At 41.0% G+C, this 61,938-nt stretch overlaps 1 protein-coding gene across 1 annotated transcript; it reads left to right on the forward strand.

The window, feature by feature from the left end:
* The first annotated feature begins 11,485 nt into the window (after positions 1 to 11,485).
* On the forward strand, positions 11,486 to 46,638 carry TTPA (alpha tocopherol transfer protein). The gene is made up of 5 exons (XM_075550843.1): positions 11,486 to 11,689; positions 19,832 to 19,985; positions 40,537 to 40,730; positions 43,623 to 43,733; positions 46,465 to 46,638. Exons 1-5 carry the CDS (start codon positions 11,486 to 11,488, stop codon positions 46,636 to 46,638), a joined length of 837 nt encoding a protein of 278 aa, XP_075406958.1.
* The last annotated feature ends 15,300 nt before the right edge of the window (positions 46,639 to 61,938 follow it).

A 61,938-nucleotide genomic window follows, 5' to 3' on the forward strand; every position in this document is an offset into this window, starting at 1 on the left:
CTTTGAAAACCCCATAGAATGCAGCTCTGTTCTGCCACACCAAGGTGGTCATGAGCCAGAAGCTGCCCTGTAGCAACTGTTTGTTGTTGCTTTTAACTGACTTGGAAGAAGCTGTTCAATTCCCATCAGTAAACAGGCTCAGAGGCATTTTGCCTTCATGTGGGCAAGGAGTGTGTTTTTTATCTCAAGAGTGCAATCTCTTGTGGGTTTTTTGTTTGTTTGGTTTTTGTCTTTACATAATGTCGTTCAGGGAAGACTAGTTAGTCAAGCAGTATTGAGACTGGAGAGAGATGATGTACTCAAATTATGGGGAGGCCAGGATATTGGCACACAGGTGATCCAAATGGCTAAGGTGCTTGGCTCCGTACTGTAAGGTTGGAAGTTGGAGCCCAACAAGAGGCCTCTAAGAAGAAAGGGCTCACATTACTTCTGAAAAATCAGATGCTGAAAAAACGATGGGACACAGTTCAGCTCTGACATAAGAGGGGCCACGCCTGAGTTAATGAAGTTACAGCGACACAGGGATGTGAGGCACCATCCCATGGCCACACTTGGATTTGTAGGGGCAAACCTGGGGTTGTGCTACCGATAGTTGCGGGTGCTGTGAAAAGGGGGTGCTTGAAGGGCGTTATTAGCGTTTCATCGATGGGAGTGCTTCACCTGCTGCAACCTTACACACAGGCTCAAAGTTCTCATGTCTCTTACCAGTGCAACCGGCTGGCCAAACAAAACTGGAAACTAGGAGGTACAAGAATGCGTGGAGGAGTCTGATTAAATCAGCTTCCTGGAACACAGACTGGTGGAGAAATGCAGAGGACATTCCTAGAGGGGAAAATGAAAAATAATCAGCAGACAGTCCTGTCACATAATTTTATGTTATTGGATCTGTTGAACAGAGTATAGCCAATAAAGTGGTACTTACATACAACACTGTAGAGGACCAAAGAGAAACCCCACATCAGTTCAGGGCTGCCATCTTGATAAGGCTTTCTAGTCAAGAGTTACGTCTTAGTTTCCAAGGGCTGCCATAATAAAGTACCACAAATGGGGTGCCTTTTCAGAACAGAAATCTATTGTGTTATCAACTGAGGTAAAAAGCAATGAATTGGCCAGGCCATGCTCCCTGGGCATACTCTAGGGGATGATCTTTTCTTGTTCCTCCCAGTTTCTGAGAGCCCCAAGGATTCCTTTGCTTATAGACACATCTGCACATGACCTTCTCTCTCTCTTTCTCCCTCTTTTTAAAATAAAGACACCATTCAGTGGGATTACTTAAATATGTCCCCATCCTAAACTAACTGACATCTTCAAAGATGACATTTTCTTAGGCTGGGTTTTATGTATCTATATTTATAGATCTCTATCTAATTATTGGCTTTAAACGTTTGTGGAAAAACAATGAATGAAGAGATAATAGGGTTTTCCCAGACATTTTTTGAAACACACACACACACACACATTTATCTCAAAGAAATTATTCACATGGTTGTAGAGACTGGATCAGGTGTTAGGCTTCACCTACCTAACTCTCACAAGCCCAAGATTGGCAGGTCAGATCTCATGCTGCTGGTTGGCGAGACAAATGATTCTACTGTTGGCAGATAAGATGCTTTAGAGCAGTGGTTCTCAACCTTCATGTTGGGGTGAAGCCACCCCCCCCAACCATATAATTATTTTCGTTGCTACTTCATTACTGTAAGTTTGCTACTGTTATGAATCGGGTGTCCCCCTGTGAAAGGCTTGTTTGACCCCCAAAAGGGTTTCGACCCACAGGTTGAGAATGGCTGCCTTACAGACTAATGAATCCAAAGACAATATGGCAGGCTGCTGGCTGGAGTCTAAAGAACTGGAAGTCAGATGATGATTGTGAATCTGATCAAGATCCAGCCCAAAACAAGAGGGTGTGGCCGGAACAGCCATGAATGGATGGGGAACAGGCCACATCCTCTAGGAACTCTGTTGCATTGATCGCCCGCTCAGAGTGTACCGCACCACAGAGGTGATTGTGTTATCACCCGTTCCCATTGTAGAAGGCGATCACCTTGTAACTGCCAAGCCACTGAGGTCATGACCCAGTCAAATGGTCAAACAACCCTCCTCACAGGTTGGGCCTCCTCACAGGTCTCATGGGTTAGAACTACAAGATTTTATTTTTGGGGGGGGGGTGGGGGAGAGTCGGCATAGAGTTTAAATCTGTATGTTTAGCAAATAATTATGGAAGCTGGAGTATATGAAGAAGAATGAGGCATCAAGGTGGGAAGAAGGCTTATTAACAACTTGCAATGTGCAGATGACACAGCTTTGCTGGCTGAAAGTGAGGAGGACTTGAAGCCCTTGCTGAAGAAGATCAAGGATTGCAGGCTTCAGTATGGATTGCAACTCAAAGTAGAAAAGACCAAAATTCTCACAACTGTATCAATTGTTTCTCAAACTCTCACCACCATTGAGTCAATGCTGACTCATAACAACCCTATAGGACAGGGTAGAACTGCCCCATGAGTTTCTGAAACTATAACTCATAATGGGAGTAGAAAGCCTCATCTTTCTCTAGCAGAGCACCTGGTGGTTTTGAACTGCTGATCTTGGGGATTGCAGCTCAGGGTGCAACACTGTGCCAGCCATATATGTAGCATCATGATAAATGGGGGAAAGATTGAAGAGGAAATCAAATATGTCCTCTTTCTTGGGTCCACAACCAATGCTCATGGAAGAAGAAGTCAAGAGATTCAATGATGCTTTATATCCAATGATACATTACATTGGATAAATCTGCTTCACAAGACCTTTATAAAATATTAAGAAAATGATGATGGTGACATATGTACAAATGTGTTTAATACAATTGATGTATGGAATGTTATAAGAGCTGTAAGAGCCACAATAAAATTATACACACACGTATACACACACACACACACACACATACATAATACATACAAGAAGATTCGTTTGAGGATAAAGATGCCCCTCATACAATGCATAATATTTCAATGACCTCATATGCAAGTGAATAATAGACATTGACTAAGGAAAACTAAAGAAGAATTGAGGTTCTGAGAGGGTGGGCTAGAAAGCGGGAACCGATTACAAGGATCTACATGTGACCTCCTCTCTGAAGAGTGGGTAAGGGGAGACATTGGACAGGGCAAGATATGACAAAATAATAATTTATAAATTATCAAGGGTTCATAAGGGAGGAGGAAGTGGGGAAGGAGGGGAAAAATGAGGAGCTGATGCTAGGGGCTTAGGTGGAGAGCAAATATTTTGAGAGTGATGAGGGCAATGAATATACAATGTGCTTTACACCATTGATGTATGTGTGGATTGTGAGAAGAGTTGTATGAGCCCCTAATAAAACGATGTTAAAAATAACTACTGAAGCCCTTATGCAGCAGCCATGATGGTACATACATAAGCAAGCAGGGTGGTCTTTTTCCTAATAAAACTGTGTTCATTTTAAAAAAGAAGAAGAAGAATTGAGGCTTTCTGATCATGGTGCTGGTGAAGAACGTGGAAGGTACCTGGGACGGCCAAAAGAACAAGTCGTGTATTGGAAGAAGTATACCCAGAGTGCTCCTTAGAGGCAAGCATGGTGAGATTTGACTCATTTAGTTTGGACATGTTGTCAGGAGAGACCAGTCCCTGGAGAAGGACATCATGCTTGGTAAAGTCGAGGGGCAGCGATAAATGGGAAGGCCCTTGACAAGATGGATCGTCACACTGACTGCAACAACAGGCTCCAACATCACAGCAGTGGTCAGGATAGCTCGGGAGTGTGCGGCGCTCTGTTCTCTTGTCCGCAGGGCTGCTTTGAGTTGGATGGCACCTAACGGCAACACGTTAGGAGAGCCCCTCTAAAGCAAGAGATGAACTGCTTCCCCTGGTATTTTCCATTACAAAGAAAGAAGCATAACATCAGATTGGTGTCTTCAGCTTTTGGAGGCAACATTTCCATAGGTAAATATGCTGCTTGATCTCTTTAGTGCCACTATAGGAGCCCGGGGGTGGGGGGTGGTAGGCTATACGTTGTCACATGCATCATTTCTTTTTACGGCTGAGTAGTAATCCACGGGTATAGGTACCATACTTGATGCTGAGCACAATATGTCTTTATTCATTCTTGTGCTTACTGTAGGGAAATTTACAATCATGAGAAGGCATCACCAAACATTATCAGCTATCCCTAAGTTGCCCTAAAGCTGTCATTATCAAATAGGGTCCCATAAGAGTTTCAGGATGTCTAGGGTAAGTACAGTTTCTCTAGGACCCTCTTTCACACTTACTAGAGCAAACTCTGGGATTGGGCTTGTGGTTTAAGAAGCCCTATCCCCAATACAGTAGTGCTTATGCATTAGGCCGCTAGCTGCAAGATCAGCAGTTTGAATTCACCAGTTTTTCTGCCAGAGAAAGATAAGGTTTTCCATGACAACAACCAGTTACAATCTCAGAAACCCACAGGGGCAGTTCTACCCTGTCCTTTCATGTCACTCTGAGTCTGAATTGCCCAGAGGGCAGTGAGAGAGACGGGCTGTCAGTGTGGAGTGGGGCTAGAAACAGAAAAGGCTCTTTGATTGGCTCGGGCTGCCTCACCACCACTCTGTGACTCATCCAAAGGTGTTTAAAAGGTCTACAGCAGACACAAATCCATATTTCCAAGATTGTATGGTTAGGTAATACTCTATCCTGCTCCGCACTTTTCTTCACTTGAAGCCAGCTCCTTGTTTGCTATTGGGCCCTAGTAGAAAGTAGATTCATGACCAGGGGCCACCAAGGAACTATACAATCTGAAATGTGCATCAACTTTGGGGTGTTAAATGGGAACCCTTTACATGAGTCAGGCCCAGGAAGATTAGGAATGTATGATGATTAGTATTATATATCAACCTGACGTGGTCATCATTCTCAGTGTATTATGTACTCCTCCTCCATGTTGTGATGTGAAGTAAGCAGTTGGGAGGGGAGTTTCTTAGGGATGTGACCTGCATCTCCCTCTATAAGGATATTGTGGCAAAATGCTCCATCCCGTGCTCACTTCCCTCTCTCTCTCTCCATCCAACTCATCATCGTGAAATATCTGGTGCTTGGGACATGAGACAGAAAAATCCACCTGCACTGCAGACTTTGGATTCAGTAACTACTCAAGTCCATGAGGCCCAGTTTAGGAACAGATCCGCACTGCGCTGGCACCTGGTGCTGTGGGAAATCACACCATAACAGCATCAGTCAGGACGTTGCTGAGAAAAGAGTGGTGATGGGAAATCAGCCCAGTGATGCCTCTTGCTGCTTTCTTCATGTTGCAGGAGGAGAATCCTATAGCACACATCTACTCTGATTTGTGGACAGTGGCTGATGAATTATGTAGATAATGTACTTTCAAATACTAGTACAAGAGAACAGATAGAGGCCTGGTTGGTGGGGAAACATGTGGATACACTTTGCTTTTAAAAATACTGTTTTGTGAATTGGGTGAAGGGTTACAGAGTGATCAGTTGTAGATCACAGCGATACATCCACATTTTCTATCACGTCATTACTAAAGAGCCTGCAAAGCATCATCTATTCCACTTCCTCCCTATCTTTTCCATTTCCTCTTTCTTTCCTAACCTTTTTGAATTTTGTCTTTGGTTAAATGTTGGCCTTTTGGTCTTAAGTGGTCAATTATTCTAAGTTGTTCACAGCTCCCTAGTGCTATTGTTCCCCTGATAGATGTATCTATTGTTTGGCTGAAAATTGAACCAGGGAGGCGAGTTCATTTTCTGACTTGAAGGATGACTAAGAGCCATACTCTTTCAGAGGTTTCATCAGCCTCTATTTGACCAGTAAGCCAGATCTTTTTATGATTTTTAGTTTTATTCCACATATTTTCTCCCACTCTCTCTCCATCAACCAATGTGATCCCTTTCCGAGAGGCTGGTCGTGGTAGCCAGGGACCATGTAGTTCTTCTGTTCTCAGCGATGAGAAAGCTGATTGGACAACTTGTGACCACGCGCTTTGATTCATTTCCTTCTTGCTTCCTCCAGGCAGGGAGAGGCCCATAGCTGCACGTTAGGTGGCGGCTCACCAACTTAAGGTCTTGGTTGCTACTCACCAAAGTAGGATGTAGAACAGTGTCCTTGTGGACCTTGGACCAATTGATTCTGGTGTCCCCGGAGAGGGACTATCCCTCTTGAGCTGACCGTACATGGTGACTATGAATGCCAAGAGCATCGAGGATTTGGGCTGGAAAGGTGGACAAATGTCCACCAAAACAGTCTCCATTGCGGAAGGTCTTGGTTTTCAAGAGAATGAAATAATCTCTTTCCCCAGGTGTTGCATTCCCTGCTGAATGGGCCCAATGACACAGTGGCCATTTTTATTGGGCAACTCAATGGCAAGGGGTTTTCTTTAAGGGTTGACAAAGCAAAGGCGTTATGTGGATGACTAAGCCATGGACTTTTCAATCACCTCCTATGTGTATGAAAGCCAAGCCGGACAATATAAAAGGGAGACAGAAGAATTGATGAGTTCCAGCTGTGACTTGCAACAATTGAGCTTACCGTGGACTGCCCAAAGAACAAATCCGTTTTAGAACGAAGACCGCCAGCATGTTCTTTCAAAGCTGGGATTGCTGGACTTCAACCATCTTCTTCGGGCCATGTCCTCAGGAGAGAGCAGTTAGAAAGGACATCATTTTGCTGACAAAGTAGAGGGTTCGTTAAAATCTGCCATAAACCTAGTTGACACAATAGCTGCAACAATGGGCTCAATTTTGAGAATGAGGCAGGAGCAGACAGTGTTTCATTCTGTTACACATAACTCAACAGCAACTAACAATTTGAACACACTAATTTAAAAGAGATAGTTTTGAAGCAATTAAAAGAATTTGAATATAGACAGGGTATTATATATTAGTGCATTGTTAATATTGCTAGGCATAAGCATGGTCTTGTGGTAATGTAAAAAAGAAAATTGCTTAAATTATAGATGCATATTGAAGTATCTACCAGATAAATAATAGGATAATTGAGAATTACTTTAAAATAATTCAACTAATTTAAAAAGTGGAAGATAAAATAAGACTGGGTAACTATTGTAGATGTTTGGAAAGACACTGAAGCTTCAGAGTAATGAAATAATTAAGATTATATTTAGTGTAACAAAGTGCATGCATTCATGATACCCCTTTGGATTACCTGATTCTGAATCTTCCAAAACCATTTTAAACTCTGTAAGTTGTAGGCAACCTATAACAATGCCTTCATGGCATTGACAGCTAAATTTTGGGCTGTTAACTGCAAGGTTGGTGGTTCAAACCCACCAGCTGCTCTAAGGAAGACAGACGAGGCTATCTGCTCCTGTAAAGATTTACAACCTTGGACACTCAATATTGGACATCTATGAGTCAAAATCAATTCAATAGCAGTCTCTTTTTTGTATGAACATTCTAATTACATTCTGCAGTTCAGTAGACCTCCTCTCCCACTATAAGAGACTATTTTGTCTCAATTTGCAGAATTGTTTCAATAGTCCTTTACAAAATATAAGCTTTAACTATGTCCTTACTCATCCTTCAAGGCTCTTATAGAACTTCCTGGCTCCCTCATTATGGTCTACATAAAATCTTTCACACACCTTCATTTATATAAAGATACAAGAGAAATATTTTTTTTCCTTTTTCAAAGTTATTTTATACCATGATAAACAGTCTTTGTGTCATTGCTGTGGAACTGAAAGCAAAATTAATGGTGTATTTGTGATTTATCAGGTGCTAATAATTCACAAATATAAAGGAGCCCTGGGGGCACAGTGGTTAAGCACCTGGCTGCCAAAAGGTCAGCAGATCAAGATGTGCTTGTCGCTTCTACAAACAACTCGGAAATCCTATGGTGCATTTCTACTCTGAGTTACATCAGGAGTCAGAATCAGTTTGGTGGCAATGGGTTTTTTGTTTGTTTTATTCTTAGTTGCTTTTTTTTGGTAGTTGTTTGGTTAATAAGTAATAAACTTTCAAAAGAACACTTTGTTGGATAATTCCTACCATTAGCTCCTGACAGCATTTGGAATCTCAGTCCTAGACTTGATGACAGTAAAATTTGAAGTAAATTTGAGAACACATGTGAACACGTCACAACAATCATCCTCTGAAATTGCATCTAGAATTTAAATAATCAGAAGTAGATTAAAAAAATATTATTGAAAAATACATGCATTGTTTGCATTAAACAAAAAAGAACAAAACAAAGTAATCAAGTTTCACCTTATCTTCTGTCTACTCCCACCACTTTTTCAACTTTTCTTCTCTCTTTCCCCTAGTGTTGTCTTCTCTTCAGTTGGCCAAAGAGCAAATATTGGGAATTGCTTCGGATTCCCATTTTAGCTCTCCTCTGCTATCCCACAGCCTTCAATTGGCTATTTAGGGTCTCTCGCTCATGGTTATCTGAGCTTTGAGTTGACTCTGTTTTCATCAAGTTTACTTGAAATTGATCAATATTCTTTTGTGTTGATCTTATAAGAGTTTCAAAAAATGCAGAAGCGACTTGAACTCTACAAGCACACATAACTCACCTCTGAAAACAGATACTAAAGCTAGATAATGTCCATAAACTCTCCTTGAACTTTTTGCCTAATTATAAAAAAGTAGACACCAGTTACTAAAGATGCGTAGAAGAATGTTCTGGGGGGGCGGGGGAAGGGGAGAGTGAGAGTGAGTGTGTGTGTGTGTGTGTGTGTGTGAGAGAGAGAGAGAGAGAGAAAACAGTAACAGGAAACAAGTTACATACAACTTGTCTTACTAATTCACTTTAAAACCCTAAAAATCGCTAGGAAGATTGACTTCTCGAAGGCCTTCAATTATTCAGAACTCTCAGTGAGGTTTGACATAAGCTGTCCCCTCTGACTAGGACACTTTATCCTTATCTCTTCCTCTCTTCCCAGGTATCTTCTAAGGTCAAGCAAATATTGACCCTCTGAGAAGCCTTCCCACATCTCTCGGACAGAGTTAGGAAGCCTTCCTCTGGGATATGTCAGTCCTCTTTCCATGCTCTTTCCCTGGTATATTCAACATCGATTTGTAAGTCTTTAATAGCTTCCCATCTCACTCAGAATAAAAGCCAAAGCAGTAGCTTTCTCAGAGAAGTCTAGTGGCTCCTCATTACCCAAAAATACAAGTCAAGCTGACTGCCCCCAGCCTCAGACATCCCCTTGGTCAGCCAACCTCCTTACCTCATTTATTTTGCCCCGTAACAAGGAAAGTTCTTGAAGGCACGCGTTTGTTTGCTCATAGGAGTTTCTCCAGTTTCTAATAAGCGGTTTGGACCCAGTAGCCACTCAATAAACCCCTTGGATGAATGTAATGGCAGTCTCCCTCACTAGACTAAGGCCAGCATTTATCTGGAGCATAGTGTCCATTAAACAAGAATCACTTTTACTAGTTCCACTCTGGGGAAACAAGTCAATTCTAGGAGAGTTACAATGGATTGCTAGATCAATAGCTACTATCATTTTATTTCCAATTCATGGTGTACAATAGAACAAGAGGTCGTCTGATCTTCTTTCACGCCCACTGTGACAGAAAAGCCAATCTTTGTAGTCATTGTGCCAATTCATCTCACCAAGGGTCTCCCTTCCTCTCTCTGGCCCTTACCTCACCGAGTATGGTGTCCTCTTCTACCAATTGATCCCTCTTGATGGCATATCCAAAGCAAGTGCGTCAGGACAATATTCTGTTGTGACTCCTAAGGTTTTCATAGGTCAATATTCCGAAGTAGATCATCCGACTTTTGTTCCTGGTCTATCTTGGTCTGAAAGCTCCGCTGAAACCTGTTCACCACAGAGGACCCTGCTGGGATTGGAAATACTAGTGCCCTAGCTCACAACATCATAGCAACACACAAACCATAACAGGACAAAACGCTGGCAGCCCAGTGGTGTTTTCAATGGCTAGAGAACAACAAAAGGTCGATGTAATAAGCTTTCTGGGTTCCACATCATTTCCCTCCTTCATCTTCATTACTCCAAATCACTTAGATGTGATCTGCACATATCAGGGTTTGGACGGTCCATGAAGAGACTCAAAACCCAATTTACTGCCGTAGAGTCAATTCTGACTCCTCAAACACAGGAACTCCCGGCCCTTGAGTTGACTGCAGACTCACAGGGACCCCACCGGCAGGGTAGACCTGCTCCTGTGGGTTTCTGAGACTAACTCTTTCCAGGTGTGGAAAGTCTTGTTTTCCCCCTGAAGAGCAGTGAGTGGCCTTGAGGTTAGCAAACATCCAGTCTCCCCTTTTCCTCCGGGACTCCCTTTCTGACTCCCAGCAATCCAACAAGACACAGTAGAGCTGCCCCTCGGGGTGTTGGCTACTGTAAATCATGAGGCAAGCAGAATGCCTCGTCTTGAGGTTGTAGAATCAAACAGCTGCCTTTTTATTAGTAATCCAAGGCCCAATCCACCACCACCTTAAAATTCAGCCGTGTTGATGTATCCCAGAGGAAGTTTGTGGTGTTGTTTTGTTTGTTTTAATTGACATTTACTAGCTGTTTATTTTGTAGAGGCCAGGTATCTAGAACTGAAATGAATTTGCCTAAACAGGGAGGAGTGGAAACAGTGTTATATAGTATCATGATGGAATGTGTGTTACCATTATGGAATGTGTGTGTGCGTGCACACACGTGTATAGTCATTGTATAACAGCTTAGAGCATTAGAAAAAGAGGAGGGAGTTCAGTTGATCATCTGTTACGCTCGATGCTATGGAATCAATGCCCCCCCCCCCCGTGGGTTTCCCAAACAATAACTATATACGGGAGTAAAAAGCCCAGTCCGGTGGTTTTGAACTGTTGACCATGCAGATGGTGGCCCAAAGCTTAACTACTAGCCCACCAGGACTGCACACATCTGTCACAGTGCTACCAAACGCTTCCTGTTTGAAGTGCCTTCTAGTTCCCAGATTATGAAAGGAAAGGAGGAAGGAAATAAACGGAAAGGAGGAAGGAAGGGAAGGAGGAGAGGGAAGAAGGAAAGAATGCGGAAGATTTTTCAGCCAACTAATACTGAAAAAAATTATTTTAAGCCTACTTGACTATATTCAGGATTGACAAACTAATGTCTTTTTACACCTTCCCGTTGGCATCAAACACCACTTAATTCACTGGGTAAAGGCTGGGATTACGGAAAAGTTCCGACTAGAGCCATTAGGAGCACCTGTAAGAAGAAAGCTCGGACACCAAATCACTTGTGGATTAGAGCGCTCTAGCGGTGCAGGATTCTTCCTAAGGCAGAGTGAGGGGCACTGAGCAAGCGAAGGGTCTAGGGTGGTTGGGTCCGTGCACTCCTCCGAGCCGCTCCGGCCAGCGAAACGGCGGCCACCCCTCGGGGCGCGCGGGCCAGCTGGCCGCCAGGGCTGGACGTGAGCTGGGCCGCCGCCACCGAAGGAGGAGCCAGCGCGGTGGCGCGGGGCGCGCTCTTTTAACCAGCGCGCAGCGGCGCCGGGGCCGAGCAGCAGGCATGGCCCGGGAGCGGCCGGGGCTCTCCGCCGGCCAGCAGCTCAACGCGCTGCCGGACCATTCGCCGCGGCTGCAGCCGGCCCTGGCCGACCTGCGGCACCGAGCCCTGGAAGCCGGCATCCCGATCGCCCCGCGCTCGCTCTCCGACTCCTTCCTACTGCGGTTTCTCCGCGCCCGCGATTTCGACCTGGACCTGGCTTGGCGGGTAAGACTGTCTTCCCCTGGGCGCGCAGCCCCGCAGCCCTGCAGGTGTGTGCGCCCAGCCACCTGTGCCCGACTTTCAGTTGTTGGGTTTCTTTTCTTACCTTTCTTTCTTCTTTTTTTTTGGGGGGGGGGCGGCGTGGGGAGGCGGGAGGCGGTGTCTTGGAAATTGGAAACCTAGAAAAGTGCTGGAACTTTGGGGGACAGGGGTGACCCACTTAGTGTGAGAGGGGAATTTTCACCTTGTGTGAAGGGGCCTAGGGGTCGCTTTTGAAAGAAAGGACTGGTCTCTCATTGGAGGAAGACCTGTGCTGTAAACAGTTAAAGATCAGGAAGCGCAGGCTTCTCCCATCTGAGCAGGTGGCTGTGGAATTGAGAGGATAATAAAACTACCAGCAAAACTGAAGAGTAATTCTTAAGTGTGGCGATAATAAAGCCGCTCGGTTTAATTCGAGACCAGAGGAAGGCGTTTGGGTCAATTCTTTGGCATTGTGTTCCAACTGCTTGAGAAAAGTAGAAAGAAGTTTGGAAACGGGTTGCGGTGGCCTTTGTTGGCTGGGTCACTTGGGGCGCAGTGCCCTCATCGGTGGGAAAGAGCGGAAAGATGCCTGCATCACTGGCTGTCTGAGGATTGAACATTAACCAGTTTAAAGGCTGGGACAAGATGTACCTCACAGCCCGCAATGTGACCCCATCCAGCCCGTTTATCAAGTGGCGTGCTCAAATTCTGCCCAGTAAGACCTAGTAGGAGCCTTGTTGCTGCTACCTGATTTTTACTAGGAAAAATTATGTACAGGTGATACAAAGAACCCAGATAAAGCAGCATAGGAAACTGAAAGGTGAATTTCTCCCCCTCCAAATGTAAGGTGGTCAGTTGTCTACTTACTCAAAGGCAGTTGCTGTTGTCAATTTCTTATTTTTCTCAAGATAGCATCTACTCACATAAGCATGTGCATGCGTTTTGCTCATTGCCTTTCTTACCTGACTTTTCATGGGGATTATTTTATATCAGCATGCATGATAGTGTATGGGAAAAAAGCTAGATTCTGATCTCCATTTCATTCCTTCTTTTAGCTGTGTATTATTCTACTGTGTGACCTATGTACATCAACAGTTATCTAACCAGTCCTAGACATGTAAGGGTTGTTACCATCCAATGGCAGCTCTGCCTTGAATGTTGTTCATTCCTTCATTTAGCGATGTGCTTTGAACTCCCGAGACTTGCCTAGTACGACAGGAGACCAGAAGCAGCAAAAATACTGTGTGATTTCTATCATCACCAAATGGGAGTTTTATTGAGGTTGTATAGAAGAATATATTGCATATTCCTCTTTGTGCCTTATAGGAATGTGTCCTCATAGAAAAAGTTCAATATGCAAGACCACTGGATGAAGTGGGATATGGATTTTTTAATGTTGATGAGTGTACCAAAGTATTCTCCAAATTGTTTGCACCAATTTTACTTTGATATTACATGCTAGTGCCTGTTTTAGCCATCTTGCCACCTACATATCAAACATTAGGACTTCCCAAGGTGCTCGGTGAGAAATGGTTGCTCACTCACTGCCATCCAGTGAACCCTGATTTGTAGTGATCCCCTGTGGGGTTCGGAGACTATAGTGCTTACCAGAGTAGAGATACCAGTGTTTCACAGAGTTGCTGGTGGCTTTGAACTGCTGACCATGCTGATTGGAGCCCATCACTTAACCGCTAGACCACCAGGACTCCATCCTGTCTCACTATTCATAGATTATGTCTTTATTTAATTGCAAGTGAGGTAAATTGTTTACGCATTAAAATTTAATTATTTTCTAGTAAGTGTATGTGTTTGCTATTTGTTCATTTTTATTTGTGTGTTTGGTCCTCTACAAATCTTCTTATTGATTCATAGACTAGCTTTAAAAATTAAGGAAAGTCCTTTGGGCTTGTTTATCTTTGGATATTATCTTTTTGTCCAGAATTAATTTTTGTTCTGTAATCAAATGTAATTGATTTGGTTTCTTTTGGGGTTTATGAGCGTCTCCACTGTCCAGTATTTTTCACCATCAAGTGTGATTTCTTTTTCAAATGTTAGTCTTTAACAAACCTGGAATTATTTGACACAAGGAGGAAAATAGGAATGCAGTTTTACTTTTGTTTTGTCAGATATCTGCCCAGGAACCCCAGAAATAAACTAATATTTACTCTGCAGCCACTGAATTAAAGATGGTCTAAAGTCCAATGGAGAGAGTAATTTACGTGAGACATGAAGTATATATATTTAGGGGAGGGACTAACAATTAAAATGCATGAATTGCTGATTTAATTTTTGTTGCTTTTTCAAAGTAATGTTTGAATAAAAGAAATTCAATTTACCCACAGCCTCTCATGTATACTTGAATATATTTCTTCTACATTCTTTATTTTACTGAAGGGCTTTCATTGCCCCATGCCCTTGAAGAATTGGCTGGGAGAACTGTGTCTAAATTCCACTGGCTGGAAATCAAGTTTCTGACTATGATCTCTTTGCCTTACTTTTCTGCCAAATAGAAAGGAAAGGGAAAGGGTAAGAATGTGAAACTATTTTAAAAAAATTTCTCCACAGTGACAGTTAATTAATCTCAAATTCTTTTATTTATAATAAAAAACAAAACAAAAAAACCCCTCTAAAGTCCTAGTGTATGAAGAAAGCTGATTGATGAAGAAAGCACCTCAGCTACAATATTTTTTGTTATCTTACTTTTTATATTTGTTGCCATAAGGAATTAATGAGGTTTTATAATCCTAATGACTAATGTGCTTCTGAAGGAGCCCTAGTGGCACTTTTGGGTGAGCCCTGGACTGCTGGCCACAAGGTTGGTGGTTTAATCCCACCAGCTGCTCCTGGAGAGAAAGATAATCATATCTTCTCCTAGAAATATTCGCAGCCCTGGAACCCTTAAACAGAGTTACTATGAGCTGGAATCAACTTGATGACAGTAGGTTGAGTTTACTATACTCACAGTTATGAAGTTCCAAGTACTTCAGTAAATATTGTTTCAGGGTATTATGCCATGATTTTCTCTTTCCAGAAACAGAAGTAAAGAGTAAGTGACTTGTTTAAAACCATAGAACTATGAAGTGGTAGACTCTCCACCACATTCCAGTGACCCCCGCAATTTACCAAGTTATAAGACAACCAGTTGTTAACCTCCCTATCTCACGTGTTCGTATGAGTTCCTGGGTTCCACAAATAAAAAAGTTCAATATCATTTTGCTCCATGTGATCAGTTTTTAATCCTTTGCCCAGTGTGATGACCATTGCCAACCAGGAAAGCTCTCCCCAGCTTCAGTGTCTTGAGTTTTTATTGGGGCTTCATTACAGAGACATGACTGCTTAATTTTCTATGTGGTTGAACTCAATCTCTAGCACCCCCTTCTCAGAAGACAGGGTGGCAACACAGCGCTCAAGGGACCCACTTTGAATCACCTTTTTAGCATAAATGATTACATGTAGTTTAAGGGACTCACCATGAATAACAAAGACACTTCAATCATTCAAAAACATTAAGACCTCTTCAGAGCCAGGGACCAAGGCCAGACATGTTTTTTGGGAGGATCCAAATTCTTCACTATAATCTTTTAATTACTGTAATAGTTCTCCTAAGAACTTCTAAGCTTTCAAAACTGCATGGATTTCTCTTCCTATTCTCCCTCTGCTTTTGTCTGTGCAAAATTTTGCATCTCATATGTCGGTTTTCAACTTCAGACTGCGTCTGGTAGTTACTGCCCTTTAACAAACGTGGAACTTCTCTGACCTTTTGCTTTCTTCCCCACTTTTCAGAGTGGTTACTACGAGGAGGATCTCGAAGGATGCCATTCGCTCCCAGGCACACTGCACAATCCAGGCACAATCCCACCAGCAGTGTGCAAGGGTTCTAATCTCTCCATAGTCTTTCTCAAACACCAAAACCAAGCTCACTGCCAATGAGTTGATGCCAATAAGTTGACGCTATAGGATAGCGGTTCTCAACCTGTGGGTCGCGATCCCTTTGGGGTTGAACAACTCTTTCACAGTGTCACCCAATTCATAACAGTAGCAAATTGCAGTTATGAAGTAGCAAAGACAAAACTTGTGTGATTGGGGGGTCACCGCCACAGGGGGAACAGTATTAAAGGGTTGCGGCTTTGGGAAGGTTGAGAACCACGGCTATAGGACATGCTAGAACCACCCTTTGTAGGCTTGTTTCTAAGACTGGACCTCCTTACCGGACTAGAAAGCTGAGGAGCAGCTGTTGATTTCAGACTGCTGACCTTCAGATTAGCAGCCCAATGCCTAACCACCAGAGCACCATAGCTTTTCTGGCATTTATTTTTGGTTTGTTGTTTGATTTTCAAAGCCCAGTAGGAGAAGAATGGACAAAGAAACTTTGGTCCATTCACAAATGGAATACTACGGGCTGCTGCAAAACAATGCTGAAACCAGGAAGCACCTCAAGGCCTGGATGCACCTGGAGAGCATGATGCTGAGTGATGTTAGCCCGTGCCCAAAGGACAAATAGTGTGTGCGCCTACAATTACACACACATAGGGAGAAAAAAGCACACAATAAACAGAATCGATTTCGGAGTTTCTAGTTTGAGGAAGCAAGGAAAGGAGGTAATGCAATAGAACAGATGGTCGAAGTCAGGGTGCAGTAGCACTGATGAAACATACCGTTTCCTCTGCTTCTTTAATGCTCCCCTCCCCACCATCATGACCCTACTTGTACCTTACAAATTTGGCTAGAACAGAGCATGTACATGGGTACAGATAAGAGCTGGAAACAGGGAATAAAGGACAGGTAAACTCCTTGGGACCAATATTGGGAGTAGCCGTACCAGGAGGGCAAGGGGAAGGTGGGGGAGAAAGGAGGAACTGATCACAATGACCTATCTATAACCCCCTCCATGGGGATGGACAACAGACAAGAGGGTAAAGGGAGACATCAGACAGTGTAAGATATGACAAAATCATAATCTATAAATTATCAAGGGTTCATGAAGGAGTGAGGGGGAGGGAAGAAAATGAGGAGCTGATATCAAGGGCTCAAGGTGAAAGAAAATGCTTTGAAAATGATGGCAACATATATACAAATGTGCCTCACACAATGGATGCTTGTATGGATTTTGATAGGAGTTGTACGAGCCCCCAATAAAATGATTTATATAAAAAGAAGAAGATATATATGAAGGTTTAAAAAAGGACTAGATGGTAGATAGACGTTCATGTCAGTGAAGTGGAAGATGGTGGTCCACAAGAGGAAGAAGAGAAGTCAAAAAGAAGGAGGTTCCACTGGATTGGTGGTTTAACCGTTTAACAAAGCTGATGATCTGAAATGTAAACCCCCACCTAATTGAATATTTTAAAAAAATTATCCCTCACTTATCAAATTGTGAGCCATACATGCCTGATGCATATTCTCCCACCCTCCCTTAACTTCCCTGAGCTGTGTTGCTGGCTTTGGGGGTGGGCTCCTATAAATGGCTACACCGATAGGCACCAAGTCAATGGAACTATGCATATGGACTGGACTCCCAGCAGCCTGGCTTCTGTGTTGCCTACTGTGGTCCCAGCCACAAGTTCGCACCCCCCCCCCCAATTTTGCATTGGCAGAGGTCATCTGGAAAAGCCTTCCTATGGGTAATCATGAGAGGCATTGATGCCCATCTCTATCCCTGCAGGTAGGCATTCTCTAGAACAATAAGGCTTTCACCATCAAAAGGGAAGCATTTGCCAAAGGACAAAGTTCAGCAGGAGAAGGAATGGAAAGAGGAAGCACAGTATAGAAATGGCCTGAGTGATGTAACCTTGTGGGGATTGCAATCAATAACCAAAATATGAATATGAATTATTGACTGCAACACTTTGACCCAATTTACAATGCTTTTTTTAAAAAAAGCTTAAACACTAAGGGGGAAAAATTTTCCAAAAGATCCAAAGTATGACTTTGAGGCAGACATTTGATGCACTGAATACCATCAATGACCAAAGACCAGATGAATTGCGGAATGACATCAAGGAGGAAGGCTGAAGGTCACTAGAAAGAAAAGAAATAAAGAAAAAATTAAAATGTAATGTCAGAGGAGACAGAACTTTTTTCTTGGTTGATTTGAAGATATTTAAATAGGAATTTATTTACATCACGCACGTAATTTATTTACACCAAGTAGACTTTTGAATTTCTTTATCAGTAGGAAAAATGATCAAATATTCATGTTCAGCACCAGCAGTTTACAAAATAAAATCTCAAAGTCCACTGCTATCCAATCAGTTGTGACTTGGTGTAGGTGTTAAAGGCATGGCAGTGATTTGGGATTTTAAAAAGTCAGTTTTCTAAGGGAGAAAATTTAGGTGTTTTATTAATGGTTTGTTTTTCATCGATGTATTTTTTTCATTAAACATATGGACCTGTCTCCTGGGTTCCCAGCTCTCTACAAAAGTTAAGCTGATGACCCTGATATTATTTAAAGGATTCCTTCTCATCAAGATAATTTTAACATTCCATAGGAAAATAAGGCAGATATTTCTATATAGGTGCTACTGTACTGTCTTCAGTGTTTTCTTGAATCAAGTGGAATGGAGTGTGTTTATGTCTAAGGCAGGGGTTGGCAAACTGTTCATAGCAATGTGCGGCTCTTGTGGTACAGATATGTGGCTCTGAAGTCAAATTGAAAATGAAAATAAAACTATCATAGTTTCATTCATAAAATTGTTAAAGGTTAAAAAACAAACAAAAAATAAAATAGTTAAAGGTTATTATGCAGATAATGGTGATTTCTATTATAAAATAGATATATGGCTTTCAAATAATTTTTAAAATTTTGTGTGGGGCAGGATTGGTTCTCCTGTCTCAAAATTTGCCAACCCCTGGTCTATGAGAATGATCAGAAAAGTAGTGAGTTTTTTAGTATCGTTTTCGTACTTAGTCTGACACTCTCTGAGGCAGGGAGAGGAAGAAATTCCATCTTATAGAATAGAATGAATATGTCAGAGCTTACAATGTGCCTTTTGTTCTTACTGCTCTTGGAAACTTGTTATTTAGGTCACCAATTATTCCTTTGTTGGCAGACTTATTGCTTTTTTTTTACCTCACTGTTGCATTTAACTCTTTGCAAGACTCTTTTTTTTCCCCAGCCAGTTAAGAAAAATTTATTAAAGGCAGAATTGAAAGGGAGAGAGGCTTGCAGAGGGAGGACATGATGAACACAAACACACACACACACACACACAGAGAGAGAGAGAGAGAGAGAGAGAGAGAGAGAGAGAGAGAGAGAGAGAGAGAGAGAGAGACATGAGCAGATCAGCATAGCTCCTTTTCTCTCGTGTCAGTCACAGTGCCACTTTCTTCTCTATTGCCCTCAGCTCAGCAGCTCACAGCGACCCTATAGGACAGGGTAGAACGGCCCCCAGTGGGTTTCAAGGATGCTGCTGTTGTTTTACAGAACTAGAAAGCTCGGTCTCTCTCCTGCAGAGTTGGCTGCTGGTGTCTGGGACCTTTCAGATTGCAGCGAAGGAGTAAGCACTAGCCACCTGGCTCCTCCGCTCAGGGCTTTACCCACATCTCTTTCTTTTCTCATTGGATTTTCTTGTCTAGATCATTTTTTGGTCATCTTTCCAAGTTGGTGTTAATGATGCTTAATTATTATAAAATCTACCCTTCTTGCATTTGAACTCAAGTTCTACATGACTGACTGACAGACATTTTCAAGTATATGAAAAATTGTCAGTTTAGAAAAATTGGGAATGTTGAAAATCATAAATAAAATATTTCAAGCACAATCACTTTTCAATATGAGTGTATAATTTTCTTTTGGTGATCTGTATAATCTGCTGGCAGTGCTTATATTTCTGGCATATGTTGATTAAAATTTTGGGGGGTACTGGGGGCATAAAAGGAAATGGGATGTCTTCAAATCATACTTTACCAAAATCCAATCACCAAACTGATATAATATCACTTGGGATTAATTCCCAACACCTCAGATCCTCGGTGAAGAGAACCTTTGATTTCCATGGTGAGAGTATCCCAAAGGAGGCCCTTACGTGCAAGTTTCATATGCAGTGCCCAGGCTTTCCTACCATTTTTACACAATGTTTAACATCTGCACTAATGTGCCTCTCTCTTCGTTCTCACTTTACTTTTCAGTTATTAAAAAACTATTATAAATGGAGGGAAGAATGTCCAGAAATAAGTTCAAACCTGCACCCAAGAAGTATCCTTGGCCTTCTGAAAGCAGGCTATGTTGGGGTCCTGAGATCCAGGGATCCCACTGGCAGCAAGGTTCTTATTTACAGAATCGGTAAGTGATACACAGCACTATTATTTTTCTTTTACTTGACTACTATATAGGGAAAATAAAACCACCACCACCAGTGTCCATGATTCCCATCTTCATTATATGAGTAGTATTATTGTAAAATAGGCAGGTAGTTTCCAACTTGACATATTAGAACTATGATGAGTCATATGGAAAACCATCTTATTCTTTCTTTCCCCCCTAGCTTATCATTGGTAGTATATCTTATATACAGAGCTACCAGGTATAATTGGATGAAATTATCATTCTTGAATATTCACTTACAGATGGTCACATTTGTGATTTGTTGTTCCAAATATTGCTGTATATCTAGCACGCTATGCCTTGGGCCCTGATGAAGTTGGTGTCGGGAGCCCAAGCAGATAGAATGTTTGGCAATGTTCAACCTGAACAGCAGACAACAATTGAACTGTTCACTCATCCAAACAGCTGGTACAATTCTGACTTCCTTGTTTAGACAGTCATGCCAAGTTCACTGTCGACCAGCTCTACATTGTGCTCTTCTTCAGGCCATCAAACAATCAGAAGCTTCAAGGGTTAATTAACAGCGGAGTCGCTCCGGTTCCTCTACCACTGCACTACTTCTGTCCTCCGCGAGACGCTTAGCGACAGAAGTCATGCCACTGAAAGTGCATATCCAAAAAGGGAGGCAAGAAAGGCTCTACATCTGGATATAAATGACACAAATATGAAGATCTTTAAGGACTATAGTCATAGGGGAAAAGTTGGTGAAATAGCACATGAAAAATACTGTTCAATCATTATTAAGGATAAGTATCGGACTTAGGAGGCAGTTACAGGCTAGATGGGCATAAAATCGATAGTTTTAGCAAGGGACACAGGCATGGGGCAATCCCTGAGATGGAAAAGCTCTTGATTTGGATAGAAAACAAAATTTGGTAGAAGACTCCTCTGAATTTTCTGACAATTCAAGTGAAAATGGGCGGATTTCCTGAACCCTGAAGGAACAGCAAGGAGAAAACTGCTGCTAGTACTGGGATGCCGGCAAGAGGCCCTTTCATCGCTTCCGATGCACGTTTGACTAAGGTAACATATACACCTGGGCAGAAATATCCAAGAGAAATGAGAGAGGCTGTCAGCATTTTTACAGCCACAGAAGTAGTTGCTGTCTTTTCAAAACCAGGTCTGGGGCTTCGGTTCCTTGAAAAGATGGACCTGAATAGATGCTGCCTGCTATGTGGACGCAGTGGGATGTTCCTGAGAAAGTACGAGCAAAGGAATCACAAAGGAAGTGCTTCCTAGTCTGCCTAGAGATGGGCTAATCTCCTGGATAATTCTACCAGCTGACCCAGAACCTTCCACAAGTGGAGACGGCCGTAACTGATGCAATGCCACATTGCCAACCCTTCACAGAGTGAATCATTATCATTTGTGTACTTCATGGATGTATAAAAATGTCTTTACGTTTATATGCAAATTTCCCAAACCCCAAATAAAAAATTGGATTTATGAAAATACTGAAAATAAAAATAATAACAAAACTAAAAACAAAAGGGAGGCATTTGACTTGAGTCAGAGCCACCTTCTAATGGAGCCATCAGAGGGAATCCCACTGGAATTGATGACTGTAGGAAACACAAGTTTCAATTCTACTTTTTTTCATGGTCAATTTAGAGCTATTAATTACAGTAATCACGTTGTGAAATAATTATCTCTCATCATGTCATAATTTCCCATCACCAGAAACAGAAACTCAGTGCTTTGTAATCAATAACTACCCTTTCCCCTCACCCCTTTGCTTATTCTCGGTATGCCATATAAATGAAATCATGTGATGATATTTGTTTAATCTAATGATTGACATTTCACTCAGCATAATGTTTTCAAGGTTCTTTAAGAATTTAGATCTTGATCCATTTCCCCAAATACTCAAAAAACAAAATGTCTAGCTTTTAGCAAGCAAGGTTTTGCCATTTGCCTATCACAGGCTATTAACAAGTCTTCCTCCCATCCTGATGCCTCGTTCTTCAAATAGTCCAGCTTCTCAGATTATTTGCTCAACATACAGCTTGAATAAGCATAGTGAAAAAATATGACTGAATGACTGCCTGTCGGTTTATATATAGAGTCCCCATGAAGACAACTAGGTGTTCTGGGATTCGTGTTCTTTGCAGTGATGTGCAGAGATAAGTTATGATCCCCATAGTGGAATCCTTTAGCATAGGCAGTAAAGCACAGGCAAGTATCTTTCTCATACTCTCTGCTGTCACCCAACACCAGCAATGATATCCCTCATTGAATGCTCTCTTCTGACTCCAGCTTGAACTCTGGCATTTACTTGTTATTGTATTGCTGCAGCTATATGAATTATCTGCAGCAAAAAAAAAAATAGAAGAAAGTGTCATTTAAACTCACAGACTACTGTGTGGAATTAAATCAGGAAAGGTGTGTATCAAGGTTGTATCCTTTCATCTTACTTAGTCATTCTGTGTGCTGAACAAAGAACCTGAGAAACTGGATTCTCTAAAGAAAAAGAGGCAATCAGGATTGGAGGAAGACTCATTAACAACTTATGATATGCAGATGGCACAACCTCACCTTCTGAAAGCCAGGAAGATTGGAAGCATTTACTGATGGAGATCAAAGACTGCTACTGCTTTCAACATGGATTACACTTCAGCATAAAGAAAATACAAATCCTCGCAACTAGAACACAACTCAGCATCATGATCAATGGAGAAAATATTGAAGTTGTGAAGCATTTCATTTTACTTTGATCCACAGCCTATGTCCATGAAAGCAGCAGTCAAGCAATCCAATAACAGAGAGAAAGAGAGAGAGAGAGAGAGAGAGAGAGAGAGAGAGAGAGAGAGAGAGAGAGAGAGAGAGAGAGAGAAAGAGAGAGAGAGAGCAAATAACATTGGACAGATCTACTGCAAAAGATCTATTTAAAGTGTTTTTAAAAAGCAAACAAACAGTCATTTTGAGGACTATGTGGAACTCTGGTGGTGTATTCTGTCCTCGTGGGGCCGTGTGATCTGCAAGGCTGACAGTTGGAGACCACCAGCAGCTCCACAGCAGAAGACAGGCCTTCTTCTCCCATCAACAGTTCCATTCTCAGAAACTCCAAGGGGAAATTCTGCCCTGTTCCACAGGGTTGCTATGGGTCGGACCCAACTCGATGGTAGTGAGTTTGGTTTTTTGGTTTTGAGGGCTGAAGTGTGTCTGACTCAAGCCATGTTATTTTCATTTGCTTCATATACACGAATAGAGAAGATTGAAGAATTGATACTATGAATTATGGTGTTGGTGAAGGATATTGAAAGTATCCTGTATTACTAGAAGAACAAACAATCCTGTCTTGGAAGAAGCACAGCCAGAATGCTTCTTGGGAGGGAAGATGGTGAGACTTTTCCTCACATATTTTGGAGTTTTTATCAGGAAGGACCAGTGCAAAAGAGGAAAATCCTCAATGGGATGAATCACACAGGGTCTCAAACATGCCATGATGTTGAAGTGGCACAGGACCAGGCTTTGTCTCCTTTTATACAGGATTGCTGAGTCAGAATTCACTCAAGGTACCCATCGACATTACCTTTGACTGTGACTTAGTGCTCATAAATACAGACTCTGTGGCCAACTGCCGGGCTTTGAAGTCCAGCACTATCACATTTTACATGTGTATAAAATGATGGAGCTGTGACTTCACTTTTCCTTCTGTAAAATAAGGATCATGAACATGTATCTCATAGTTGCTGTGCGTATTAAAACTAGTTATACAATATTAGAACATGACCTGGTACAGAATAAAAACCAACCTTGCTAGATTTTTGTGGCTATTATCCTTATAGCAGCAGATCCTGAAATCTTGGCATCCCTGAGCAAATTCAGTCAGCCTTATAAGCTGAGCACAAGCAGCTTATTCCTGCCAGGAACCCAAGCCCCTAGAGGTGAATTCAATTCCAACTCATGGTGATCCCCTGTGTTACAGAATTGAACTGCCCCACAGGGTTTTCTTGACTGTAATCTCAACAGAAGCATATTGCCAGACTTTGCTTTCACAGTGACAAAGAATGGATTCAAAATGCCATCTTTAGGACTTTTGCTGGGATACCTTGTGGCATAGTGGTTAAAAGTTGGGCTGTGATCTGGAAGGTTGCCAGTTCAAAACCACTAGCTGCTCAAGAGAAAGATAGGGTAGGTGGGGTAAAAAGGGGGAGCCAATTACAGAGATCTACATATAACCCCCTCCCTGGGGGATGGACAACAGAAAAGTGGGTGAAGGGAGATGTTGGATGGTGTAGGACATAACAAAATAATAATAATTTATAAATTATCAAAAGTTCATGAGGGAGGGGAGTGATGAGGGAGGGGAAAAACAAGGAGCTGATACCAGGGGCTCAAGTAGAAAGCAAATATTTTGAGAATGATGATGGCAACAGATGTACAAATGTGCTTGACACAATGGCTGGATGTATGGATTGGGATAAGAGTTGTACGAGTCCCCAATAAAATGATTTTAAAAAAAGAGTTGCCATCTCAAATACTCAAAGGGAAAGCAAATAGAACAAGAGTTTCAGGGGAGGGAGCATGATATAGAGAGGTGGAAAAGATAGAAGGGAGATGATATCAACGACTTCCGGGAGGAGACTGATTATGGTAGCAATTGTACAATTCTGTTTGATGTGATTGAAATATGGAATGATATGACATATGTATTTACTCCTAAGTCACAGCTAATTCAAAGAAGAAAATCAAAACAAAAACCCCACCAACCAAAGATCCGGGCATGGGATTTGGGCTTGCACTACATCCTAACTCCAACTGAAGAACAATTGGTTCTGACATCATGGCCCTGCTCAATACTTGCCCTCTGGAAGGGAACACAGAAGATATGGGTTCTATAGCAAAATGTGGTGAAGAATGTAGATGGTACCTGGCTATTAGATAAAATAGCATCTGGGGTCCTAAAGGATTGTCTCTAAACAAGCAGCCATCTGAGTGAGATATCAACTAAGAAGCACATCATCATCAGTCACCGAAGGATTGGAATCCATATCATCTGAAGTTGAAGGAGGGATCAGTATCAGAGCATAAATTGAGAGAACCCGGTGTGCAGAAGGCGATGGATGACAGTGGAAGCCCTGGTTTCAGTTGTGGAACTACATAGGAAATCAGCCTTCAGAGATCTCCCCCTATGTAAAATTGAGGGGTGGGGGGAAGATGGTCACTAAAGAGAGTGATTGGGAGAGAGGAGCATAGAAGATCAAAGGCATAAATCTGACCCGAACAGTTGAAATGGTATCAGTAGATCCCCCCTTGTCTGTATTTTCAGTGTGTATTGGGTTATTTGGTTTTTGTTTGTTCATAATAGCGTGTATCTCAGAGGTGTTATGTCAATGAAGGTTACCTTCCTGATGCAGTATTATATGCTTTTCCATTTTCCAGTGTATGAGACCCAGGATTGATGAACCTATAGGGACAGCGAGTGGAACAAGAGGTTCAGGGGGAAGGGGGCACAGTGGTGGCAGTGGGGTAAAAGGGAGATGATGTAAAGAAGTCCATGTAGAAATTGTACAATTCTATTTCATGTGATTGAGATATGGAATGATATGATATCTGTATGTATTAATTCCCAACTAAGACTAAATTAAAAATTTTCAACTAATTATAATAATTCCTAACTAGTAATAATAATTAAAAATCTCAAGGGGGCAGTTGTACTCTGTCCTATATGATCTCTATGCATCAGCATCAACTTGATGGCAGTGAGATATGCCTCTAATACATAAACAGATAATGTAGAAGGAATTAATATGTTAAGAACTCTGATTTAGTGCTTTTAACAACTGTAAATTAGAGGAGTTTAAGATGTAGTCTAGTGCTTTCTGGTAGAATTTTCTATGAAGAAGAAATTCTTATATGATAGCTATAATATGTGGCAGGCAGAAATGTAGCTAATGTGACTAAGATATAACATTTAAATTTGATTTAAATTTGATTTAAATAGTCACATTTAGTCAAAACCTACCATAAAGAGAGCACAGGTCTAGAAAACTATGTTGATTGGTTTAGAAATTTTAGTCAATCTTATCTTCTGGCGTGAAAATTTTCAGTTTGCTTGTGTATACTTTTTATCAATGTAACATTCCGCCAATGTCTGAATTAGTTTGATTTTTACATGCTAAGTTATTCAAATAGAGAATTCTGAAGCTTTTAAAAAGCAAAGGCCATTTTTTGTGCCTTCTTAGGAATTTTATATCTCTCGTTAGAACAAAAACCATATCAAGTCCATAGAAATTAATTGAAATGTATATAGCTTACTAATTGCAAATCAGGGAAACACTTCAGCTTGTTGTCAATAGTTATGGTTATTCTGTCATCCTTATCATTATTACTGTGTTCCAGCCCATTGTTTCAGGCCATTGTTATTGTGTTCCAGCCCATTGTTTCAGGCCATTGTTATTGTGTTCCAGCCCATTGTTATTGTATTCCAGCCCATTGTTTCATCCACCTCATGGGGGTTCTTCCTCTTTCAATGACCCTCTACTTCACCAAGCATGATGTCCTTTTCCAAGCGCCTGTCTTTCCAGATAATAGGTCCAAAGTGTGTAAACGGATGTCACTGCCATCCTCCATTCAAAGGAGCATTCTGTCAGTCCTTAGATATTTGTTCTTCTGACAATCCAGGCTACTCTCAATATTCTTTGCCACCAGGAATTCTGCTGTACCCACTTTCATCAGGCTTTTTTTAAAGAAATGTTCTATAAAGGAAAGAACTTTTAAAAATGCTTGTGCCTAATTTCATCATCATTATCATGGAGATGGTGTTGGCGCATGTCTTTCATAACAGTTTATCCTGAAACTCAGCTCTGGTTTGATTCTGGAGTTTCTGTTTCTCAAAACTGACTTAATAGAGATAATTATTCAAAAGAGCACAGTAGCCAAAAAAAAAGAGTCTAGTAATTAGCCAGAGTATTGGTAAACTTAAAGGTGCCTTTTAGAAACTAGTCTGCTCCAGGTTTAAAGTTCAAAACTTCACATCAAAAGGTTCAAAAACAAAACAAAACAAAAAGGCTATTAATTCAATTCCAACTCATGGTGACGGTGTACACATACGCTTCCGAGACTAAATCTTTATGGGACTAGACAGCCTCATATTTCTCCTGGGAAGTGACTGGTGGCTTTGAACCACCAACTTTGTGTCTTTTAGCCCACCACCTAACCCACAGTGCCACCAGAATTCCTTAAAAATTTCAAAGGGCCACCAAAATCTGGATCGATTCCAGAAGAATTGGAACTCTGCTTTTCACTCATATGATCTCCTCTTCAATATCTGTGTTTTTCCTTGCTACTGGATGCTAGCCATCAACCCATAATCTGTTAAGGATTTCCTATGTCAAACAAAACTGACCCCCTCCTCAAGCCTGTAGTGCTCCAGCCTCTGTGCCAGCCACCTTCCCTTTTCTTTCTTTCTCAACACGATTTCTTGTGTTGACTGAATTCACTGTCCATTTTTTTACATCATTTCACTTCAACCCATTCTGGTCTAATTTCATCCTCCCTTCCCCCGACACCCCTTCCCCCCACTCCATTTCTCCGGAAATAACCTTAACAAAGCACCAACTCTTTTCTTTTCTAATGGACATTTTTAGTCTTATCTTACTTGACTTCTCTACAGTGAACTACCTTCTTTTTCTTGAAATACCTTATGAATCTGTCTATGTTTTAATTGTTGAAAAGATATATTGTCAGAGTTATCTAGTGTTGCCATAATATAAATACCACAACTGGGTGGCTTTATTAATATATAAATTTGTGTTATTGGAGGCTAGAGGTTGAAGTTCTTGTGTCAGCTGTCAGGGAAGGGTCTTGGCTGTCTCGCTCCTGTGGCTCTGGGGAAGATCTTCATCATCAATCTTTCCTCAAGGCTGGGAGTTTCTCATTGTGAGGACTCTGGGTCTATAGGACATGCCTGACTTCTGGCTCTTTTTCTTTGTGCTAGTAGGGGGCTCTCTGATCTCTGCTTGCTTGTTTAATATCTTTTATAGTTCAAAAGAAGTTGAGTCAAAACATAATCTAATACTTTAAATTGTATCCTGCCTCATTCAAATAACTGCTTCTAATACTACCTTAATAACATCAAAGAAATGAGGATTTTCAACACATTGTGTGGTTACCTCAGATCACACAAAGAAAGATAATTGCATAATACTGAGAATCTAGGCCCAGCCAAGTCGACACATATTTTAAGGGGACACATTTAAATCTATACCATTTCGGCTATAGCCATACCCATTCATGTCCTTCCACATGTAAAACAAATTCACCCCATTATAATATTCCCAAAGTCTTAAATTAATTCTAAGTTCAAATCTTCATCTGTGAATTTATGAAACCTAGAATCCAAGTCACTGTTTCCAAAGCACAGTGGTGTAACAAGCACAAGGAGACATTTTTTATTATAAACAAGAGAAATGCATTATGACATGTATTAATCTGGTAGGCAGGACTCAACTGCTGGGAAGGAATGTTAGTGGATGATTTGCCCTATCTCCAACCCCCTCACTTAAGAGTTCAATCCGTACAAGTCAACAATTCATATATTATGATTCATAGCTGGCCTATACTCCCATAATCTCCTTTCCACAATAGTGTGTTAACTTCTACACCATTGGCTAAACTAATTACACTATAAATGTGTAATGGTTACACATGGGGTTTCCAGCTGCTTGATTAGCAATTTGAAATCATCAGCCAGCTCCATAGGGGAAGGATGAGGCTTTCTACTCCTGTGAAAATGTGCAGAATTGGAAACTTAAAGGGGCAGTTTTACCCGGCCCTATAGGGTCCCTATGAGCCAACACTGACTTGATGACTATGGAAGTGATGCACCAGGGGGAATGATTGATCATGTTCTCTAACCATAAAAGGACAATGATCTCTCCAAGGTGAACCAGAGACATATATAAACCATAGATTAATTAATGGATCTTGGGATTCCATTTAATTTTAGTCCTGATCTGAGAATAATTAGTTGTTATGGCATGGCCCCACTTGGTGCTCACCATCGTGAAGAGATCACTGAAGATTTGGGTGCTATAGAAAAGTGTGATGATGAATTTAGATTCAGGAAAACTTCAGCATTCAGAAAAAATAGCATCTGGAGTCTTAAAGCCTTGTTTTCAAACAAGCAGCTATCTGAGTGAGGCATCAACCAAGTAAGTCCACATGGAAGAAGCATACCAGCCTCTGTGATCCAAGGATTGTAAATAATATCATCAAAATTTGAAGGAGGGAATGGCATTCAGAGCTTGCATTGTGAACACCTGGTCTGCAGAAGGATATGGATGACAGTAGAAACCCAAAATCCATTTGCAGGGTCTACGTATGAGTTAAGACTCCGGTGAATTCCCTCCAATCATAATTGAGGGATATGAATAGCCCTGTTATCAGACATAGAACATTTTAAAGTTGATTAAGTCAAAATGTAATATAATTTGATCTCCCTTTTTGACACATTTTAAAGTTGCTTCAGTTAAAAAAAGATTTGGTACAGACATGTGGATTAAGCCCCTGGTGAACCCCCTCTGACCATGGACTAGATTTGTTACCATGCAGAATTCATTGGAAAGTGGACATATAGGTTAAAATTTAGAAAACAAACAAATAAACAGATGAGAGAAATAATGAGTACTAATCAAGTCTAAGCTGCAGCAGAACATTTTCTCTTAAGATCATCTGGACAACTGCCTTGCACAATCTGGATGTTAGCCATGCCCTAGATTATTGGACTGAGGCTATACTTCAACTCAATGCTCAGCTCTGTGCTTCAACTTTGATTTTTGGCTCACAGGGATAGTAACTCTTCTCCCTTGGCTTTGGGTGATACTGTTCTCCTAGTCAATGTGAGAGTGATTTCACCAGACCCTGCTCTTCTGCCCTTTCAGCATAGCAACCTCACTCTCTCAACTTTGGCAATGAGGCCATCCCTGTGTCCCTGTAATTTGTGAATGACTGCCTCAAGAGTCAACTCAGTTTCTTGGAAGTCCAGACCAGCTCTTTGTTTCAACTCTATTTACTTAATTCTACACCTAGCCATCGTTCAAACGCATAGATAATAGTCCAGGTAAACAAGAGAAACAAATCCAGGGAGATCCTCATATGTGTGTAAGAGAGTGACAAAGAGTAATTGTATATGGAGAAACTCCCAGCCCAGTCCAGATCAAGTCCATTAGTCCAATATTAGCCCATATGTCCAATACGAGTCTATAAATTCCTCTTTAGACTCACAGAGCCATGCAATGATGCCGAATGCAGGCAGATGACAGGCCAGTGAGTAGAAAGTCTTATAGATCCAGTGGCAGTGGAAGGATCTCAGCCCTGCCTTGGGTTTCCAGATGGCTCCTTCAGGTTCAGGGCTCTGGCTCCATCAGTGTGTCTCCCTCCATCTGGCTTGTCAATAGGAATTTCTTGCAGGAAGGGAGGGAGTGTATCTGGCCTCCAGTGAGTTATTTATCTCCTTCACGCCTCCAAATGAGGCCATCAAGCTGCGACCTGATTGACGGGTTAGACTCCACTTCGTGACAAGTTGACACCAGATTATGTAACTGCCACAATAATCTTCCCACAAAGACTGATCTCTCCCAATGTTCCTTATTTCAGTAAAACGTAGTACTATTCTATACAGTTGTCTAAGGCAGACGTTTTGGGATTTTGAAATTTTACCATTACTTAGTGATGGATCTTCAGCCTCTCACAGTCTCCACCACCCATCCATTCTCTTAGGTTCTCATGGCCCCTTTAATTTGAAGATGTTCATATATGTTTTTAGCTTATGGCATTTTTTCACTGCCATTTTCTATTTCTCTCCTTTTCTTTGTTCGCAGCATTATTGCCTTTTGGAGCTCTTATTTGTTAGATGTGAAAGCTTCTGGTTGCAGCTGCATGATTCTTAACTTCTGTTGTGGAGAAAACTTGAGTGCTGTTTCAAGAGTGAATAGAATTTTACTGAGGGCTTGGAGAATGATTGGAATTGGACTCACAGTGAAAACAAGGAGCTCAAAGCACAAAAGCTTCCCAGGCATTTATCATGAGGTTTAGACAAAAACCAAACAAACAGGAGTATAATGTTCAGATATCACAGTCGAGTTTTCTCATATTGGAGCTGTCATGTGATTAAAGGATACATGTATTAACAGTTGGGTCAACAGCTCAGTGATGGGACAATGTCAGGAAAGGGCTTGTTTCAAAATCAGATATTAATAACAAGTGTGCTAGATATTGATTAACTTAACTTATAAACTTTGGATAAGTTTACTGAGACTGTATTGTGCAGGCATTTCTTAAGAAAATTACATATGAATCAAACTGCATTGTGTTAACACAGAGGTAAGATACATATTTGCCACAACATATTTGTTGAGAATATCTTGGAGTTCCGGGTAATCGTTTGTGTCCCAATGCACCCTGGGATCCTGAATTTACATGAGATGGAAGGAAAATCCTCTGAACACACTCTGAGAACATGTGTCTGACATGCACCACAGAGTAAAGTTTTCTTATATAATTTTGGTTGGGTACAGGAGAGAAAACACCGTTGTTAGGAAAGGCAACTTGTAAATTAAGCATGGATCCCAGATTCATGTCATCACAAGATAGAGCTAGGGTTCCATTTTCAAGCTGTTCTATTGACACAGATCAAGTGCCTCTGATTTTGGACTTTTATACATTTCTTCCTTTTGATCAAGGATTACTGTCATCATAGAGGATAGTGTGCTTTCTTTTGCATAGATTTTATTACTCAAATTTTCTACCTTGGTACTCAAATTTTCTTGAGTGGCCACTTGTCTCAGTGCAAATCTTTAAGACCCCAGATGCTATTTTCTTGGAATGACTGGCACTGTCTGCTTTAGCACCCCGAGCTCAATGATATTTTGAGAAAAGACAGTGTGGAGCAGAGCCACATTAGAGGAACTAAGAAAGGGTGTAAGGCCATGGATGGAATTAAAAACCAAAACCACAAAAACCTCGCCACCACCAAGTCGATTATGACTCATAATGACCCTACAGGACATATGACGACCTTTGTGGGTTGTTGAGACTGTCACTCTTTGCAGGAGTAGAAAGCATTTTCATGAATGTATATGAATCACTGTTTCAGTGATTCTGAGCAACGTGTCAGTTTTCTGAGTAAGGCATTAGTAGTAACTTTCATAGTGTATTTAGTTGTTTTAATTATAATGAAATAACGCTAAGTATTGTGAACCTTGTTAAAATATATCTATGTAAGAAGCTATGGGTTTAGGTAATTAATAAAACATATCAATGAAAGGGGATGCATTTTGAGGTGGGAAATGCATCTTTTGGCAAATTTCTTTAATATCCCGTTCCATCTCCACAAAGGTGTTAAGCCCAGTTCAACAGAAGATATTAACAATGACACATACTCCTCTCTGCTGGGTTGACAAAGAATCCAAGGGAATTTTGTTATCTAAAAGTACTTGACAAAGAAGGTTTAAAGATTGCTCTTGAGCTGACATGACATCAGCAAGATTACTAGCAAGCTTTCCCAGACTGGACTAACCTGAGTTGACTGGAGGCTTTCTGTAGTCTTGAGACATTCACGGACTATCCAGCGATTGGCTAGATTAGCTGACCATGCAATAGAGCAGGCTCATTTGAAAAAAGGATTTTTGTGACATGCCTTCTGGCAGTTGTAGTGACTAATATGAAAAGACTTAAGAAGTGCTTCGTAATTGAGAAAAATAGCACAGAGACAATAAATAAGGGCAACTTAGCTAGACCCTTTGTGTTTTCAATAACGAAGAGTGAAAAGATATAGTGAAAATGTAAAACACCTCAATATTACTAAGGCAATTCATGACTAGTATTAAAGGCAAGGGTTCACAGAGGAAAAACAAAGCATTAATGCAAGGAACAATGTTACCAACCTGCAATAGTCCAATCACAATGATCACAGTAACAATCAAGAGGAATCTAAGTCCAAACAAGTATTTCAGCAACTGGCACTGTGTTGCTTAGTCAGCTGTTGACGTCTTGTCACCAGGGAGCCTTGGTGCTAGTTTGGGTCTTTCAGCGGGGTGACTACCAGACAGGTGCTACAGTGTTCTTGAATTGGGAGTAGTGAATTCATGCCTTAATTCCATGTAACATAGTGATACATAATGTCCTTTCCAATGAGTTCCTAGGGAATCTTTTGGCTAATATTCTTTTTCATTATATAAAGAGGTACCCCCCTCCCAAAAAAAAAGCCCGAGTTGCCCTGGGTGAGTGGAGCTTTCTTAGTACGCATTTTCCCTCAGTAGGTGAGCATCCAGCATCTCATTGGCTGGGGAGGTTCTCTCGGGTCACAGTGAATTGTTTTCATAAAACAGTATCACTTGAACCTTGTTTTTAGTGATGGCTGTTTTAAGAGAACAGCTCGTGGCTGTGAAATTTCGTTTCCTGCTTGGGAAAAATATGCAGAAGCTGTTGTGATGTTGAACACAGCTTACAAGGACAGCGTAATGGGTAAAAACTCAAGTGTATGAGTGGTTTTCTCATTTCAAAAAAGGTGAAATGGTGATTGATGACAAACCTCATTCTGGACATCTATTAACTTCCTGAATGGAAGAAAATGTTGATTCATAGTGCATTTGTAGTTCATCCCACCAGGTCAGATAGTAATCAAGCTTTCTATTTAGAGGTTCTGCAGAGATTAAATAACAGCTTGCGACCAAAAGAAAGGCCTGGATATGTGGCAGATGGGGACTGGTTTTGCCACCATCACAATGCCCCTGCTCATGCAGCCATCTCAGTGCGCCAGATTTGAGCAAAAAGCAGCATGCCTCTCTGGCCCCAGGCACGTTACTCACCTGTCCTCGTTCTAAGTGACTTCTTTTTCTTTCCATGAAGGCAGGTGGACATGAAAAGACAGTGATTTGATGGCATGGAAGTGGTGAAGAAAAAAACTAGGGAGGTGCTGTCAGCCATTCAGATAATTAAATCTATTAAACAACCATCCACGTTTTAAAAATGTTTCCCAGAATGGAATCACACAATGGACAAATGTATGAAGTGTAATGGAGAGTACTTTGAAGGTGATAAGGTTGTTTTGTAAAAAAAATGTAAATACATAGCTTTGAAAAAAAATTCCATTGTGGGGGGCGGGGGGTACTGTCTTGAACATGGTCACTTGGTACAACAGATTGATTTGAGAATTTTGGATTTCAGTGATCAAAACATTTATTTAAATATTGACAACATTCAACAATATTGCAGTTGGTAAAAGCAACATAAGGGAAAGCCATTTGGTTTGAAAAAAACTACTTTACTTATCATAGTCATTTCAGCCTTTATTTCTTGGAGTCTGCAAGGAGAATCATTAAGACATTCTGATTATATGCAATTAAAATTGAAATATTAAGTCCTCTATGAATTTGATAGAATCTATTCTTGTAGCTTCAATAAATCAGCAAGGTAAATTTACCTGTGAATTACAGGCTTAAAAATGGTATGGTGAACGCACAGTAATATTTTTCCTAAATGAAAGAAACTTGATAGGAATTAACTATGAAAGCAATGTAGTGTCAAGGAGGTTGAGGAGGACAGCTTAACCAGAGACAGTGGGGGGTCCCTTCTTCCACAATGACCTGAGAAAATAAGTCAAGTAGAGACAGACTTTGGAAGCCCGAGTGTCAAAGGCAAAGCTGAAGAAGCTGACCAAGCTGTGGTCTCTGCTCATTTGGGTGGGTGACCCACATGATGGAGACCTGCTAGGTGGAGGCTGTAGGCATTGAGTCAGGGCATGAACCAAATGACTAGCTTCACTGACACAAGTGGACCGGCGACCATGTTAGTGACCCATACCTATAAAAGTGTACTCTCCTCTCTTACTCTGAACACAGTCCCATTAGCCAGAATGTAGCCTCACCCTCTCCCACACACATTCCCATTTACCTGGTGGCAGGTGAAGCTTCCCCACACCCCTCCCCACCCGATGTTTCACTGAGCCCAACCCTGCTCCTGTGGCCACCCAACTCCTCCCTCCACTCCCCCAGTGCCCTGTGCTTGCCATCTGAGACATCTACGAGGCATGCTTTCACAAGCTGCATGCAGGAGCATAATCTCTGTAGTTGGCATGGTGCCCCTTGCAGGTTAGGCACTGTGCTCATGCTGCTGCTGTGACTGGCAGGCAGGGCTTATGCTGTGTCCTCCAGCTCCCTCATACTTTTATTCTTTCTCATGCTTTCCTTCTCCCTCCCCGTGGCCGTTTTTGTTCATTAACTCTTCCTTCTTTCCACTACCCATTGGTCAGGAGCCATCGACCCTACCCAGCTATACCTACCAGCCTGCTTTCCCACCCAGAGGGCAAGGTGAACCATCCATTCCAGCATCACGGCGTTAATGACAGCAGGCCACCAGCATCCCCGGCCTGCCCTCAACTGTGTTCCATGCCCAGCAGTCAGCGACTCATACCCTGACATTGACCAGAATAGCACACTCATCCCACCAACTTTGATATATTGAAATAAAATAAAACAACAAATGATTTCCTTCAAGGTGTATGATTAAGCACTTACTGTTATCATGTCAATTCTAATGCATAGCCACCCTATAGGACAGGGTAGAACTTCCCTTGTGGGTTTCCAAGACTATAAATCTTTAATGGGAATAGAAAACCTTATCTTTCTCTCTGAGTGGCTGGTGGTTTCAAACTGCTGATATTGTGGTTAGCAGACTATCATGTAACCACTATGCCACTGGGGGGAGGAAAAAGAAAAAAACAACAACTCTTATTAGAAAAAGACAACTTTAAAATTCAACCTGGATTACAGACTTATGTTAAGACTTAGAATTAAAAGCTAAAAACAAACAAACAAAAGCCCTCACTGTCACTGAGCCAATACTGACTCATAGTGACCCCCGTGAGTTTCGGACACTGTACTGATTTACTGGAATAGAAAATCTGCGTTTTCTCCCACGGAGCTGCTAGTGGTTTCGAACTGCCAACCATGTTGCTCTTAACCCAACAAAGAACCACCACACCAGCAGGGCTCCTTACAAATAGATTTGACTCCACCTTTAAGTTAATCTACTTACAGAGACCAAGTGTCTTAGAGTTTAAGCTCCTGCCTGTGTTATATTTGTGCATACTGACCGTGGGGGCTTTGGGGCTGACTCTGAGACGATGTCTCAGCTTCACTTTTCAGTGCACTGCTTATTTGTTAGTGCTTTTTCTTCTTCTTCTGTATTTGGGCCTTTCAACAGAGATTTTTCTTGACTGAGATTTCAAGTACTTATTTTTAAATAATATCCTATTCTTATTATGCTAGGTTTTTTTTCTTTTCCCTCTCTGGAACCACTATACTGTAAAATTCAAACTCATGGCCATAGAGTGAATTACAACTCACAGTGAACTTAGAGGTCAGATAGAACTGCCGCTGTGGGTGTCTGAGACTGTAAATCTTTATGAGAGTAAAATGCCAATATTTCTCCCAGCAAGGAAAGCCACTGCTTTCCCCCCATTCTGGCAAGTAAGGTCCGAGTATCCCAGTGCCCCTGCAACATAGGCTCGGCTTTCTCCAGGCCTGCCAAGGATGACCGAGGGCATCTTCATGCCCCAGAAAGGAAGTCTGTGGTCTTTCCTGCGTCCCAGCAGGGAAGCCTCCAACTGGCCCTCTGCCTCATCAAGGAGCTCCCTTCATCCCCCTGCCTGGAGAAGACATAGCCAACTACTCCCACATGACCCAGCAGCCTTACACCTCGGACAGCTGCACCCTGATGCTGCAGAGAGTCAGTTGTGGTCTCTCTACACACACACACACACACACACACACACACACACACACACACACACACACCAACCTGCAAGAAAAATGGACACAAACAGCTAAACACAATTTAGATCCAATGGAATATTTTGAAGAAAAGCCATGAAACTAATAAATAGAATTCTAAAGAATGATAGCCCACTACTTTCCATAGATGGGGGGAATGTTTGAAAGAACACAATGAAGAGAAAACTGGAAACTGTACCCTAAATAGAATTGCAGAGGATAGATAATGAGATAACAGATTAGACAACCCAGCAAAACCCAAAGAAATGGAAAGCTGAATTGGTGAACTTGAAGAGAATCCCCTTGACTAGAACTGATGAGAAAAATAATTAACAAAAAATAGCAAACTAATCTGTGAAAAGCCCAAGAATTACGTAGTACACGCTCAAGGGGTACAACCTATGCTGCATTGGAATCCCAGAGCATCAAGAAACAAAAATATCCAGAGAGAAAATAGAACAAGAAATGATGAAAGAAAATGTCCCCAACTCCATAAAAAAGGCAAAAATAACTCTTCAAGAAGACGAAAGGACCCCAAGCCGGGCACGCTCACAAGAAAAGCATCGCTGTCTGTCTTAGTCAAGTTCTTAGCTATCAAGGAAAAGGAAAGAAGCCTGAGGCAGCTGGAGATAAAAGAACAGTCACCTGCAAAGCAAGACCAATGAGAATCATTGAATTACTCAGCAGAAACCATGCAAACAAGACAATTAAGTGGCATATATGAAACCTTGAAAGAAGAAAATGCCAAACCAGAATCTTATATCAAGCAAATCTATCCCTCAAGTATAGGGAGAAATACATTTATTTCTAGACAAGGAAAAATTAAGTAATTTTTTAAAACAAGATAAACATTACAAAAAACATTGAAGGGAACATTTTTACAGAGAATCAACAACAAAAGCAGACAAATCTTAGAGCAGCATACTGGAGCTTTAGATATTGGTGGTTTTCTTTCTTTTTTTTTTTTTTTTGGAGGCACCTTACATTCTTCATAGGCCACACCAGAAAGACTCCATGTGGAAATCCCACTAAATGAACTGGCTTTACCTCTATAATACACTTGTAACTCTTGCAGTTAAGGCCGAAACGCTCTTATGTGGGAAGAATCATATAACTGCTATCTCTGGTTTGGATCTTTTACCTTGAGGATGCCCAATGAATGGTAGACTGGAACTACCATATAATTAATAGTTCCTTGCTTTATTATGACATGTATTAACCTGGTATGCATGGTTCTTCTGCTATCAATGAATATAGAAAGCTTTGCCCAATCACCAGCTTTCATTATTTGGGTAAATAGTGTCCAGCCACTTAAGAGTTTAATTTGTACTAGTCAACAATTCATGCGTTGCAGATGGTAGTCAGTCTATACTTATATAATGTCATTTTTTTCAACAGTGTTTTCAATTCTATAACATTGGTTTAATTGATGACACTATCAATAGAATTACCTTATGTCCCAGAGGGATGATTGATAATATCAGTGATGTCTTTAAGATGAACCAGAGACATATATAAATCACATAGATAGAGGAATGGATTTTGAGCTTACGCTGAATTATAATCTCAATAAAAGACACCCAAATAGGTAACTAACATGGGAAAATATCAGTAGCCATCCAGGGATGCAAATAAAAGCAGTGATACGATATCACCTTATAGTGACCATTATAGTCCAATTCAAAATATCAGAAAACAACAAATTCTGGAAAGGGTGAGCCTGCAAATATGTACAAGTACTGTGGAAAGCAATATGACAATTCAAACAACTGGGAATTGAGATTCCATATGATGCAACAATACCTGTGCTAATTATATACTTTAGAGCCATAACATGAACAGACACGTGTACTTCCATGTTTATTGAAGCACTGTTTCCAATAGCAAGATGGTAGAAACAGCCCACATAGCCATCTGGAAGACTGGATAAAGAAACTTGTACACACACAATGGAATACTATGCAATGCTAAAAAAACAATACTGAAACCATGAAAAACCTCATGGCACAGACGGACCTGGAGAACATTATGCTGCGTGAAGTTAGTCAATCACAAAAGGACAAATATTTCATGAGAACACTGCTATAAGGATAAAATCTAAGAAAAAGACCTGCATACCAAAGCGAACAAACATTGGAGGTTCTCCCAGGAATGAGGGCGAGGTTGGAGGTCCAGAAGAGGAAACCCAGAAATCAGAGGGCAGAAGGTGTGTGAATCATTGGTTTGAACTGTTGAACGTAGCGTTGATTATCTGAAATGTAAATTCTTCCACCTAAATATCTAATCCACAGTTAAGAAATAAAGTGTCAGTTAACTTGCCCTCACCCTCCACCACCCCTCCCTGATAGGAGGTAATTGGCTAACCACCAGATTAATGGTTCAAATCCATCCGCTGTTTCATGGGACCAAGTTGTTTTTTCATTGTTTTTTGTTTGAGATATGTTATGATTCTTAATGAAAGCATTTCTTTTTGAAAGATGTTGGTCCATGGCTGCAGACCGTGGCTTGCTACAGGGATAGTGGGGCAAGAATGAGACGTGCAGATAAGAATACCAGTAATATCTTTTCTTAGCACAGGCACTTCCTGTTTCTCTTGGGTATATGCAGTCACCTGGTGGGCCTTAGTCCTAAGACCACACCTAGGATTCAGCCTGTGGGCAGATGGCTCCATTATGTGCTGACTGTCACTGATGAAGTGTCTGTTCCTCACGTATTTCCTCATGGCAAACTCTTGGATAGGGTTCTGGTACCTCTTCATAATTCAGTCCCCTTCCCGTCCCATTGCCAACACTTCTAAGCTTGGACCTAAAAGGCAACCCTATCTTCTTTTTAAAATTCTTTTAAAAAATTATTAGTTTTGTTAGGAGTTGATACATCTATCATATCACTCGGTAGTAAAAGTACATCAAGCAGGATTGTACAACTGCTACCACAATCATCTTCCAAATGTTCTTTTCTTCTGTTGTACTCCTCTCTGGCATATCTGTGCTGCGATTTCTTCCAGCAGTCAAGTTGGGCCTGCATCCATCTTTATTTCCCCTCCCTCAAGAAAATAGGTCCTTTTGTTAGAGAAAGTAGGGAGAAACCGAAGGAGCCCTGGCAGCATTGTGGTTATGCAGGGGGCTGTTCAGGGGGCAGTTCTACCCTGGTCCTGACTCTATGGCAGTGAGCTAGGGTGGTTTTTCTGGAGGGCGAAACAAGAACCTGTGTGGCATGGCGTGCAGTGGGCTGCGGACACATACCCAGCAACTTCGCAGAAGAGAGGCTGGATGATCTACTATTTTGAAGCTGCTGTTGGTTGCCATGGAATCAATTATGACTCATAGTGGATGAGTCCACACATGCAAAGAAGAGACGGATACAAGGCTGGGACCTTTTGGAAGCAGTCCCTGCTGGATGGACTTAAGTCATCGACACTGGTAATTAAGTGGTGAAGACCTTCACTGTTTGTGCCACCCAGAAAGCCCTGGAATCACCACAGGCAAGAACACCATATGGAGCAGTTGCACGTGGGAACAATGAGGTTGTCTCCACCTGAGTCAGCCACGAAAACAACAGGAAGACATAGGCACCTGGATTTGCCAGTTTGACCTAATAATCAGTATCCACAATCTTTGTAGCCTTTATCATTTCTACTAAGCCTTTACGTCTAAGAAAAAGCATTTGTGTTCATTTGCAGAGCTTTCTGAGGCTCTAGACGAGATTGACTTGCTATTCTTTGCTTCCCGTAGCACACTGGGACCCAAAAGTTTTCACAGCGTATGAGGCATTTCGCTTAAGTCTGATCACCTCGGAACTTATTGTCCAGGATGTAGAAACTCAACGCAATGGTGTCAAAGCTATCTTTGATCTGGAAGGCTGGCAGTATGCGCATGCCTTTCAAATTACTCCATCGGTAGCCAAGAAGATTGCATGTGTACTTACAGTAAGTGTTCTCTATAATTTTATATTGTAGCTGTACATGCTAGGATTTCCAATAATTTTAAAATTTGGTTACATGTTAGAGAAAGGGAAGCAATAATACACTTATTCAAAATTTCAATAAAATTTTATAAATGAAGCATAGAAGTAAATGATCCTAAGGGGAAATAAAAAATCTAATGATTACTTATAAAAATATTGGCAATTGAAAATAGGTTCAAAAATAGTAACCACAGAATTTTGTACATTAAAACAATAACCTGTTGACTTTCCCCCTATGATCATAATATTCTAAGCATTTAGAATGACTCCAAAATATTTGTAGCTCGTGTACAGTAAAACTATCACTTCAAGGTTAGTAGATGGAGCCTAGCTGGCATAGTGGATTGTGCATGGAGCTGGTAACCAAAAGGTCAGCAGTTTGAACTGACCAACTGCTCCCTGGGAGAGAGATGAGTCAGGATTGACTTGGTGGCCACGAGGTATCGTAACACTTGTTTCAAAATAATAAGTTTTTCAAATAGTTGTTATGTTTGCTTGAGCCAGTTATTTTATTTCTTGCAACCTTTACTCACAGGACCCAGCAGTGTTCTGCTCTGTGATAGGCAGAGTCCCTGTGATTCGGATTTAATGGCAGCTGACAATAGCAACTTAGTAAAGACATGATCAATAACAATTTACAGTGTGCTTCAAATGCTTTGTTGTGTAATGACGGTAGCAAGTCAATGAAGCATGATCAGCATTTCCCCCATTTTACGAATAAACTTTTGTCAGAGAGATGGGGAGAAAGGTGAGTATTTCTACTCCCATCAAGAGTGGACAGTCTTGGAATGCACAGTCCGCTCTACTCCGCCCTCTGGAGTCGGCATTGCCTTGATGGCAGAGTTTTTGTTTTGTTTTGACCGGAGAGGTGACACAGCGATGCCAAAGCACAATTGTGGTGGAGGCAGGGAAGCCAGCGTTTCAGAGCAGGCCATCTGAATGTAAGCATTGTGCTCATAGCCCAAACTGCTTCTTACACCTCGCCATTGTCACTGCAGCACCACTTTTACTAGAAAGATCTTGGAAACAGATTGTGTTCTAGAATTGGAAAAGGGTTACTTAAAATTATGGTATACCCATTTAATGAGTGGTTCCAATAGTAGTAAAACCCATCATGTGGAATTGGGATCATGATAGTGGGGGGGGGGGAGGAAGCATTCAAGAACTAGAGGAAAGTTGTATGTTTCATCATTGCTACACTGAACCCTGACTGGCTCGTCTCCTCCCCAAGACTCTTCTGCAAAGGGGATGTCCAATTTCCCACAAATGGGCCCCTGGATTCCCACTCTGCACTCCCCCTCATTCACAGTGCTATGATTTTTTTGTTTGTTTGTTTGGTCTTTGATGCCTGATACCTGATCCCTTTGACACCTTGTGATCTCACAGGCTGGTGTGCTTCTTCCATGTGGGCTTTGTTGTTTCTCAGTTAGATGGCCCCTTGTTTATCTTCCAGCTTATAGGACCCCAGATGCTATATCTTTTGATAGCCAGGCACCATCAGCTTTGTCTTCAGTGACTGTGTCAGGGTAGGCTGGTGTGCTTCTTCCATGTGGACTTTGTTGTGCTCTTCCATGTGTGCTTTGTTATGTTCTTCCATGTGGTACAGTGTAGCAATGATGAAACATACAATTTTCCTCTAGTTCTTGAATGCTTCCTCCCCCTCCCTCCCACTATCATGATGCCAATTCTACCTTACAAATACGGCTAGACCGGAGGATGTACACTGGTACAGATAGGAACTGGAAACACAGGGAATCCAGGACAGATGATCCTCTCAGGACCAGTGGTGAGAGTGACGATACTGGGAGGGTGGAGGGAAGGTGAGGGAGAAAAGGGTAACAGATTACAAGGATCTCCATATAACATCCTCCCTGGGGGACGGAAAGTGGAGTAGTGGGTAAAGGGAGACATCGGATGGTGTAAGATATGACAATAATAATTTATAAATTCTCAAGGGTTCATGGAAGAGTGGGAAGGGAGGGGGGGATGAGGAGCTGATATAAAGAGTTCAAGTAGAAAGCAAATATTTTGAGAATGAGGAAGGAAACAAATGTACAAAAGTTCTTGACACAATGGATGTTTGTATGGATTATGATAAGAGTTGTACAAGTCCCAATAAAATGGTTTAAAAAAACCCATGATGTGTACAAAAAGTGGGTGGAATGACACAGTATGAAATTATATAGTACCCTAGTAGATATGCAATTTCAAATAAAATTATGCATACAAAGAACCTGGAGGGAACATCCCAAAATATTAGATATAGCTCTAAAACTATGAGTAAGGGAAAAAAATCCTGAAAGATGTGGAAGGAAAAGCCATTTTTTTAATAACACATGTGGAAATATTTGATTAGGTGTTTTTCTTTTCCCCACCCTTCACCTTTTGAACTTTGTAATAAATCCTATAATAAAGGCTGATACCACCAGTGTTGAAAGTTAAACATTTGTGTTGTGTTTATTAAACTACTTTTTTCAACATTTCTGAGAGCTTGAATTATTTTCAAAATAAAAACTCTGGGGAAAAAGTTAAATATACTCATTGGCCCTCAACAAAGATTCATTATATGTGATTGAAGAAGAGATTATCTGGGTCTTATTAAGAGTGCTGGTATTTCTTGAAATAATTTTAAGGTATGAGTAGTAATCTTTTTAGATAGCCTTTTTTGTTCTTTTAACAGTGAGTTGTAAAGTAGGCTAGTCTGTGGATGAACTTACCAGAGTTTTGAAAGTGCAATCACACTGTAGATTACTGTAAGTACTGTGAGTGTACAAGGAAGGGACGGGTCACTAAGAATATAGTTATATTTGCTTATGTTTTATTATGAATGACGATTTTCTTTTCTTTCTGAAAGGATTCTTTTCCATTGAAAGTTCGTGGCATCCATTTGATAAATGAGCCAATAGTTTTTCATGCTGTCTTTTCTATAATTAAACCATTTCTGACGGACAAAATTAAGGAACGGGTGAGTAAGTACACATTGCACTTCCTCTTGCTCTTGAGCAGTAGTTCTCAACCTTCCTAATGCCGCGACCCTTTCATACAGTTCATGTGGTGGTGACCCCCAGCCATAACATGATTTTTGTTGCTACTTCGTAACTGTAATTTTGCTACTGTTAAGAATTAGGCGACTCTGTAAAAGATCATTCAACCCCCAAAGGGGTCGCGACCCACAGGTTGAGAACTGCTGGTAGAGCGTCTATACTAAAGACTCTGGTGTCCCTTTTTGTTTAAGTCCTGCCTGATTGCTCACTCCCATTAGGCCAATAATTTGAACATTTATCTACCTAGCCACCTACTTTCCTTAGCTCAAAATATACTTTTGTTTTTAGAAAATCAAATGTTAGGTTCTGGAAAAACAAGGATTCTCAGGCATTGTGGATAGGCTGCTAACTGAAAAGTGCCGAATCCAAACCCATCAGCCTTTCCGAAGAAGAAAGATGAGACTTCGGAAACCCCAGGGAGCAGTTCCAGTCAGCCCTAGGCTTTGGAACCCGGAGCATTGGCAATCTTGTGATTGGTGGGAATGCAGAGCGGTGCGTTCCCTGTAGAGGGCAGCATGGCAGCATTTGTCAAAATTCCCGTGTTTGCATTTCTGGGAATTTATCCTACAGTTACATCTGTACATAGGCTTATGCTAAAGGATTCGTGGCAGCAGAGATTAGAAACCACTAAGTGTTCAATGGCAGGAATCGTTACTATTGCTACACAACAGAGTACAAGATTTTCAGGATATATTGCAAAGTGAAATAGGCAAAATGCCAAATAGTGTTTATGGAATGTTACCTTTCATATATATATTTTATCATATATATGATAAATCAGAATGCATAGTGACATTTCCACAGAATTAATAAAATTACATAGAAGAAAAAATAACATATGCGATCCCTATAAGGAACAGAAAGAATGGCTGGGTTGAATAGAGTAGATTAGGATGGGGGAGGGGGGAAGCAAGAAATCTCAACCAACATTCATCTTTTATATGGTTTTGATTGTTGACCGTGTAGGTGCAAATAACATAATTAAATCATTTTATTAATTAACTATGTATCACTGAAAACCACAGTACCCGAATTTTGTGAGTTAATATGATGTCAGGTAAAAGCAAAGACATCTGATATTTTTATGAACCTTTGAATCCTTAAGTCAGGTGAATATGCAGTTTCTCTTAGAATTAAAAAAATCTTTTTTTATTATAACCTGGGTTGTTAAAAAGAACAAAACAAATGAATGAAAAAATTGCCACGTGGAGATGGTGTTCAACCTCCTCCAACTTCATAAGGGAAAGAGAAGACTATATACATCCACATCAATTCTTGGCTAATTCCTACAAAGCAGACGTCAGACATGCCTCCATCCGCTTTCATCTTTTATCAATTCTGACACCAACCATCCATCCCAAGGCATTCTGCTTCTCTGCGGTGCTTGATAATTCACAATTATCTACATATAACCCATTCCTAGGGGGATGGATAACGCAAAAGTTGGTGAAGGGAGACGTTGGATAGTGTAAGATATGACAAAATAACAATAATTCATAAATTATAAGGGTTCATGAGGGAGGAGGGGCTACCAGGGAGCGAGGAGGTGGAAATGAGGAGCTGATGCCAAGGGCTTTAAGTGAAGAGCAAATGGTTTGAGAATGTTGAGGGCAATGAATGTACAAATGTGCTTGACACAATGGATGGATGGATTGTGAAAGGAGTTGTAAGAGCCCCCACCCAGTAAAAAGATTTATATAAAAAAAGAAATACCCAGGAAACAATTGCTCTTCACTCCGAATTCTTTCTCACAGTCATGCCCCAGACATACTTCTGTGCAGCCTCAGCCTCTCAGCCATTAGGTGCAGTTGGCCTCTGTCCAGCTCAGACAAGGTTACAAAGCTCCTTTAGTAGTGCCGGGAAATGCTCAAAAGTGCACCCTTCTGCCTTAGTCTCAGTCCAAAGGTGCAGTGCTGGAGCTCTCACCCTCTTAATTACCTGCCTGGAGGCAACCACCTCCTCCGGCCTCAGTTTCATGCACTCTGTGGGCTGGGCAGTCACCACTCTTGTCTCCTGCTCTGGCTCAAGAGCCTCTACTGCTGTTGCTTTTCTCCCACTTGTCTGCTACGTCTCTCCAGTGTCAGTTTTCTGTCTAGATTAAGGAAATTCATTAGGCAGGGATCTCTGTGTCCAAACTATGCCCTGCATTCCTGGCTTTTCAAAGATGTTTTTTAAAGAGTGGTGATTCCATAGAGTTTTGTCTCTTGCCGATTTTGTTCAGCTTCTTTTCCTGGTCTCCGAATCCACTTCTCTATACTTTCCTCTGAAGCTCAGAGTTCCTGAAACAGCTATTTCATTTGGCTGCTTATATCTTTGTTGTAGATGGTGTGAGTAGCAGGTCTGTATAGCCTCCTATTTTGCTGGAAATCCCTCTCAATTTGCTTCTTTAGCCTATCCTCCTTAGGGTAGGGTTGATGGATTAGAATTTGTATATGTTTCTTAGAGCTTCTCATGTCTTTGTTGTTGAATGAGAGTCAGGGTAGTTTGTATGCATCGTCCATCATGTCCTAGCCTTTGGATTTTTAAAATGCTGAAAATAGTCTGAATTTCCAAGAATGGCAGCCACTCTTCTATGTTGATTTTCTATTGAAATGTGTCTACTCCCATTGATAGGTGGAAGAAATACCTTCTAAAACATTTTTGTTATTTCAGATCCATTTGCATGGAATCCATTACAAACCAAGCTTACTACAGCACTTTCCAGACATTCTCCCTGTGGAATATGGTGGTGAAGAATTCTCCATGGAAGACATTTGTCAGGAGTGGACAAATGTTATAATGAGGTCTGAAGATTATCTGCACAGCATTTCTCAAACCAGTTCATGAGAAGTTTTTAAAATGTGAATGGCTTCCTAATCAACGATACATGAGGGAGACTGCTCTCTGATTACTAAATGAAGAATGAAAAAGCTCGAGGGAGGGAAGAGAAAGGAAGAAAGAAAACTAGAGAATCTTTAAAATCAATTAATGGTTGATTGACATTTAAAAATGCAGAAACCCTTTCTACATGAACAAGATGGGCATTGGGGGAAGCTTTTATTTTTTAATGACGCTTCTTCACCTTTGAAGTAGCTAATGGTAGTGTACCTTAAAAGCATAGTAGAGAGTCTTGATATTGGCACTAAAAAGATAACATAAAAAGTATGTCTGTATATTTCTTAAAAAGGTTTCATTATTGCAATTTTGCTGATTACATTAGTTTCATAAAAAGTATATACTATAATCCACCATAAAATACTAGTAAAAATGGACTGATACTTAAGAACTATTAGCATGCATTTTAGATGGCTGTCAGATAGTTAAAATTCAGGTTAGTTATTTCTGAGGGCCAATAAAATAGTTCATCTCAGGGAAATTCTGTTTTCAGACCTTTGCACAAAAGAAACCCTTGAGTGATGAATCTACGTGCTATAAGCCATTGAATGTAGCATCTAGAGGTGTCCTTGAAATTAGTCATATAGATATAATTGAGAAAACTAAACAATGTATCATTTTAGAGCTGGAATATATTTAATGCTTTTATATCTGAGCTCTACTTTTAATTGAACAATAACAATTATACAGTAGAAAGGAAATGTTTACATTTTAAAAATGGCTGTCCATTATAGCGTATATTTTCATGAAATGTATTTAGATTTTACTATTATATCAGAATATTCTAATCAAATCCTATAATTCATATTTGCTTAAAATTTATGACATTTATATTGTAGTTTATGCCTAAGAACATTTCATTTATTGAGAAAGATATCATCTTAGTCCTTATTTAGCTTCCAATGTATGATATAATTTTTAAACTTAGTGCCTTATAATGCCTTAATTTTATATTAAACTTGAAAATAGAAGAATAAAAGATCGAACATCTGTTGAACACTTGTGAAACTAGTTGAGTTTCAAGTTTAATCACATAACAGCATCATTGTGAAGGATATATGAAGGATGTTTTTCTTTATAAGAAAATTAGTGTAATCAGGTAAACTGATATTTATGATTCTTTATACATATATCTGTGATAAAATTTAAAGTAATTTTGTATGTTCTTTAAAGAACATGTTTGATTTTGGTTTAGTATTGGGAAGCCAACTTTATTATAATTTTTATTTTAAAATTATATCTGGATTGTTTACTAAAAATATTTTGAAGTCTTTACAAAATCATAACATTTTTATGATTTTAAAATTTTAAAATAACACTGGAACAAAACTAGCTGAAAAGAACAAAAAATGTATGGTCTTATCCAAATTTCAGTACTAAAAGAATTACAGCATATAGTTCTACTTTGTTTGCACTTAGATGCTTCAGAATACTCTTATGACTCTATGACTAAATTATTAGTGTACACGCAATAAAAAGATTATTGTCACTTAAGTATGGTACCTTAGTGACGTGACTACCAATTCAATTAAGAATTAAGTCAATGCATGTAGCTAGCTATCTTTTATGATGAACTTTGTAATATGTGTATAATATTCAACAATTCACAGAAGAACATTTTCTAAAATGTGGAATAAACCATTTTAGTAGCTACAAGATAAATATCTATCTTTATTGTGATTGTACCAGAAAGGTCTGTTAAAAGGTCTCTAGAATGTTCTCATTGTGTTACTTAACTGCACAATACTTTGTTTTACTCTTGTTAAAATGAAAATAAACATCTTTCTCATAAATTGTGGCTTGCTACTTATTCTTTATTTTTAAACTATAATATTATGTACTCTTTTCTAAAATGGATTTTCCTGAAAGAAAAGTTTCTAAAAAATAAAAAGTGACTACATCTAATTAAGACTGTCATACACAGACCTTGATAGAATGGGGAGAACCAGATGAGATTGACCCTGAAATTCCTAAAAAACAAAAACAGACCTACTGGTCTGGTGGATTCTTGCATCAAATCTAACTTTGGGGGTCATTGGACAGCTAAATAACAGGTATTACCCCGAAGTACTATATTCCTTTAAGTAATAACCTGTACAAAATCAAATAGTCAATAATTGCTTTAAAACAAAGATGAAAATGTAGGGGGTTAGGGAAACTAGATGAATGGAAATGAATCAGAATGGCAATGGTAATAATGCTCAGACATTGTGAAGTGTGTTACCAATATCAATGTTTATATGTGCTGTAAACACCACGGGCCCCTATATCTGATCACCTGACTACCCTACTGCCAAGAGGCAAGGGTCAGATATGCATTCATGCTCTATCCTCCTTTATTTAGTATGACATAGCAACCATTGTTTCCATGGTAATCTAGCTCTGTGCTAGGTGCAATAATTTGTTACAGTGGCCACAGAACCCATTGACAATTCCATTATGGAGTTTGTTAGGGAAATTAATAGGTTGCTACAAGTCAGGATCAGTGAACAGTGAGGACACAGTCATTGGCCTGAATCATCTCTCCTTGGCCAGCAACCAAGGCTCTCTCTGGTTGCCAGCCACATAGTCATTTGGCCTCTGCCTTTGTGAAGGAGGAAGCCAACTGTTGATCTACCTCACAGTCTTGGTGTTGCTCATCATGCCTCCGTCTCTGGTGACTCTGGTCTCAGCCTCCACCACTTCAGACAGAGATCTGGAACTTGTTCTTCTGATGGTCCTGTGCTTGCTCTCTCTTTTCTCCTCTCCTCTCTCTCGTCTCTTCTCTTCTCTTCTCTTCTCTTCTCTTCTCTTCTCTTCTCTTCTCTTCTCTTCTTTTTCTCTTCTCCTCTCCTCTCCTCTTCTCTGCTTCTGCTTCAAAGATAACTCATCCCTGGAGCCAGGGAGGTGGTGACAGAAACTAACCAATCCACTCTATTCATGTTACATGTGTCCTATTTGCATAGTCTTAGCCAATCATTAGGTGGGAGTTACAGAGACTTGGGTAAAGAGCCCTATTAACAAATTTGACCTAAACTTTTGTGCAAACCTTCACTAAAATCACAATAAAATATTATTTTAAAAATATGCCACATCTAGTACCTCCCCCCCCCCCCGACTTAAAAGCTATGATTGTGCACTGGTTTTCCCTTCTATTTAGTTCCACACCATCTTTTTCCAGTGTTGTTTGCTGTGCCAAAAGAGGTCACAAACTAATGACAGACAATGAAGTCACGCATACTTAGGAAGGGAAAAAAAAGCCACAGTGTACTCCTTAACCAGCTAATGTGATTGGAAACAATCTGCAGCTACTCTGGAAGCCATGGGTGATGCAAACACTGAATGTGCTTGGGTGCTAACTGCAAGGTTGAAGGTTTGAGTATACCCACAGTTACCTTGGGAGGGGAAAAAGGGGCTGGTGATCTACTTTTATGAAATAGAATTCTACTCTGACACGCATGGGGCTGCCACAAGTCAAAAATGACTAGCTGGAAGCTGTTTTTTACTGCTACCCTTGATTATTACTCTCTGTTGTTATTGTCAATAATAGATTTTTCTTACAGAAATAGCCCTGAAGCAATAGAGGAAATATAATCTTTGTCTCTCACCCAAAGTCAGGCTTCAGATCACAAAACAGGTCAAACATAAACCAAAAACTCAGCAAACTAGTTAAGATGGGGGCGTTTGAAACACCCCTTCCTGGCTTTTTGTTGAATTTCTCCATACTTTATGCTATGACAAAACTCTTAGTTATAAATCCAGAACTAAAAATAACGGCAATAAAATCAGGCTATTAAGCAGCGCAACCTGGTTAGTTGTCTAGTTAGCAAGATTTCATATCATATTCTTCCCATCCCCATGCATACTTCCTTTACCAAGGTCAATAACATCAATTCATGAAACAGCTATTTTTTTTAACATCAATGTTTGATAATGCTGGACATCAAGTACTATAAAGGAGAGAAGAAATAACGAGATACTACCTGTGTCCCTGCGTTGCCTTGGAAGAAAAGACTGGCGATCTGCTTCTAAAGGAACCAAAATTGAAACCTTACGGAGCACCGTTCTGCTCTGACACGGAGGAGGCTGCCAGGAGCTAGGGTTGGCTTGAAGGCAACATGTTGGGTGCCTAGGAGAGAGAATATATGAAGGGGCTTCCAAGTGTTTGCGGAAAAATGGATTTAAAAGATAGATTTTTTCTATAGACTCTTTGAAGCCCCTTCATATATGCAAATTATCTAAGTATAGTGTAATGTATGTAGAAGGGTCATGAGAGTATACTGAATGGAACGACCAAGAGGAATGGCTTTGCATGCATCATCAGGATATTTCAGGATCTGCCTTGAAGTACAATGCTGTCTCTGCTAGGATTGTATTTATTTGCCTTCAAGGAAATCCAATCAATACACCTATTATTCAAATTTATGCACCAACCACTAGTGCTAGTGATGAGGAAATTGAAGAATTCTACCAAAGCCTTCAGTTGGAAAGTAATCAAACACTGCAGGGAGGGGGAAAATGAGCAGATATCAAGGGCTAAATTAGAAAGAAAATGCTTTTAAAATGATGATGGCAGCATATGTGAAAATGTGCTTGACACAATGGATGAATGTATGGATTGTGATAAGCGAATGTGGGGAAGAAAGCTGATGGTGCCTGCCTATCGAAAGATATAGCATCTAGGATCTTAAAAGCTTGAAGATAAACAAGTAGCTTTCTAGCTGAGAAGCAACAAAGCCCACATGGAAGAAGCACACCAACCTGTGTGATCATGAGGTGTTGATGGGATTAGGTATCAGGCATCACAGACCCAGAACAAAAAATCATGTCAATGTGAATGGGGGTGGGGGGATGGGGAAGTATAGAGTGGAAGCCAAAAGCCAATCTGGAGGCAATTGGACATCTCCTTACAGAAGGGTCTTGGGGAGAAGATGGGCCAGTCAGGGTTCAGCATCATACCGATGAAACATACAGCTTCCCTCTGGTTCTTTAATGCTTCCTTCCCCCAACTATTATTACCCTAATTCTACCTTACAAATCTGACTACCCAGAGCATGTACATGGGTACAGATAAGAGCTGGAAACACAGGGAATACAGGGCAGATAAACTCCTAGGGACCAATATTGAGAGTAGACATACCAGGAGGGGAAGGGGAAGGTGAGGGGAGAAAGGGGGAACCGATAACAATGACCTACCTATAATTCCCTCCTAGGGGAATGGACAATAGACAAGGGGGAAAGGGAGACAGTGGACAGTGGAAGACATGAAAAATAATAATTTATAAATTATCAAAGGTTCATAAGGGAGAGAGGGTGGGGGAGGGAGGGAGGGAGGGAAAAATGAGCTGATTCCAAGGGCTCAATTTGTAAGAAAAAATGTTTAGAAAATAATGATGGCAATAAATATACAAATGTGCTTGACACAATGGATGTATGGATGTGGTAAGAGTTGTATGAGCCCCCAATAAAATGATTTATTTTTAAAAGAAGATATGTAAGAGTCCCTGTGTTAGTCTGGGAACATTAGAGAAATAAATCCACAGAAACTTATATGTATAAGAGAGAGTTTTATTTAAAGGGTAAGTGCACATCAAGAAAACATCCCAACCCAGTACTGTTCAAGCCCACAAGTCCAACATTAGCCCATATATCCGACACCAATCCACAAAGTCCTCCTCCATCTCACAAAACACACACAATGATGTTGAGTGCAGGAGGAAAGTTGAATCAGTGAACTTGTAAGCATCTTAGCACTGGCAAGGGTCTCCACATGGCTGCTCCAGCACCCAGGGCTGCATCGGGGTAGGTCCATGCAGCTTCTCTTCAGGAATGTCTTTCAGGAAGTGAGCCTTGTCAACGGAAGCAGGGAACTGGCTAAGGCAGCTGCACCCTGGTCCCACCATCAGAAAGCAAGAGACCTGAGAACTGGAAAGGCGAGGCTCACTGAGCCATTTATTTCTTCACCTTTCAATTAACCCTACATATGTTTATCAGCCAGGTTGGCACAATAAACTTTAATTATCTCAAACTCCAATAAAAGTGTTTAATATTTTAAAAAACAGAAGGAATACAGTCACTGTATCAAAAAGAACTTATCTACATTCCACCATTTCAGGAGGCAGCATATAAGCAAGAACTAGTGGAGGACATTCAAAGTGCACTGAAAGCATTAGTAAAAAACAAAGCAAAATAAATTCACTGCCATAGTGTCAATGCCAACTCATAGCATCATAGGTAGAACTGCCCCTGTGGGTTTCCAAGACTACTTGTTATGGGAGTAGAAAATACCTTCTTTTTCCTGCAAAGCTGAAGGTGGTTTTGAACTGCCTACCTTAAGAATTGCAGCCCAATTAGTAACCACTAAGTCACCAGGGCTCCAGACAAACACAGTCCCCATAAATTGATAGAATACCAATTGAAATGTTTCAACAAGCTGATGAGACCCAGGAAGCATTCACTTGTCCATACCAGGAAATTAGGAAAATAGCAACTTAGCCACTGAGTGGAAGAGATCCATGTTTGCACCCATTCCAAAGAAAGTTAACTGCACAAATTATGGAACAATATCATTTATATCACATGCAAGTAGAATTTTGCTGAAGATTTTCCAGCAACGATTGCAGCAGTACAGCAACAGGAAGCTGCCAGAGGTCCAGGCTGGATTCAGAAGAGAACTTGGAACAACAGTTATTACTACTGATGCCAGATGGATCTTGACTGAAAACAAAGAATACAAGAAAGATGTGTAATTGTGTTTTATTGGCTATGCTAAGGCCATCTTTGTGGTGGATCATAACAAACTATGAGAAGAATGGGTATTCCAGAACACTTGATTGTGTTTCTGTAGCTCTTGTACATGGGTCAGGAGGCAGTTGTGTGAGCAGACAAGGGAATGCTGCAGGGTTTCAAATCAAGAAAGGTGTGTGACAGGGTTCTAACCTCTCACCATACATGTTCATTCTTTATGGTTACAGAGAATATTTATTTGAATAATGTTCTATATGGTAGAGAAATATCTCATAACTTCTCTAAATTATGAGAGAAACTGGATTATCTGAAGAATTCAGCATCTGGATTGTGGAATTCTTATTCATAACCTGTCATATACAGATGACACAAGCTCACTTGCTGAAAGTGAGGAGGACTTGAAGTATCTGGTGATGAAGATCAGGAATTGCAGCCTTCAGTATAGATTATGACTCAATGCAGTGTAGACTATGACTCAATGTAAAAAAGACCAGAATCTTCACAACTGGGCAAACAGTCACATCATGATAAATGGAGAAGATGGAAGTTGTCAAGGATTTAATCTTGTTTGGATCCACAATCAATGCTCTTTGAAGCAGCAATCAAGAGTTTAAACAGAACACTACATTGGGTGAATTTGCTGCACAGGACCTGTTAAGAATGGTGAAATGTAAGGTTATATTGAGAAGTAAGATATGCCTGATTCATGTCATGGTATCTTCAATTGCTTCATACTATGCATGTGAAAGTTGAACAAGTTAAGAAGACCATAGCAGAATTAGTGTGTTTCAATTATGGTGCTGGTGAAGAATACCATGGACTCCCAAAAGAACAAACAAGTTTGTCTTGGAAGAAGTACAACCAAAATGCTCCCTGGAGGCAAGCATGGTGAGACTTAGTCTTATGTACCTTGAGCATGTTGTCAGGAGAGACCAGTTCCTGGAGAAGGAATCAGGCTTGATAAAGTGGAAGGGCAGTGAAAAAGAAGAAGGTCTTTGACAAGGTAGATTGACACAGTCAGTGCAACCATGAGCTCAGACACAAGAGCAGTTGTGGGAATGGTGTGGGACTGGGCAGTGTCTTGTGCTTTTCACAGGATCACTATGAGTCAGAATTGCCCCGATAACACATAACAACAACATGAGTCAGAATTGACTTGTTGGCAGTGGGTTCGGTTTTCCACCAAATAAAAAAATTAAAATCAATAGCAATATTTACAGAGGAGAGGGAGAGTATTCAATGAAAATAAACTACCTGAGCAAAGACTTAGAGATGAGAAAGCACAGAGCATGTTTGAAAAATAGTAAATTATCCTGTAATTTTGGAGAGCAGGGATGGCTATCAGAGCACAGGCAATTTTTCTAGAAAGATTAATGTGGATCAAATCACCGAAGGTCTTGAACATTTGCTAAAGGTCATTTTAATGCATGGGTTACATATTTTGTGCCAGGCATGGCGTTTGATTTACATACATCCCTTCGTTTAGTCTTGGCTGAAAAGAGAAGTAGCGTTTGTCCACTTTCATAGGAGAGGAGAAACTAAACTCTAAACATCTCCATTCCTTGATCAGAATTTAAAAGCTGTCAATGCCCAAATCACATTAAACCCAACCAGTCTGGTTTTAAAGTCCACACACTTCTGATATGATGCTCCAACTATGTTGCTCCCCGACCCCAGGCATCCACAGTCACCAGATCCTGAGTCCTATCTGGAAATATCTAACTCTGACCTATTTCTGCTTCATCCTTCTCATGGGACCACTACTTTCCCGTTAATTTTCCCTTTAACATACCCACGTCACTGCTGCCAGCGCTAAATTTCTTCATCTCTAATGGTGCAGCAGTGAATTCAGGGTAACTTAATACTGCTCTTCACACCCAGCCAGGTCCATGATTTTGTAGCCTCTCATTGCAGGATTCCTGGTTCCACCTCCACCCTGGGCACCTCAACCTCACCACTTTGCACCATGTCACATTTTCCTCAAAGGATGTATCAGAATGTGTAGCAAGGGACAAAGAAGCCAGGGGGAAGGGAGGTGAAGTGAGAGAATTTTGGAGTTCAAATCTTGGCTCTCACTGTTTGATCAGCCAGATACACTTTCTCACCTTCTCTATCCACTTAATTTCTAAGTCTTGCTGAATTGTAATGTTGGGAAACAGGCTCTACCTATATCCACTGGGGTTTTTATACTCACTTGAGTATTGCTCTGTGTGCTGTCTAGTATAACCCTTATGACTCTGACTTTAGTGCTGCTTACCTGCCTATTGTGGGTTATGTGTTGCACTGCTAACCACAAGGTCAGCAGTTTGAAACTACCAGCTGCTCCATGGGAGTAAAGCGAGGCTTTCTAATCCTGTGAAGATTTACAGCCTAGGAGACTCATAGGAGCCATTCTACTCTGTCCCTAGTGTTGCTTTGAATCAGAACTGACTTGAAGGTAGTTTGGTTTTGGGGACCTGCCTACAGGAAAGTGATCTTATTACATGCCGACACTATCTCTTTCACCTTGGTATAATCAATATCTAAATAGTGTTGAGCACATTATGCATTGGGGTTGTGTGCATAGTTAACATTCTTTGACTTCCCTATTGCCATGAGGCAGGGGGTCAGACACATTTCCATAGCTTAGCCTTCTTTACCCGTCCTGACATCCACCTTCTCCCACACCACTCTGTGTCTATGCTGGTGTGTGGGTGTATTGATAATTCATTGTAATTGCCATTAAGAATTCACAGACATTACTCACAATTAGTGGGGTTAACTAGGAAAGTCAGTAGATTACCACACGTCTGGATCAGCAGTTAGGGTACAATCCTTGACCTCCTCAGCAGCAGTAGTCTGGTTTTTGCTCTCAAAGCCACACGGTCCCTTGGCTCAGGAAGTTAGAGCGCTGGGACAGATGAGAAAGAACCCTCTGTCTCAGTGCTTTTCCTCGGTCTCTGATGCACCTGGTCTTGGGACTGCAGCCCCTCAGACATCTCGCATATGCTCCTCCAAGATCCTCAAGGTCTCTCCTCTTTTCTCCTTCAAAGGTGGCTCATTGGTAATGAAAATTGACCAATCTCCTCTACTAGTGTTGTGCTCACCTTGTTTGCATAGTCCCTCCCACTCATTTGGTGGGCTTTAGATAGTCTTAGGTAGAAGAGCCGCATTTAGAAATTTCTCTCCACCACTTTGTAACCTAGGGAGAGTCCTCTCCACTGGCTGGGAACGCCTTTAGGGGAGCCAGAAGTGCTGTGGGTGATGAAGACATTTTCATCCTTACAAAGAATCTATGTCAATTATATTATGAGACCATACTGAAATACCTTTCATTATACCCTTTGGATTTCTCTCTCACCATACCTTTATAAAATAATATATTATCAAATCAAAAAACTTTTGCATTCACTTTTCTTGAAATACATTCTAAAGTTTGCTTTAGATCTCTCCATAAATATGGTTCTGTTGTGTCAGATTTTATTTCCTTTTGTAGATTTCATGTGAAAAAGATATTGTCCAGTTCACTTCTGCATCCTCAATACTTGACAGATCAGATGTTTGTATACTCTTTGTAATAAATGGCATGGAAGGCAATTGGCCATCAAGCAGGGGTCAGATATGACTTCAGCCTCCACCCTTCTTTACCCTATGGGTTCAAATAAATGACAGCCACTATAATGTCTTGATAATTTAGAAGAGTCTTTATTCAGTTATAACCAGACTGCTAGAATCTACAAGTGATTATTTGATTGCAGTTCTGAGTCAACATTTCAGTCCATCTTTAAAGACAAAGAAACTTATTCTTTGTCTAAGACTTAAGCAAGCATGGGCAGAAGCAGAAAGGGAAAATTAATGTTACTATTCTTTAGGGTTAGGAAGCATTACAGGGTACAGCATTGATTATAACATTCTGGCAACTTCAAGAAGAGCAAGCATGCATTACAAGATACATTCCTTTATCATAAAAGAAATACAAAAATTGACTTTAACATCCTGGTTATCATAACAAGATTAACTACACCATTCAGATTACAACATCAAAAGGAACCATATTTAAGACAAACAATATATTGAAGAATAGTCTAAACTAACTGTAGTGTCCTAAACCTGGGAACATGAGAGTACAATCTAAAATCAATCACTAGTGGGACTTTCTGAGATGGGAGGGGGAAGGAGGCAGGGCATTCAGCAGCTAACAAAAATGGAGTCTCTTTTGCTAGTCTGCCTCACTGACACCAAACCATTCATGTCCTGGCACTCTTATTTCTATGCTGAGTTAAATAATTTGTTGCAATAACCACAAAGAACTCACAAACAATACTCACAATGAAGGGGGTTTATTAGGTAAATTAATAGGCTACCATGAGCCAGGATCAGCAAACAGTAAATGTAGTCATTGATCCACAGAAACATTTCTCAGGCAGTAGCCAAATCTCCCTCAACTTCAGATTCTCTGGCAGGTGCTCCCTTGGCCTTTGCCTCCAAGGAGATCAATAGGCCAAGCCTGCTTCTTTTCAGAGTCTAGGACCAGATGAGAAGGCACCCAATACTCTGGCTACTGCTCTTCTGAGTCTCGGAGCCCAACCTCTGGTGCATCTGGTCTCAGCGACCTCTGCCCTTTTTGACTAGCTCTTCCAATGGTCGTTAGACTTTGGTGTCCTAGATGACCTATACATGAAGGAATGAATTTGCTGGAGGTGTGATTTGTCTTTTTACCATACTCCAATGAAAACAAAGGATGGTGTCTTAAATCATTTCCTCAAGTAAAGTAGTTGTAAAGATGGCCCCAGGAAAGAAAGGGTGGTGTCTTAACCTCTCTGGCGGTCTAATTATGTCAGTAATTTTGTACCCAAAGCAGTACATTGTTTTGCATAAAATCTGTTGTTTTATATGGTAGGCCTGTAATTTTTTCTTTTTCTTTTTGTAGGCCTGTAATTCTTAATTACTCATTTTAATCTCTCTAGCAGATATTCCGGGTATGATAAACTTTAATACATGAAATAACAAATTATAACATAATTTTTAAAATAATGTAATCAAATAAAAAACACTGCAGTTTTTCAAAAGGGGTGCAACATCAAGGGTGCAGTCAATAAAAATCCTGGTGTGAAAAATTTTGAAACATGGAACTGCACAAAGTCCGACGTCACAATCAGGACAATGGACCCTGGTTTCCTTTCGTGTTCTTTTTCCATCGCCATCTCGTTTTGAGCACCAAACCACACACATCCTTGTAGGTGCTTTCTTTTTTTTTGGTTGGTGGGGTATAGTCCATGAAGTGACGACCAGTCAGGAGTTCTGGGTTGACAACGTCAACAGCGCGACGTCCAGGTCTATTCACAGCCATTGATGGTGTTTGGTGGTTCACAAAGATCCGTTCAGCAACTTTCCAAATGAAGTCAGAATGAACCAAAGGCTTGTCACTCTTTGCTCTGTGCAAAATATCGGCATTCCACAAGCATTGCTCAAGAAGCTACCCAAAGATCTTCTTGTAGTATTTCTTTTGCTGTTTCCGCATTGCTGGGTAGAATGTGAGTGCTTGGTCAGCTCTGTCGACACCTCCCATAGTTTGATTGTAGTCTGTCACTCCTTGTGGCTCCATGACTTCTTTCCCACCTTCCGTGCGCACCGTAACAGCTGAGGTATTATGAACTGTGCTCATTAGACACACCCCTTTCTTGTCACGCCATCGCAGCGCCATCATCTTGCCTCTCTGCCAGGCAACCATTTCTCCAGTTTTTAGCTTCTTCTTGCCAAACATTGCTGGCATGTCACGCTGGTTAGCCCTGACGATTCCATAGGCATTGGTTTTGTTTTTTATAAGAAACTCATAAAGTTCAGGGGATGTATAAAAGTTGTCAGTTATAACGCAATAGTCCTGATTTAGCAGTGGCTCAATGAGTGTTAGAACAGAAGATGTTGCCATTCCATAGTTGCTGTACTTTGGATTGAATTTTGTGCCTTTTCCAGCGCATATGACAGAATTCCAAATGTAGCCAGTTGACGATTCACAGAGCATATAGGATTTTATGCCAAACCGTGCTCTCTTTGATGCAATGTGTTGTATCCAGCTGAGTCACCCCTTATAGGCCATTAGACTTTCATCCATGCTGATGTCTCTTTCTGGCACATAGGTCTGCTGGAAATTCTTTACAATCATTTGAGATACTTCCCAAATTTTCTTTAGTTTTGGTGCAGGATGAGGAGTTTCATCAAATTCTTCATTGTTTGTGAAGTGAAAAAAAATTCATAATCAGGGAAAATCTGTATTCTGACATGACGGTGCCAAAAAAATGGAGTTGCAAGTAATTTATTGGTGGTCCAATACCATTTCCAAAGGGGTTTCCCCACCACTCCCTGAAGTATTATTATGCCCAGAAATTTCCAAATGTCATCTTTGGTCACTGGTTCCCACTTTCTGCTTCTTGAAAACTTATGAAGCAGAGTAGTGGATTGTTGCTCTTTGTACCAGTTTGTCTCCATAACAATTTTTTCAATGACCTCATCGGTCAGAAATAATTGTAGGTACGCCAAAGGGTTGTTGTGGTCAACATCTACTTTCATACCAGGTGCTCCAGTAAATGGGAATCTTGGAGGAGGTGCCTGATCTGTACCGCAGACAATAGAGCACCAAGTTTGCACATCGCTGAGCCCAGGTGCGGAATCATCACTGTGGTCACTTATCTGATCAGTGTCAGTGTCAGATGATGAATTTCCCCATGAACAGTTATTGCTTAATTCTGCGAGTAATTCTAAGTCACTGTCGCTGTCATTTATCTGGTCTAAAACTCCTTTTGTGCCAAAGTGACACTTTTTTGATGCCATGGACAAAAAATTTCCAGGCAAAATTTTTTCCAAATGACAGTAAAAGGGCAGGCAAAGCACTGGAGACTGATCTAGGGAGAAATCTGAGGTGATTTGCTTTGAAACAATGTAATCCTGACAGGTTACACTGTATCACTGTGTGTTTGTCTCTTTTAGACTTGCAGTTTTGAATTTCCCACCCTGTTCTGCCCCTGTGCAGTGACACTGCATGCAGAAAACTGAACTGAAAGAGGAAGTCAGATCACTGGACACTGCTGGACGGGGGAGCAGTTAAGGAACTTCTCTGCGGTGCAATCCCGAGTGTGGCTCTGGATTACCACTTCTGACAGTTAACATTTACACCAGGATTACCGCCAGGGTTGTTAAATCCCATCCTCTAGTAGAGTCTAAAGAGGCCCCAAGGAAACCAAGGGTGTGAGCCAAGCCAAATCCTTCGCCAAAGTCAATCCCACCCTAATCATGTTTATTAGTTCACTAGAGAACAGCCTCCAAAATGAGATCAAAGCAACAGGCTCTAGTCCATCGCATAAGCAGTTATTGATGGCTACAAGGGCCATGTTAATTGACTCTATTTCACACTTCAGATGAATTTCATTCTGAATTTCACTTGGGTCACATAGGTGCCAACTTCTGAATGACAAAATACAAGAAACTTCAAAATGTTCATGAAAAATGGACATTGAATTGAAAGACAATTTTTCTCTTTTTTTGAAAGACAATTTTTCAACGACTGTTTTGATGCCCCCATATCTAGGTTTACACACACAGAATGAAAAAGGATTTTATTTTTCTTATCTTCCCACTGAAATGCGGGAAGTCTCTAATTCTAAAGTTTTAAACAGAAACCTCAAGGCACGTTTAATGACTAGGAAACCTAAACCCCAACTCTGCACCATCAGATTCATAGGCAACGTTAAGTCTACTTGAGTAGCAGCAAGCAGTGGTGGTGTAGTGACTGTACTTTGGGCTGCGATCTGCAAGATCAGTGGTTCAAAACCACTAGTCCCTTTGACACCTTCTACTCCGGGAAACACTTAAAATCGTGAATGTCTCAGAAACCCACAGGGAATGGGGTACTGTGGGCCACCGTGGACCTGACGGCAGGGAGTCTCTTTGAGAGCAGCTGCTAGGGTTTGAACCGCTGACCTCGCTATTTATGTATGCTCCTAATTTACATCCTATTCTCAGCAGACCAAAGCCTAAACTCCAGGGCCACCCGTGCTCCTGAACAAGAGGAACGAACAGAGGCCCTGGCTTCTGGCCCCGTTCACAGGGCGGACTTCTGTGGTTGGCAAGGACGGCGTTTATAGGCATCATTGGCGGGGTTGGTTTGGCCATCTCCTTTGCCTGGATGCCCGGGGTTGGCCCCTCCTCGAACCAGTTGTGAGGTGAGGGTGAGGGTGAGGGTGAGGGTGAGGGTGAGGGTGAGGGTGGGGTGGGGTGCGGTGGGGCGGGGCGAGACGACTACTCTTCCTGTGGACTCACACCTAGATTCAGCAAACCTTGGCCGGCAGCTCGTCGGTCCTCCGCCGCCACCGTCGGTTCTATTTGGAACGCGGCAGTGTCAGATCAGGCAGTCAGCATTCCTAAAGAGAAGGCCCCTGCCTTTTCAGCGGGAGAACCAGCTCAAGGTTCTCCGGAGACTTCCGGGTTCTCTGGCGGCTTCCTCCGCGGGGGGCTGAAGGCGGAGCCCTGCGGGGACTCACCTCCGGCGGCTGT

The sequence above is a fragment of the Tenrec ecaudatus genome, chromosome 5, assembly GCF_050624435.1.
Source record: "Tenrec ecaudatus isolate mTenEca1 chromosome 5, mTenEca1.hap1, whole genome shotgun sequence".
Classification (NCBI taxonomy): Eukaryota; Metazoa; Chordata; class Mammalia; order Afrosoricida; family Tenrecidae; genus Tenrec; species Tenrec ecaudatus.

What these genes read in the sequence shown, in the direction of transcription:
- TTPA (XM_075550843.1), top strand. Translation starts at nt 11,486, where the DNA reads ATGGCCCGGGAGCGGCCGGGGCTCTCCGCCGGCCAGCAGCTCAACGCG. An exon ending in AGATTGCATGTGTACTTACA is followed by an intron (nt 40,731 to 43,622) that starts GTAAGTGTTCTC and finishes TCTTTCTGAAAG; the next exon opens with GATTCTTTTCCATTGAAAGT. An exon ending in CGGACAAAATTAAGGAACGG is followed by an intron (nt 43,734 to 46,464) that starts GTGAGTAAGTAC and finishes TTGTTATTTCAG; the next exon opens with ATCCATTTGCATGGAATCCA.